The sequence below is a fragment of the Arachis hypogaea genome, chromosome 4, assembly GCF_003086295.3.
Source record: "Arachis hypogaea cultivar Tifrunner chromosome 4, arahy.Tifrunner.gnm2.J5K5, whole genome shotgun sequence".
NCBI classification, from domain to species: Eukaryota; Viridiplantae; Streptophyta; class Magnoliopsida; order Fabales; family Fabaceae; genus Arachis; species Arachis hypogaea.
Window position 1 is genome coordinate 83,243,903 of NC_092039.1, and position 72,089 is coordinate 83,315,991.

At 33.6% G+C, this 72,089-nt stretch overlaps 3 protein-coding genes across 4 annotated transcripts; all 3 read right to left on the reverse strand.

Annotated features, from left to right (window-relative positions):
* Positions 1-25,264: 25,264 nt before the first annotated feature.
* LOC112796910 (NADPH-dependent aldo-keto reductase, chloroplastic) lies at positions 25,265-37,094 on the reverse strand. 2 transcript variants are annotated; one of them, XM_025839588.3, is made up of 7 exons: positions 36,825-37,094; positions 36,550-36,600; positions 27,963-28,039; positions 27,746-27,833; positions 27,341-27,622; positions 26,325-26,567; positions 25,265-25,561 (listed from the first exon to the last, which is right to left on the reverse strand). In XM_025839588.3, the coding sequence occupies exons 1-7, from the start codon at positions 36,942-36,944 to the stop codon at positions 25,472-25,474; spliced, it is 951 nt and encodes a 316-aa protein (XP_025695373.1). In that variant the 5' UTR covers positions 36,945-37,094; the 3' UTR covers positions 25,265-25,471. The 2 variants fall into 2 exon arrangements, with proteins under 2 accessions (XP_025695373.1, XP_072091779.1); XM_072235678.1 differs by having other exon boundaries at positions 27,963-28,877; positions 36,825-36,989.
* Positions 37,095-44,019: 6,925 nt separating this feature from the next.
* Positions 44,020-49,820, reverse strand: LOC112794981 (wall-associated receptor kinase-like 20). Its single transcript, XM_072235677.1, has 3 exons — positions 49,285-49,820; positions 45,739-45,827; positions 44,020-45,350 (listed from the first exon to the last, which is right to left on the reverse strand). Exons 1-3 carry the CDS (start codon positions 49,335-49,337, stop codon positions 44,254-44,256), a joined length of 1,239 nt encoding a protein of 412 aa, XP_072091778.1. The 5' UTR covers positions 49,338-49,820; the 3' UTR covers positions 44,020-44,253.
* A 16,863-nt stretch (positions 49,821-66,683) lies between these two features.
* LOC112794317 (wall-associated receptor kinase-like 20) lies at positions 66,684-68,077 on the reverse strand. Its single transcript, XM_025836383.3, has 2 exons — positions 67,639-68,077; positions 66,684-67,507 (listed from the first exon to the last, which is right to left on the reverse strand). Exons 1-2 carry the CDS (start codon positions 68,037-68,039, stop codon positions 66,853-66,855), a joined length of 1,056 nt encoding a protein of 351 aa, XP_025692168.1. The 5' UTR covers positions 68,040-68,077; the 3' UTR covers positions 66,684-66,852.
* Between the last annotated feature and the right edge of the window lie 4,012 nt (positions 68,078-72,089).

A 72,089-nucleotide genomic window follows, 5' to 3' on the forward strand; every position in this document is an offset into this window, starting at 1 on the left:
CTAATAAAGATGTTAGGATGAAGGTGCACTCTTTTTCCTTAAAAAGGTTTTTTAACGAGGCACGAAGCCAAGATCCATGAAATACCTAACTTAGAAGGGTAAAACTCCCACATGTATATGTGTGCATATTTTTTATCTTGAATAAAGTTTTTTCCAGATTTTCTACAAATATCAAGACGCATTAACCTGAAACACAAAAATTCATCGCCCGATTACAAAGCTACAGATCGGCAAAAAGTGAAAAACAAATTCACTGCTCGATCACGATAAAGACCAACAACGATGAAAACTGAATTCATCAAAGGTTAATCAAACAAAACTCAATTTCTACAAAATCGGCAAAGATGAAATGTGACAAAACAGAATGATGCAAGAAGTTATCAAAAGTGATCCATAGGAACAGACCTGACGAGGTCTTAATAAAAATGGATTGCTAAAAATAACTTAAAGACAGACCGGCGTTAAGAAGTCGGACCAGTCGACCACGATAACAAAAAGTTATAAAAAGTAAATCCCTAGAAAGAGGCCTGGCCAGCCCTAAAAAAGAGGATTACTAAAAATAACTTAGAAGGGACCGACATGATGAAGTTGGCCCAACAAACCTACAAAGTTATAAAAAGTAATCCATAAGAGAGATCTGACAAAGATCCAAATAAAATGGATTACTAGAAATAACTTAGAAGGGACTGATAAACCACTATTTTATGGTATATATTGTATTTAATTGAGTGGTTTTATCAAGCTTTTCACCCACTTATTCAAAGGATTTGGATGATTTTACAATTCCTTCCTAGTTTAATTCTATGATTGAAAACATGCTTCTTTGGTCTTAATTTAGCTAATCTTACTCCTCTCTTATTACCATACAATGCCTTGACCTGTGTGTTAAGTGTTTCAGGCTTCATATGACAGGAATGGCTTAGAGAATGAAGAGGAAGCGTGTAAAAATGGAAGGAACACAAGGAATTAAGGAGATGACCAGCGAGAAGTCACGCGGTCACATGGCTCACGCGACCGCGCGAAATGGAAGAAATCAAAGTGACGCATTGGCGTGCCTGACGCGATCTCACGAATTGGAAGCTGCACGAACGACGCGAATGCGTGGACGACGCGCACGCGTGGTACGAAAAACGCTGAGTGACGCGATCGCATGGACGACGCGGAGGCGTGACGTGCGCGATCTGCAAAATTACAAAAATCACTGGCAGAGATTTTGGGCCGAATTTCAACCCAGTTTTCAGCCCAGAAACACAGATTAAAATCAGGAAACATGCAGAGACTCAACATGCTTTTCATAATTCAATTTTAGGTTTTAGATGTAGTTTTTAGTGAGGGAGGTTCTCTCCTCTCTCTTAGGATTAGGATTAGGATTTTTAGAAATTAGGGTTTATTTCTTCTTCAGCCACAGGTTCAATATTCTTTTCACTTTATATTTCTCTTCTATTTTTAGATACTCTAATGCTTTTATTTGTATTTGGTTTATGTTGCCCAATTGGCTTATGAACTTTTCCATGTTAGATTTTACTGCTTCCATTAATGCAATTGAGGTATTTCAGATTTATGCTTGCTTTATTCTACTTATGATATCTTTAATTTAATTTAGAATTTTCCCTTTTGGTCTTGGTTAAGAAATTAGTAACTCAGGAGTTATTAGACTCAACGTGATCGACAATTGTTATCTTTGCTAATTAGTTTGAATCTCAATAATCCCAATCTTTTTCTAGGAATTAACTAGGATTCGAAGATCAAACTAATTAGTCACTTGACCTTCCTTTGCATTAGCAATGGTTAACTGAGTAGAATTAAGATTCAATTTTCATCATCATTGATTATTGTAAATATTTTTCAATATATATATATATATATATATCTTATCTTATTTTTTCAAAAAAAATCAATTTTTTTCAAAATATTTTCTTTTTATTAATTTTTGTTTTTATTTTCTCTCACTGCTATGAACTATCACCCCTTTGGCTATGAGTTTAGTTACAATTATGTTGCAGGAAGAGAAAGCTATAACAGGAATATGCATCAAGGTCAAAGCAATCAAGGATGGACGGAGCCAAGAGGATCTGATCAACCCTTTAGACGACAACACCCTCCAAGATATCATGGACAAAGACTATTCTACAATGCATACCAATATGGTGGACCCCCTTGTAGTTACCAACAAGACCCACCATATGCCCATGAACCCCCTCCTCCTCAATATAATTTTGAACCACCATACTCACAAGCCCCTTTCCACTATTCACCTCCATATGATCCTAACCCATATCCACCATACCAACCACCTTATGAGCCAAATGAACCATACACAGAACCACCACCTCAATATACACCATCTCCTTATCATTATCAAGATGAACCACCTTCCTACCATGAACCCTTTCTCCCAACAAATGAACCCTCATATCCATCCCAAACCACCATGGAGAAAGCATTTGCCGATCTAAACTCTACTATACAAGCTCTCGCCGCCCAAATTGGACCACCAAGTACCTTCAATATTCAACCCTCAAGCTCCAATGCACTTCCATCTCAACCACATAATGATCCATCCATCCCATCACCACCATCCATGGAAGAACACCCACATCCACCAATCCAAGAGCAAGATGATCCCAATTATGCTATTGATATGGAACAAGAGAGAGAGAGGATCGTCTTCGCGAATGCATACTTCATAAGGAGCTAGAGGAGGCACTAAAGGTGAAGGTAGAAGAGACCCTTGAAGATGAAGGAGTAATTGAAGGGAGTCGTCATGGAAAGGTAATCATCAAGGAGGAACAAGAGTCAAGGGATTATTTCCAGGAAACAGTAGATCAATTTCATGCAACCCTTCATCAATTGGAGCAAGCAATAAAATAATTACCTTCCAGACGTTCAGACACTCAAGGAACCCCCATGGCTTCATGTGAAGGATCTAATGAAGAACGTAGCATGAAGGAGACACTAGAGACTCCAATGGACAATAAGGAGCATGACTTTGCACTGGAACAAGTGGAGGAAGCCATAATAGTTACAGAAGAAGAAGTGGTTGAAGACTTAGGAGATGCAGAACCTCCATGGGAAACTCAAGTTATAGAACCTCCTTCCAAGACGTTTGAAATTGATGTTGAGGAGGGTGTACAACCTCCAAGGCATATCATGGTTGAAGACTTGGAAGAGGTTTATCAAGAGATGGAGATTCAAGAAGAAAAAGCACAACCTCCCATGCTCTTGGTAAGCAATGAAGAAAAGATTAAAGTGGAAGAAAGCTACCAAGAGGAAGAGGTTGAAATTGAAGAAGCTTGCAAAGAGGTGTGATGCATGGAAACTTGTCTCTCAACAAATTTTCCTTCGGCAAGTATACCAAATTATCGTCAAGTAAATACTCACTATAGAGTGAGGTCGAATCCCACAAGGATCGATTGGTCAAGCAACTTTAATTAGAAGAATATGCTAGTTGAGCTAAACAGAATTTAGATTGAGATGCAGAAATTTAAATGACTAAAAAGTAAATAGCAGAAATTAAAGTGCAGAATCTTAAATGGGGAATTGGGGTAATGCTCATAAAAGTAAATGGCAGAAATTAAAGAGAATGGGTAAGATCAGAAATGGGGGAATCATTGGGTTTAGGAGATGTTGCAATTCTCCGGATCAAGTTCATTCTCATCTCTTCCTCAATCAATGCATTCATTGATCTCCTTGGCAATCTTAACTGATTGAATCCCAATTCCTTGGTAATTCAATCTCTCAAATCTTGATTAATAGCCAATTCCTTGGTCAATTGCTCATGAGAAGAGATGAAGTATGGTCACTGATTATACCACATGCATTTCCCAAATCAAGTATTGGGGGGATTATAGTCACATATCCATCCCAACCCAACTTGGTCCAGCATGAGAAAGCATTTCTAGCATGATCTCTTCATTCCTCTTCCAAGGTTCCGAAGAGATCCAATTATGGAGAGTTTATTTTCCAAGACAACTAACCAATTGAATTAAGATTGAAAGCTTTCTAGTAAAATCAAGAGAAAAGATAGAAGAAGAAGAATGAAAATTAATATTGATCCATCAAATTACAGCAGAGCTCCCTAACCCAATGAAAGGGGTTTAGTTGTTCATAGCTCTAGGAATCAAAAATGGCAGAAAAGAAGAATCCATGATAGAAGTACAGAAAAGTAAATATGCAGAGAGTAGTTCTCCCCAAATGCCAAAAGTCCCCAGCTAGTTCAAAACTACTCCTATATATACTACTCTTCATGATCTTCTAGTGAGTTCTTCAAGTCTTGGATGTGGGCTTTGGACCTTGAGTTGAAGCAATTCTCATCTTTAGTGGGCCCAGCTTGCAGAGAAATATGAATTAGGCTCAGGCACTTAGTGAGATTAATCGTGGAATACATTTCTGGGTGCGAGAACGTTAGTGGCATTCACCTTTTCCACTAACGTTCCACCCTTTATATGCCCACGTTATTCTCTACGTTAGAAGTCTTAACGTGACTTCTAACGTTCCTTCTCAACTCTTGGCCAACGTTAATGGGACTCACTTTTCCCATTAACGTTTGCTTGTGCCCCTTTTCGCAAACGTTAATGGAAATCACTTTTCCCATTAACGTTGCTTGCCCTTTGCCTCCCACGTTAGGTCTTACGTTAGCTTAGCTAACGTAGCTCTTGACGTGGGCACCTATCACCTTCGAGAGCGTTAGTGACACTCACCTTTGTCACTAATGCTCTATTTGCCTTAATCCCCTACGTTAGAGTCCACGTTAAGTAAGTTAACGTGGCTCTTAACGTAGTAATGAAGCCATCTTCCAACATTAGTGACAAAAGTGAGTGTCACTAACGTTGGTTCCTTGAACCCCACTCCACGTTAACTTTCACGTTAACAATCTTAACGTGAGAGTTAACGTAGGCAATGAAAATGATTAAACGTTAGTGACAAAAGTGAGTGTCACTAACGTTGGCATTGTTGATCCTTGTCCACGTTAGAGTTCACGTTAACTTAGTTAACGTGACTCTTAACGTGGGGAATTGCCTAGTTTCCCAACGTTAGTGGTGTTCACTTTTACCACTAACGTTGAGGAGAAACGCTATTGGAGTTCACGTTTCTCATTAACGTGGAGTCCTCTTTTCCTTCTACGTTAAGTACCATGTTAACTTAGTTAACGTGGCTCTTAACGTAGGCTATGAAATGGCTTCGCAAGCGTTATTGGTGATCACTTTTCTCATTAACGTTGCAAGTCAATTGCCATCCCACGTTAGTAGTCACGTTAACTAAATTAACGTGAATGCTAACCTGATTCTTCCATGCTTCATTTGTCCTGAAATCAAGCAATTAAAGTGCATCAAAGCTCTAGCCAAAATCATGAGATCATGCATCACTAAAATATCATGTAATTCTAGCAAAAATCTCATGAAATCATGCAAAATTCACAATAGTTGCTTGAATGAAGGTGTAAGTGTATTTTCACCCAAAACTTGCCTTGTTTACTAGGAAAAATGCATGAAACTACCCTAAAACAGTAAAGAAAAGGTCAGTGAAACTGGCCTAGATGCCCTGGCATCAAGGTGGTAGTTGTCAAAGAAGAACACAAAGGAGTGGAGCTTGCAAGTTCATTAGAAACCCCTCCCCCTAAGTTGCCATCATCCTTCACAACATTCAAGTGGGTAAAATTCATATCCCTTAGCTTTCTAATTCCACTTGAATATGGGCTACTGGAGACGGATGGTCAACTTAGAGTTCTTTGTGGCATTAAGAGTAAGAAGAAGATGGTCAGTGGTAAGAATTGTCCTGCAAGGTTCATTATGGTTGGAAGCTTTAAGTTTAAACGCAAAGGTTGGTATAGAGCTCAATTGAATGGGTCTAGGAAGTTGTTTGGACGCTTCAGTGAGAATTCTAAAGCTCAGCCACCCGGCTGGAACAATGATGATCAACTTGAAGACGGGTGTAGAAACAAGATTTGGAATCCGGGAATATATGAGGATCAACTTTGGGAGCTCAAAGCTTGTGAAGAACTCCATCAAAGCTTGAGGAATTTACTTAGTATGGATAGAGCTTATTGGAAGACCAAGCATTGGTGGAAGTTTCAGGATGAGTTCAAGCACAAGCCGCCATGACAAGGAGCTCACCAAATGTCCAACTTAAGGACTTTAACTAAAAGTGCTAGGTGGGAGACAACCCACCATGGTATGATCGTTTCCTTTTCAGTTTTAATTCTAGTCTGTTTTGTTTGTTTTTGAGTTTTGATTGAACCTGGAATCATGCATACTTGCATAGCATTCATATTAAGCATTGCATTCTGCATACTGCATTTAAAAAAAATTCGCACGCGACGCGTCAGCGTCGCTGACGCATCCGCATCGCAGGTGCTTTAGGGAGAAATAAAAAGTGAACAGAGAGTCCCGCGAGAGCGTGGCTGGTGGCGTGCCTTTGGCACAAATTTGACCCACGCGACTGCGTCGCTGACGCGTCCGCGTTATGTGGGAAAAATGCCTCCCACGCGTCCGCGTCACCCGCGCGAACGCGTGCCCTGTAAGTCGACGTAAAAAGGATGTATGGCCGAAAGTTGGGCTAGATCGTGGTTGGACTCGTGCTAAAAGCACAAGTCTTACCACGCGGACTCATGGCTGACGCATCCGCGTCAGATCCCTATAATGGTCACTCACGCGATCGCGTCGCCCACGCGACCGCGTCACCCTGGAATTTGGCAATAATGAATTTTGAACAGAGAGTTGTGCGAACGCGAGGCTGTCCTCGCGCCAGTAGCACAAAATGCGTCACACGTCCGCGTGACCGACGCGACTGCATCGATTAATTTAAGCGCAAGTCGCGCGACCGCGTCTCCTACGCATCCGCGTCGCTTGAACCGTACAACTTATCCGGTGCAGCCAAATATCTTATCTTTTCTTCCCTATATCTAATTCTTTTCTTCCCTTCTTATTTCTTTTCTTCTTTCTTCTTCCTTTTCTTACTTTCTTCTTCTCATCCCTCTTCACTTCCATTTAATTTATTTGCATAGTTTCATTCGTTGCATTATTTTCATTGGTGTTAGAAATTTATTTATTTTACTTGTGGATTATTCAAAGAATTGTTTGACAATTATATAATTTTTTAAAAGGTTGCTTGCATGTTCAACTGAATACTTTCAACAACTTATTTACCATGCATGCTATGTGTTTGTGAAAAAGCCCGTATGGCATCATGCACTACTTTTATGTTATCCTACTACTCTAATGCCTGTTTTTCACAAAACCCTTTCCATATTTTATTTTTAATTATAATTGTCAATACAAACGTGATTGTCGGTTTGTTACGAGTAATAATACATTTTTAATCTTTGATGCTTGATCTATGCTACTCATGCCCTTACCGGCATGCTAATAAACATCTTGCATCCAATACTCCCCATGCCTTGCTATATTTCCATTGATGAACTGATCACATGGAATCGCGACCATGTCTTTCATTCACTATTTTCCTTACTTGGCATGATTATCACTCGTACCACCCTCCTCTTTGCTCTATCCCTTTGACTTCATGTCCTTTTCTCTCCTCTCTTTTTCAGTCTGGCCACCAGAACGGGTAAAGAGAACGCTTCTACAATGAGCAACAGCTGAGGAACCACATCCCCCGTCACCTGCACATCTCAGCATGCACCGAGGATGATGCAATCTTTAAGTGTGGGGAGGTAGATACCGATCTCCACGGGTTAGTTAGTCCTTTCTCAACACCAATTTTTGTTTTTCATTGTTGCATTTGCATGTTTGATTGCATGTCTGTTTTATTTGTGCATATTTTACCACTTGGTTGAAGTAATATTTTCTTTTTCAAGAAACTTTTTATAGTATTTCACTAATTTAAATTAAAAACTTTTTTTTGAAAAACTTATTTGAAGAAATTTTATTTTGGAACATGGTTTAAAGCTTGAACACACAAAACCAGTGAGATTTTGAGCCTATTTGATTGGTTATACTCTATCAACCAATATTTTATTTTTGATGTGTGTTTTTCTCTCTAAAATTGTGATCTTTGTCTTGCTTAATTCTATATTTCCATCATTTGATGTATGCATGTACTTATATGATTGAGGCCTTGTTTCACTGAGCTTACATACCCATATGGCCTTACCTTTTATTATCCTTTGCAAACCTATGTTGAGCCTATTTTACCCCTTGTTCTTTACTTCAGCTCATCACTAACTCTAAGCGGAAAACAATAATGTCCTTAATTTGAATCCTTGATTAGCTTAGACTAGTGAGAATCCTCATAAATTAAGTGTGGGGTAAAGTGGGTTTGGAAATATTTGGTTTGGGAATTGAGTATGTTAGACTTTGGGTGAAAATATGGAAAATGTTAAGAACATGTTTATGCATTCAAAACCTTAATCATATGCATTGAGAAAAAAAAAGAAAAAAAAGTGAAAAAGAAAAAAAAAGCAAATAATAAAAAGGGGACAAAATGCCCCAAAGTAAATGTTGGTATCAATGCATATGTATTGAACTCAAATTTAGGATGCATGAATATATGGAAAACACAGTTAATGGGAAGTTAGATTTTGTATTTTAATTAAATGAATTGTCTTAAGTTAGGTGGAAAGTTTATGTTAATTAAGGATTCAGATTTTAGTTCACTTGGCCAAATACAATCCTACCTTGACCCTAACCCCATTACAACCCTTAAAAGACCTCTTGATTTGTGTATTGGTGCATTAAATTTTCGTTGATTGTTAGATGAAGAGCAAGCTATAGAAGCAAGATTAGTAGAGAATTGAGAGAATTGACCTTAGACATTTGAGAGCTAGAATGATATACACTACCAGTAAGGGTTCAGCACTTAATTCTATGTTCCCAGCTTTTATGAGCTATCTTCTTCTTGCAAGTTATTTGTATTGTATTTTGTGATTTGAATTAGTGAAATCCAGTTCATATTTATTCTTGAAGGATTTATTTACTTTTTCACCAAGTAGGTAGAATCATTTTAGCATGTAGTTGCATTCACACTCATAGGTTGCATTACATGAGTCTTGCTTTTCTCTACTCATTTATTTTGTTTCCTTGAGCTTAGCATGAGGACATGCTAATGATTAAGTGTGGGGAGGTTGATAAACCACTATTTTATGGTTTATATTATATTTAATTGAGTGGTCTTATCAAGCTTTTCACCTACTTATTGATAGGATTTGGATGATTTTATAATTCCTTCCTAGTTTAATTCTATGATTGAAAACATGCTTCTTTGGTCTTAATTTAGCTAATCTTAATCCTCTCTTATTACCATTCGATGCCTTGATCTGTGTGTTAAGTGTTTCAGGCTTCAGAGGGCAGGAATGGCTTAGAGAATGAAGAGGAAGCGTGCAAAAATGGAAGGAACACAAGGAATTGAGGAGATGACCATCGAGAAGTCACGCGGTCGCATGGCTCACGCGACCCCGCAAAATGGAAGAAATCAGAGTGACACGTTCGCGTGCTTGACGCGACCGCGCGGACTGGAAGCTGCACAAACGACGCGAATGCGTGGACGACGCGCACGCGTGGTACGAAAAACGCTGAGTGACGCAATCGCGTGGACGATGCGAACGCGTGACGTGCGCGATCTGCAGAAGTACAAAAATCGCTGGCAAAGATTCTGGGTCGCATTTCAACCCAGTTTTCAGCCCAGAAACATAGATTAAAGTCAGGGAACATGCAGAGACTCAACATGCTTTTCATAGTTCAATTTTAGGTTTTAGATGTAGTTTTTAGTGAAGGAGGTTCTCTCATCTCTCTTAGGATTAGGATTAGGATTTTTAGAAATTAGGGTTTATTTCTTCTTCAGCCACAGGTTCAATATTCTTTTCACTTTATATTTCTCTTCTATTTTTAGATACTCTAATGCTTTTATTTGTATTTGATTTATGTTGCCCAATTGGCTTATGAACTTTTCCATGTTAGATTTTACTGCTTCCATTAATGCAATTGAGGTATTTCAGATTTATGCTTGCTTTATTCTATTTATGATATCTTTAATTTAATTTAGAATTTTCCCTTTTGGTCTTGGTTAAGAAATCAGTAACTCAAGAGTTATTAGACTCAACGTGATCGACAATTGTTATCTTTGCTAATTAGTTTAAATTTCAATAATCCCAATCTTTTTCTAGGAATTAACAAGGATTCGAAGATCAAACTAATTAGTCACTTAACCTTCCTTTGCATTAGCAACGGTTAACTGAGTAGAATTAAGATTCAATTTTCATCATCATTGATAAGGATAACTAGGATAGGACTTCCAATTTCTCATATCTTGCCAAGAGTTTATTTTATAGTAATTTATTTATTTTACTTGTCATTTAACATACTTCTTTCTTACTTTCAAAACCCCCAATTTACAAGACTCATAACAAATAATAAGAACATCTCCCTGCAATTCCTTGAGAAGATGACCCGAGGTTTAAATACTTCGGTTATCAATTTATTTAGGGGTTTGTTACTTGTGACAACCAAAACGTTTGTAAGAAAGGTCGATTGCTTGGTTTAGTAACTATACTTACAACGAGAGTTTACTATAACTTCTAAACCGTCAATCTTCAGTTCTTCAGGGACCGACATGATAAAGTCAGCCCAACAAACCTACAAAGTTATCAAAAGTAATCCATAAGAGAGATATGACAAAGATCCAAATAAAATGAATTACTAGAAATAACTTGGAAGGGATCAGCATGAGGAAGTCGGCCTAACAAAATTACAAAGTTATCAAAATTAATCCATAAAAGAGACCTAACAAGGTCCAAATAAAATGGTTTACTAGAAATAACTTCAGACAAATCGAGATGAAGAAGTCAGACTAAAGTAGCAGAATTATAAAAAGTAAATTTGTAGAATTTACTAAAAATAATTCGCAAAGACATTGATCGACAGAAGGTATGCGCCATAAGGGGCTCCAAATCGGACCCAGAAAGCCATAACCACAAATCTACAAGAATGAAAGTACAAAGGAAATCGGAAGAGGTCAGAAGACAAGATTCCAACACCTTGAAGATTCTTGGAAAGCGCTAAAGCAAGCAACCGACAAACATATCCCAAAGAAACAAGGTTGTTATAATAAACAGACTCAAGAGGCCGCTTGAAGCCGACCCCAAGAGCTTGAAAAACTACTTTTGTTTCAAAATAAAGTTGCTAAAAAAGCAATTAAAGTATCTAGAGTCAAAACCACCAATTACAAAATAAAGAGTTCAAAAGCCCACAAGACCGGGCTATACATCAGAAAAAATTATAGAGGATCCAGAGACTTCCCAGTAGCAGCATCTCGGGGTGAAGGAGGACGAGTCTGAAGGGGTACCGCATCTACCGTCCCATCATCCCGATTCAGGATCTGGACGTCAGGATCAGGCTCAGGCTGACCAACTTCAGCTGCCGGAGTTGAAGAAGGCAAGGCAATGGAAGCTTTAGCAGATGGTGCATGAAGAGGGTCGACATCATCATCATCATCAAAGTCATCAAGAACAATCTTACCATCTTTCACAATATTGTCCAAACTAAAAAGGGTGAGGTCGAGCTCGGGCGCAAGAACTCAAACCTGATCCTTCAAATTCTCATAAGCAGCATTCACACTACCTACAAGATGACCCTAGAGCTCGGCATAGTCAGCTCGAACAGACTCCAACCGCTCCCTAAGATCCACCATCTCCCTATAAGTTGTGACATAGCTCTCCTTATGCTTCAGCGCCATATCCTCAGCCAATTTCACAGAAGCCGCCAAGGCAGTAGCCCGAGTCTTCTCACCCTCTAACTCTTTTTCCAATTTAGCCACTTTCACCTCGAGCTCCTCCTTTAAACCCTTGATCCGGTTGAACTCCGATTTGGACACCTCCATAAAAGCCTTTGTTGCATGAATGAGAAGATCTTGAGCAGTCCAGTATAAAGCTTCCCCCATATGTGCCATCTTAATACTGCTCCGAGTAATAAAGTCCAAATGACGAAGAAGAGAGACATTGTCGGTGGGAATAACACCATAAGGAGCAATTTGTTGATCAACAAACCCGACAACATCGAAGTTGGGGGCATCCAGGTTGAAGGGCTCAACAATCCTCTGTCATTTTAGGAGAGGAACGGTGGTAGGAGAAGAGGTAGCAGCAGAAGTCTGGGGAGGATCAATCAAATGAACCCGAGGAGTAGGAATCATCCTCCTCGGTCTAGGAGAGCTCGATACCGGCTATTTTGGAGGAACAAGAAAGGATCCTTCCCCAGCCATCTTGGCTGAGATGGTCTGAGCAACAGTAGCCTTCCTCGCCTTTTTAAAGGCTTTCATGGAATCATTGGTCTTAGCCATCTCTAAAAAAAAACAAAATCAACCAAAGAAGCAAGTTACAAACTGGAAAGAAAAGTCCATAAAGCAAAACGGAGCAAAGTAAGTCGGTCAATACCCAACGCAGTTCGGACAAGGGAAGGGTCCCCCAAAAATCTCTTGGTATCAAGATGGGGAGGCTCCCCCAAAATATCCTCTAAAACATATACAAAAGCCTGCTCGACCTCGTCAAGCATCTCCCCCAAATATCGAGACACCACAACGTTCTTTTGCTAACATAAGGGGAAGGCAGGTTCATTATTCGCTTCTAAGAAAAATGGTCGAGCTCCCTCAACAGCTCGGACCTTAAAAAAGTAATTCTTAAAGTCCCTAAAGGACTCGTCATACATAGCAAACACTTTATGTCCTTGGACAGATCGAAAGAAAATCCAAGAAGCTTTCTTTTTTGAAGAAATCCTGGGCTTAGTCAAAACAAAGAGATAAAGAAAGAGTGTCTGAGAAGGTTTGACATCCAACTCTTGGCAAAGTAATTGAAAGATCTTGATAAAGCCCCAGGAGTTCGGATGGAGCTGGGATGGAGCTACGTTACACGACCACAACAAATTGGTCTCAAATGAGGTAAAAGGAAAAGTAATGTTCAGCTGGCTGAAAAAATAGTCATAAGCATAGAAGAAGGGATGTTCCCCCTGGGTCAGAACAGGAAAGCAAACACTTTCATCAGAGTTAGGCGCTACCAATTCATAGTTCTTTTCCTAATCTCTATTACTACAGATTCGGTGATGTTTTCTAAGCTCTGCGCAGAACTCAGAATTAACTACAGAAACGCACATCAGGACGAGGGAGTACAGCCAGTCGGACATACCCTCAGGGATCTTGGAAGATGTCTCGACAATATTTTTGTGAGAAGACATGGTCAACTAGTCCTACAGTAAGAAAAGAGAATGGATTACTAACCAAAAACAACTCGGGAAAAATCAAAGAAATCAGCTCGGACGAAACATGACTTAGGCATACAAACAGTAAAAGAAAAACCCCAAGACGCACACCAAGGTCCAGGGGCATCCTTTAGAGGCAGTAACAGAGTAAGGACTCAGAAAAATCTACAAGGCTACATCCCAACAAATCTTCCAATAAAGAAAATAACCATCTTCCAACAAAGCTCCGAGAAGAAAATCCCAAAGTCATCAGAAAGTCGTTATCAGCAAAGAAAATTATCGACATCAAAACAAAACAAAGAGAAACCAGCAAAGGCACAATCTTCTTCAGAATTAAGCAGTTCATGAGCCTCAGTTATGATATGCAGATTCAAAATTAGAAAAGGCATGCAAAAACAATAAAAATTCTGAACACGAAAAGGATCATTCAAAATTAAAGAGACTCCCAAAGCACACATTACAGTGAAAACCAAACACGGTAATACGAAAAGGTTCAAGCTTTTCAATGTAAACTCAAGCAAAACTGAAACTTTACCAAGAATAAACAATACAAGCATAAGGAAAGAATAACGAAAGAAGTAAAAGAAAGAAACAAAAAAGAAGAACCAACCTGAAAAGGGAGGAAAGTGCAAAAGAAGTTGAAAACGAAAAGGCGAAATCCGGAACCACCAACGGCGTCACAAAAAGAAGCGTGAAAAATGCAAGTCCTAGGCAGGCCAAACGAAACAGAAGAACAGAGAGAAAAGTGGAAGCTACAGCAAGAGAAAGTGTTGGGGTAATTCAAAAAAGAAAGCGGGAGGCGAAAGAAACGGGAACATTATTAAGAAGTTAATGGGGCATTAAAAACCCTCGCACGTTCCTAAGGCAAGGAACGTTTGTTTCAAAATTAAAAGAAAAATGCTCCATATTCAAGGGGAAACTCTACAAAGAAGAAATCGACAATGCTCGAGCTTGGCTTCACCAGAGAAGGATTGAAGTCCTAGAACTAAGGACTCGACCTCAAAAGGAAGACCGCACTCGAGCAGGGGCACTGTTCATACCCTGGGTCGAGATGTCCGACCCGGGATGATCGACGACAAGCCAACCGACCTCTTCAGGTTAGGACGATCCGACCTCTTCTCCAAGAGCTCGGCCAAATCACAGGAAAGCCCAATAAGGGCCCAAACAGAGGAACACGACCCAAATCCAAAGGCAGCCCAAGCCTATAGAGATAAGGGCGGTTCCCTTAAAGATAAGATGATTTCACTCAAAGATAAGATAACTATCTTAATCTCCAGAAAGGTCACTCCACACTATTATAAATACACTAGAGCACCCAGGTATAACTCATACTCTGATTCTACTAAAAACATGCTTAATACCCTTGCTAACTTAAGCATCGGAGTCCCTTGCAGGTACCACCACCCTCCAGTGACGAAGGATCAACATCACCACCAAGTCCAACAAGTCAGACACGGCGGCTGGTGGACGAAATTGTGATCACTACAACTTCGCACAACTAACCAGCAAGTGTACTGGGTCGTCCAAGTAATAAACCTTACGCGAGTAAGGGTCGATCCCACAGAGATTGTTGGTATGAAGCAAGCTATGGTCACCTTGTAAATCTTAGTCAGGCAAACTCAAATGGGTAAGGGTGATACACGAATAAAACATAAATATAAAGATAGAGATACTTATGCAATTCATTGGTGGGAATTTCAGATAAGCGTATGGAGATGCTTGGTCCCTTCCGTCTCTCTGCTTTCCTACTGTCTTCATCCAATCCTTCTTACTCCTTTCCATGGCAAGCTGTATGCAAGGGTTTCACCGTTGTCAGTGGCTACCTCCCATCCTCTCAGTGGAAATGTTCAACGCACCCTGTCACGGCACGGCTATCCATCTGTCGGTTCTCAATCAGGCCGGAATAGAATCCAGTGATTCTTTTGCGTATGTCACTAACGCCCCGCCTTCAGGAGTTTGAAGCTCGTCACAGTCATTCAATCATTGAATCCTACTCAGAATACCACAGACAAGGTTTAGACCTTCCGGATTCTCTTGAATGCCACCATCAATTCTAGCTTATACCACGAAGATTCCAGTTAAAGAATCCAAGAGATATCCACCCAATCTAAGGTAGAACGGAGGTGGTTGTCAGGCACACGTTCATAGGTGAGAATGATGATGAGTGTCACGGATCATCACATTCATCAAGTTGAAGAACAAGTGATATCTTAGAACAAGAACAAGCGGAATTGAATAGAAGAACAATAGTAATTGCATTAATACTCGAGGTACAGCAGAGCTCCACACCTTAATCTATGGTGTGTAGAAACTCCACCGTTGAAAATACATAAGAACAAGGTCTAGGCATGGCCGTGAGGCCAGCCTCCCAATGATCAAAAGATCTAAAGAAAAAGATTCCAAAGATCCGAAGATTAAAATACAATAGTAAAAGGTCCTATATATAGAGAACTAGTAGCCTAGGGTTTACAGAGATGAGTAAACGACATAAAAATCCACTTCCGGGCCCACTTGGTGTGTGCTTGGGCTGAGCATTGAAGCATTTTCGTGTAGAGACTCTTCTTGGAGTTAAACGCCAGCTTTTGTACCAGTTTGGGCGTTTAACTCCCATTCTTGTGTCAGTTCCGGCGTTTAACGCTGGAAATCCTGAGGGTGACTTTGAACGCCAGTTTGGGCCATCAAATCTTGGGCAAAGTATGGACTATCATATATTGCTGGAAAGCCCAGGATGTCTACTTTCCAACGCCGTTGAGAGCGCGTCATTTGGGCTTCTGTAGCTCCAGAAAATCCACTTCGAGTGCAGGGAGGTCAGAATCCAACAGCATCTGCAGTCCTTTTTAGTCTCTGAATCAGATTTTTGCTCAGGTCCCTCAATTTCAGCCAGAAAATACCTGAAATCACAGAAAAACACACAAACTCATAGTAAAGTCCAGAAAAGTTAATTTTAACTAAAAACTAATAAAAATATACTAAAAACTAACTCAAACATACTAAAAACATACTAAAAACAATGCCAAAAAGCGTACAAATTATCCGCTCATCACAACACCAAACTTAAATTGTTGCTTGTCCTCAAGCAACTGAGAATCAAATAAGATAAAAAGAAGAGAATATACAATGAATTCCAAAAACATCTATGAAGATCAGTATTAATTAGATGAGCGGGGCTTTTAGCTTTTTGCCTCTGAACAGTTTTGGCATCTCACTCTATCCTTTGAAATTCAGAATGATTGGCTTCTTTAGGAACTTAGAATCCAGATAGTGTCATTGATTCTCCTAGTTAAGTATGATGATTCTTGAACACAGCTACTTATTGAGTCTTGGCCGTGGCCCAAAGCACTCTGTCTTCCAGTATTACCACCGGATACATACATGCCATAGACACATAATTGGGTGAACCTTTTCAGATTGTGACTCAGCTTTGCTAGAGTCCCCAATTAGAGGTGTCCAGGGTTCTTAAGCACACTCTTTTTGCCTTGGATCACAACTTTATTTCTTTATTTTTCTTTCTTTTTTTCGTTTTCTTTTCTCCCTTTTTTTTTCGTTTTTCTCTTTTTTTTCTCTTTTTTTTTGTATTCACTGCTTTTTCTTGCTTCAAGAATCATTTTTATGATTTTTCAGATCCTCGGTAACATGTCTCCTTTTTCATCATTCTTTCAAGAGCCAACATTCATGAACCACAAATTCAAGATACATATGCACTGTTTAAGCATACATTCAGAAAACAAAAGTATTGCCACCACATCAAAATATTTAAACTGTTATAAAATTCAAAATTCATGCAATTCTTTTCTTTTTCAATTAAGAACATTTTTTATTCAAGAAAGGTGATGGATTCATAGGACATTCATAACTTTAAGGCATAGACACTAAGACACTAATGATCACAAGACACAAACATAGCTAAACATAAGCATAATTTTCGAAAAACAGAAAAATAAAGAACAAGGAAATTAAGGAACGGGTCCACCTTAGTGATGGCGGCTTGTTCTTCCTCTTGCAGATCCTATGGAGTGCTTGAGCTCCTCAATGTCTCTTCCTTGTCTTTGTTGCTCCTCTCTCATGATTCTTTGATCTTCTCTAATTTCATGGAGGAGGATGGAGTGTTCTTGGTGCTCCACCCTTAGTTGTCCCATGTTGGAACTCAATTCTCCTAGGGAGGTGTTCAGTTGCTCCCAATAGTTTTGTGGAGGAAAGTGCATCCCTTGAGGCATCTCAGGGATTTCATGATGAGTGGGATCTCTTGTGTGCTCCATCCTCTTCTTAGTGATGGGCTTGTCCTCATCAATGGGGATGTCTCCCTCTATGTCAACTCTAACCGAATAACAGAGGTGACAAATGAGATGAGGAAAGGCTAACCTTGCCAAGGTAGAGGACTTGTCCGCCACCTTATAAAGTTCTTGGGATATCACCTCATGAACTTCTATTTCTTCTCCAATCATGATGCTATGAATCATGATAGCCTGGTCTATAGTAACTTCGGACCGGTTGCTAGTGGGAATGATTGAGCGTTGGATAAACTCTAACCATCCTCTAGCCACGGGTTTGAGGTCATGCCTTCTCAGTTGAACCGGCTTCCCTCTTGAATCTCTCTTCCATTGGGCGCCCTCTTCACAAATGACTGTGAGGACTTGGTCCAACCTTTGATCAAAGTTGACCCTTCTAGTGTAAGGATGTTCATCTCCTTGCATCATGGGCAAGTTGAATGCCAACCTTACATTTTCCGGATTAAAATCCAAGTATTTCCCCCGAACCATAGTGAGCCAATTCTTTGGATCCGGGTTCACACTTTGATCATGGTTCTTGGTGATCCATACATTGGCATAGAACTCTTGAACCATTAAGATTCCGACTTGTTGAATGGGGTTGGTAAGAACTTCCCAACCTCTTCTTAGGATCTCATGTCGGATCTCCGGATATTCACTCTTTTTGAGTTTGAAAGGGACCTCGGGGATCACCTTCTTCAAGGCCACAACTTCATAGAAGTGGTCTTGATGCACCCTTGAGATGAATCTCTCCATCTCCCATGACTCGGAGGTGGAAGCTTTTGCCTTCCCTTTCCTCTTTCTAGAGGTTTCTCCGGCCTTGGATGCCACAAATGGTTATGGAAAAACAAAAAGCAATGCTTTTACCACACCAAACTTAAAAGGTTTGCTCGTCCTCGAGCAAAAGAAGAAAGAAGAGAGTAGAAAAAGAAGAAATGAAGGGAAAGGGAATGGCTTTGTGGTTCGGCCAAAAAGGGGGAGAAGTAGTGTTTAGGTTGTGTGAAAATGAAGTAGTGAAGATGGGTTTATATAGGGGTGGGGGGAGGGCTATGGTTCAGTTATGGGAGGGTGATTTTGGGTGGGAAAGTGTTTTGAATTTGAATGGGGAGGTAGGTGGGGTTTTATGAAGGATGGATGTGAGTGGTGAAGAGAAAGATGGGATTTGATAGGTGAAGGGTTTTTTGGGGAAGAGGTGTTGAGGTGATTGGTGAATGGGTGAAGAAGAGAGAGAGTGGTGGGGTAGGTGGGGATCCTGTGGGGTCCACAGATCCTGAGGTGTCAAGGAAAAGTCATCCCTGCACCAAGTGACGAGCAAAATCACCCTTCATGCCAATTCTGGCGTTAAACGCCGGGCTGGTGCCCCTTTCTGGCGTTTAACGCCAAGTTCTTGCCCTTTTCTGGCGTTTAACGCCAGGCTGGTGCCCCTTTCTGGCGTTAAACGCCCAGAATGGTGCCAGACTGGGCGTTAAACGCCCATCTGCTAGCCTTACTGACGTTTAAACGCCAGCAGGTTCTTCCTCCAGGGTCTGCTGTTTTTCTTTCTATTTTTCATTCTGTTTTTGCTTTTTCAATTGATTTTGTGACTTCTCATGATCATCAACCTACAGAAAACATAAAATAACAAAGGAAAATAGATAAAATATAACATTGGGTTGCCTCCCAACAAGCGCTTCTTTAATGTCAGTAGCTTGACAGAGGGCTCTCATGGAGCCTCACAGATGCTCAGAGCAATGTTGGAACCTCCCAACACTAAACTTAGAGCTTGAATGTGGGGGTTCAACACCAAACTTAGAAGTTGGTTGTGGCCTCCCAACACCAAACTTAGAGTTTGACTGTGGGGGCTCTGTTTGACTCTGTTTTGAGAGGAGCTCTTCATGCTTCCTCTCCATGGTGACAGAGGGATATCCTTGAGCCTTGAACACAAAGGATTCTTCATTCGCTTGAATGATCAATTCTCCTCTATCAACATCAATCACAGCCTTTGCTGTGGCTAGGAAGGGTCTGCCAAGGATGATGGATTCATCCATACACTTCCCAGTCTCTAGGACTATGAAATCAGCAGGGATGTAATGGTCTTCAACTTTTACCAGAACATCCTCTACAAGTCCATAAGCTTGTTTTCTTGAATTGTCTGCCATCTCTAGTGAGATTTTTGCAGCTTGCACCTCAAAGATCCCTAGCTTCTCCATTACAAAGAGAGGCATGAGGTTTACACTTGATCCTAGGTCACACAAGGCCTTCTTGAAGGTCATGGTGCCTATGGTACAAGATATTGAAAACTTCCCAGGATCCTGTCTCTTTTGAGGTAAGTTTTGCCTAGACAAGTCATCCAGTTCTTTGGTGAGCAAAGGGGGTTCATCCTCCCAAGTCTCATTTCCAAATAACTTGTCATTTAGCTTCATGATTGCTCCAAGGTATTTAGCAACTTGCTCTTCAGTGACATACTCATCCTCTTCAGAGGAAGAATACTCATCAGAGCTCATGAATGGCAGAAGTAAGTCCAATGGAATCTCTATGGTCTCATTTTGAGCCTCAGATTCCCATGGTTCCTCATTGGGGAACTCATTGGAGGCCTGTGGACATCCATTGAGGTCTTCCTCAGTGGCGTTCACTGCCTCCCCTTCCTCTCCAAATTCGGCCATGTTGATGGCCTTGCACTCTCCTTTTGGATTTTCTTCTGTATTGCTTGGAAGAGTACTAGGAGGGAGTTCAGTAATTTTCTTACTCAGCTGACCCACTTGTGCCTCCAAATTTCTAATGGAGGACCCTTGTTTCAGTCATGAAACTTTGAGTGGTTTTGATTAGATCAGAGACCATGGTTGCTAAGTCAGAGTGGTTCTGCTTAGAACTCTCTGTCTGTTGCTGAGAAGATGATGGAAAAGGCTTACCATTGCTAAACCTGTTTCTTCCACCATTATTATTGTTGAAACCTTGTTGAGGTCTCTGTTGATCCTTCCATGAGAGATTTGGATGATTTCTCCATGAAGGATTATAGGTGTTTCCATAGGGTTCTCCCATGTAATTCACCTCTTCCATTGAAGGGTTCTCAGGATCATAAGCTTCTTCTTCAGATGAAGTTTCTTTAGTACTGCTTGGTGCATTTTGCATTCCAGACAGACTTTGAGAAATCATATTGACTTGTTGAGTCAATATTTTGTTCTGAGCCAATATGGCATTCAGAGTATCAATCTCAAGAACTCCTTTCTTCTGATTAGTCCCATTGTTCACAGGATTCCTTTCAGAAGTGTACATGAATTGGTTATTTGCAACCATTTCAATTAGTTCTTGAGCTTCTGTAGGCATCTTCTTCAGATGAAGAGATCCTCCAGCAGAGCTATCCAAAGACATCTTGAATAGTTCAGAGAGACCGTCATAGAAAATACCTATGATGCTCCATTCAGAAAGCATGTCAGAGGGACACTTTCTGATTAATTGTTTGTATCTTTCCCAAGCTTCATAGAGGGATTCTCCTTCCTTTTGTCTGAAGGTTTGGACTTCCACTCTAAGCTTACTCAATTTTTGAGGTGGAAAGAACTTTGCCAAAAAGGCATTGACTAGCTTTTTCCAAGAGTTCAGGCTTTCTTTAGGCTGTGAGTCCAACCATATCCTAGCTCTGTCTCTTACAGCAAAAGGGAATAGCATAAGTCTGTAGACCTCAGGGTCAACCCCATTAGTCTTGACAGTGTCACAGATTTGCAAGAATTCAGCTAAAAACTGATGAGGATCTTCCAATGGAAGTCCATGGAACTTGCAATTCTGTTGCATTAGAGAAACTAATTGAGGCTTAAGCTCAAAGTTGTTTGCTCCAATGGCAGGGATAGAGATGCTTCTCCCATAGAAGTCGGGAGTAGGTGCAGTAAAGTCACCCAGCACCTTCCTTGCATTGTTGGCATTGTTGTTGTTTTCGGCTGCCATGGGTTCTTCTTCTTTGAAGATTTCTGTTAGGTCCTCTACAGAGAGTTGTGCCTTAGCTTCTCTTAGCTTTCGCTTCAAGGTCCTTTCAGGTTCAGGATCAGCCTCAACAAGAATGCTTTTGTCTTTGCTTCTGCTCATATGAAAGAGAAGAAAACAAGGAAATATGTGGAATCCTCTATGTCACAGTATAGAGATTCCTTGAGGTGTCAGAGGAAAAGAAAAATGGAAGGCAGAAGTAGAAGAATTCGAACTTATCAAGAGAGATAGGGTTCGAATTATTCATTGAGGAATAGTGTTAGTCCATAAATAGAAGGATGTGAGAAGAGGGGAAGTAATTTTCGAGAATTAAGTAAAAGATTTTGAAAACATTTTGAAAAACACTAATTGATTTTCGAAAATAAAAGTGGGAAAGAAATCAAGTGATTTTTGAAAAAGATTTTGAAATTAGAAATTAAAAAGATTTGATTTTGAAAATTAATGACTTGGCTATCAAGAAAAGATATGATTCAAACATTAAACCTTTCTCAACAGAAAAGGCAACATACTTGAAATGTTGAATCAAATCATTAATTGATAGCAAGTATCCTTGAAAATAGAAAGAAATTGATTTTGAAAACATATGATTGAAAAGATATGATTTGAAAAAGATTTGATTTTGAAAAACTTTGAAAACCTGAAAAAAAATTGCATTAAAAACAAAATCTTCCCTCTTGTGCCATCCTGGCGTTAAACGCCCAGAATGGTGCACATTCTGGCGTTTAACGCCCAAAACTCTACCCTTTTGGGCGTTAAACGCCCAGCCAGGCACCCTGGCTGGCGTTTAAACGCCAGTCTGTCTTCTTTACTGGGCATTTTGAACGCCCAGCTTCTTCTGTGTAGTTCCTCTGCTGTATGTTCTGAATCTTCAATCCTCTGTATTATTGACTTGAAAAGACAAAAATTAAAAATATTTTTGGATTTTTAATAATAAGGAATAATCAAAATGCAACTAAAATCAAATAACAATGCATGCAAGACACCAAACTTAGCAGTTAGTATACTGCTGACACTAACAAAATGAGAATGCATATGAGACACAACAAAACACTCAAGTCAAGAGAATTCAAAGATCAGAGCAAGAAAATCATCAAGAATTACTTGAAGATCCTTAAGACACATGAATGAATGCAAGAAGAACAGAAACATGCAATTGACACCAAACTTAACATGAAACTCTAGACTCAAACAGAAACATAAAATATTTTTGGATTTTTCGAAAATTAAGTGGAAAAAGAAAATAAAGGTATCAAAATTTTTAATGAGAATTCCAGGAATCATGCAATGTTAGTCTAAAGCTTCAGTCTAAAGAAATTAGACATGGCTGAACAAGCTTCAGCAGGACATTGCATTCAAGAGCTAAATTGATGAAAATCAATCAGCTTTGGTGATGATAAGAACATCACCTTGAAACACTAGAATTCATTCTTAAGAACTCTGAAGAAAAATACCTAATCTAAGCAACAAGATGAACCGTCAGTTGTCCATACTCGAACAATCCCCGGCAACGGCGCCAAAAACTTGGTGGACGAAATTGTGATCACTACAACTTTGCACAACTAACCAGCAAGTGTACTGGGTCGTCCAAGTAATAAACCTTACGCGAGTAAGGGTCGATCCCACAGAAATTGTTGGTATGAAGCAAGCTATGGTCACCTTGTAAATCTTAGTCAGGAAAACTCAAATGGGTAAGGGTGATACACGAATAAAACATAAAGATAAAGATAGAGATACTTATGCAATTCATTGGTGGGAATTTCAGATAAGCGTATGGAGATGCTTGGTCCCTTCCGTCTCTCTGCTTTCCTACTGTCTTCATCCAATCCTTCTTACTCCTTTCCATGGCAAGCTGTATGCAAGGGTTTCACCGTTGTCAGTGGCTACCTCCCATCCTCTCAGTGGAAATGTTCAACGCACCCTGTCACGGCACGGCTATCCATCTGTCGGTTCTCAATCAGGCCGGAATAGAATCCAGTGATTTTTTTGCGTCTGTCACTAACGCCCCGCCTTCAGGAGTTTGAAGCTCGTCACAGTCATTCAATCATTGAATCCTACTCAGAATACCACAGACAAGGTTTAGACCTTCCGGATTCTCTTGAATGCCGCCATCAGTTCTAGCTTATACCACGAAGATTCCGGTTAAAGAATCCAAGAGATATCCACCCAATCTAAGGTAGAACGGAGGTGGTTGTCAGGCACACGTTCATAGGTGAGAATGATGATGAGTGTCACGGATCATCACATTCATCAAGTTGAAGAACAAGTGATATCTTAGAACAAGAACAAGCGGAATTGAATAGAAGAACAATAGTAATTGCATTAATACTCGAGGTACAGCAGAGCTCCACACCTTAATCTATGGTGTGTAGAAACTCCACCGTTGAAAATACACAAGAACAAGGTCTAGGCATGGCCGTGAGGCCAGCCTCCCAATGATCAAAAGATCTAAAGAAAAAGATTCCAAAGATCCGAAGATTAAAATACAATAGTAAAAGGTCCTATATATAGAGAACTAGTAGCCTAGGGTTTACAGAGATGAGTAAACGACATAAAAATCCACTTCCGGGCCCACTTGGTGTGTGCTTGGGCTGAGCATTGAAGTATTTTCGTGTAGAGACTCTTCTTGGAGTTAAACGCCAGCTTTTGTGCCAGTTTGGGCGTTTAACTCCCATTCTTGTGCCAGTTCCGGCGTTTAACGCTGGAAATCCTGAGGGTGACTTTGAACACCGGTTTGGGCCATCAAATCTTGAGCAAAGTATAAACTATCATATATTGCTGGAAAGCCCAGGATGTCTACTTTCCAACGCCGTTGAAAGCGCGCCATTTGGGCTTTTGTAGCTCCAGAAAATCTACTTCGAGTGCAGGGAGGTCAGAATCCAACAGCATCTGCAGTCCTTTTTAGTCTCTGAATCAGATTTTTGCTCAGGTCCCTCAATTTCAGCCAGAAAATACCTGAAATCCCAGAAAAACACACAAACTCATAGTAAAGTCCAGAAAAGTAAATTTTAACTAAAAACTAATAAAAATATACTAAAAACTAACTCAAACATACTAAAAACATATTAAAAATAATGCCAAAAAGCGTACAAATTATCCGCTCATCACAACACCAAACTTAAATTGTTGCTTGTCCTCAAGCAACTGAGAATCAAATAAGATAAAAAGAAGAGAATATACAATGAATTCCAAAAACATCTATGAAGATCAGTATTAATTAGATGAGCGAGGCTTTTAGCTTTTTGCCTCTGAACAGTTTTGGCATCTCACTCTATCCTTTGAAATTCAGAATGATTGGCTTCTTTAGGAACTCAGAATCCAGATAGTGTCATTGATTCTCCTAGTTAAGTATGATGATTCTTGAACACGGCTACTTATTGAGTCTTGGCCGTGAACCAAAGCACTCTGTCTTCCAGTATTACCACCGGATACATACATGCCACAGACACATAATTGGATGAACCTTTTCAGATTGTGACTCAGCTTTGCTAGAGTCCCCAATTAGAGGTGTCCAGGGTTCTTAAGCACACTCTTTTTGCCTTGGATCACAACTTTATTTCTTTATTTTTCTTTCTTTTTTTCGTTTTCTTTTCTCCCTTTTTTTTCGTTTTTCTCTTTTTTTTCTCTTTTTTTTTTGTATTCACTGCTTTTTCTTGCTTCAAGAATCATTTTTATGATTTTTCAGATCCTCAGTAACATGTCTCCTTTTTCATCATTCTTTCAAGAGCCAACATTCATGAACCACAAATTCAAGATACATATGCACTGTTTAAGCATACATTCAGAAAACAAAAGTATTGCCACCACATCAAAATAATTAAACTGTTATAAAATTCAAAATTCATGCAAATCTTTTTTTTTTCAATTAAGAACATTTTTTATTCAAGAAAGATGATGGATTCATAGGACATTCATAACTTTAAGGCATAGACACTAAGACACTAATGATCACAAGACACAAACATAGCTAAACATAAGCATAATTTTCGAAAAACAGAAAAATAAAGAACAAGAAAATTAAGGAACGGCCAAGACAAAAGTTTATTCTTATTTAACTTCTCAAACGTCTTCATCCCACATCGCTTCTCTTTCATATTCGGAGACTCCATCAGTTTCTTGGAATAAGATGCTGGCACGAAGTAATCTTACCTGTGGAAAGGGAAAAAATGTCACAAAATTACATCTCCATGAAAATCCATAAGATCAAGCACCAAGATTTCCTAGGCTTCTAGCCTTTTTATTCAAAATGAATTATTGCAAGATCTCATCAAACCGATAATTATTAGAGGATAGAAAACAAGATGTAATTTGCATGATGGGTGATGATCTAAAACCAAACTCTTAAATATTAATAATTTAATATAGAGTACTTATCATTAAGGTAGAAAACCTCCACATTATAAGTATTGCCGCTTTAATTTGTAGATACTTTTTTGTACTACTCGTAATGGTTCAGTATATATATGTCATTTTCACATTTTGATATAACATTTATTAAGTACTTTTCATTATTATTAATGTTGAATGCAATTAACAGAGAAACATGTATCCCATACATATAACAGTTATTAAATATGGTATATCTTTAGCCAAAAGAAAAATTTTATAATCAGTTCTTAGTTTTTATTAAATTTTTAATTAGTGTGTACATGAACAAAGTAACAAATATTGTAAGTCTATCCAATGGATCTAACGAAAATGTCATTTGCACACTAAAAATCAGTTACCAAATCAGTTATAGTATATATTTATATAAATATATATGTTGTTTAATTCAATTTAAATGTGTATTTCGTATTTTAATATGTATTTTATATTAGTAGCAAATTTGATAGTTGATTTTTTTGTATACACATAACATGATTGATGTACTAATAAAGTTTTATATTTATTTTAGTATTGAATAACATACCTGTTGAATCTTAGAAAATTTAGCAAGTAATTCATTTGGGATAGACCAGTCAAAAACATGAAAATTTTCCTTAATCCTGGCTTCATTTGAACTCTTTGGAAGTACACTATGACCCATTTGTAGTCCCCATCGTAGAGCCACCTGTGCAGGAGTCTTTTCTAATTTTTCAGCAACTTCTTTTAGAATTGGATGCTTCAGAACGTCAGTATCAAGCCAACCAGGGGATCCCAAAGGTGAATATCCCTAAACATATACATATATAAGTTGATGAGTTTAAATAACAAGAGATCTTGGACACCAAAGAAGCATAACTCAGCAACAAAGGAAGAGAAGAATCGAAAACAGAGAAGATTGAAGTGTAAAAACGTGTATTGCAAGTAATGAAAGCTTAGCTACAATTGTGAACTGATGAACTCATTACAAGTAAAATTTGGGTTGTATTTGTTTCTGACAAAAGACAAGACAAAATATTGAGAACAAGACACAAAGGATAGTGATACAAAATTTTGTGTTCTTGTATTCTGTTTGGTGATAAAATAGAACAAATTATGAAAATTCAATTTATTCACATTTTTTTCATTAAAAAAATTTGAGAAGAAAAATATAATAATAAAAAATATAATTATAAAAAATTAATAAGAATAATGAAAGAAAAAATAAAAAATAAGTTGTGTCCATTGTTAGTGTATTTGTGTCATTCCTATCAGGATGGACACAAAATATACTAATTCAGTGTTTCTAGAGACAATGTCGCTTTCCATGTCTCATATGTCAAATACAATTTTATATCTCCGTGTCTCTGTCTCAGTGTCCCGTTCCTAAAAACAAACACAGCCCTAATGAGACACACAGTGTGCCACATACACTAGCATCTAAACTAGCATAGCTGCACAATCGTTATTAACTGACTTAACAGATATCACATTCTAATAATAGCAATAACTGATTTTTGCTCATCAAACTACCATCACCCTTGGACAAAATTATTAAGATAATCTCTGGGGTATGAAACTTACAGAAAAGTGAACCCCTTTGGATTTGCAGAAGGCCTTCAGCTTGTGTTGCTGCCATAAAGGATGACACTCTACTTGGTTCACAGCTGGAGGAACACGAGCAACTTGCAACAATTCACCAAGTTTCTTACATGAGAAATTGCTTACACCAATCGCTTTAGCCTTGCCAGACTCATACAGTGCTTCCATTGCTTTCCAGGTGGCAGGTATGTCTAATGCCACTTCTTCTTCAGCCTTCATTGGAAATCCTAAGTTTCCCTTTTTCACTCTAATAGGCCAATGAATCTTAAGAAACTCAGAATTATAAACTGTTAGTGTAAATGTTTCAACTTTTTCTTTCACCTCAAAAATATTAGCAAACATTGAGTTTTAAACCGATGGAGGCATAGACTCTGTAGTATTACGTACAAGGTATAAATCTATGTAATCAAGCTGCAAATCTCGCAGGGTGCTGTGAAATGCTTCTGGAACATCTTCTGGTGCATGATCTGAACACCTACACATCCATATATAGAGAGTAAAAGAACTAATTATATATATGATCATCAATGATGATATGTTTTGGCATCACCTTAATTTTAAGGTGGGAATTAAATAATTAATTTATTATATATACTAATAGAACCAGAGTTTCGAAGTAATCCACAAATCTTCGCGCTTCACTATTCCCTCCTCAAATAGCTTCTTCAATGTTGAACCAATCTGCCACATAGTTAAAGATATATAGGAGAGGGACAAGACAATATCTCAAAAATTCAGGCATTATAACTAAGATAATATATAGGTATGGTATGGTATGGTGAAACAAAAAAGTGTAAACATTTGTCATTAAATGACCTAATTTAGTTAGTTAAAATTATAATGATGAAAAGAATGCATGAAGTAGCACAAGGGAACTTGGAAATATACAGGGAATATACTGGGGTGGATAATGCAAGTTTTGCCACTATTTTTAAGACAAGTTTGAATAATTTAACTAAGGTCTTAATAAGTTATTTTGTATTCGGTTTGTTAGTGTTTATTTGATCATCATTAAATCGATAAAAAAAAATGATATTTTTTTGTGTATTTGTCAAATTTTTAATAATAAAAATAAAAGTACTAGAAAAATAAAAAATATCTATTTTAAAAAATTATAATTTACATATTTTTTTTAAAGATATTTTTTCTTAAAAAATATATTTATCACATAATAAATAAACAAAAAAATATTTTTATCTTATTTTATTTAAATATAATTAATAGATAAAAAGATATTTTTATATAAAATATCTAAATATGAAATCACTTTTATTTTTGTAAAAGATCTTTTAAAAAATATTAAAAAAATATATTTTTTAAAAATAACATCTAAACAAGTTCTTAATCACAAAAGTACTTATTTTTAAAAAAATGATAAAAAAATTTATTATAAAAAAGTCTTTTTTTTTTTACAACAGGCTGTCGTTGTTGGAGCTTAGAGATTTCGGTTCGAACCTTCTGAGCTGGAGATCATATCTACAAGCCTGGCCAAAAGCTCATGGGCTCTGACCGTAGAAAACTGCTGACAACAATGGAACAAAACTTCTAAATTTTTGTCACTCCCCTATGACAAACGAATCGTATTTCACATCATCCCGCAAAACTAAAATCGAAATTCTATAGAATAACTTCTCAACCCGTTTCACGCCTTGTAACCCCAATTTTTGGATTATAAAATTCAGGAACTCAGTGAAGTTCATTGAAGGTTTCAAAAAAACACTAAGGGGATCCTTATCAATAAACTTAATTCAGGAATGTTTTTTTCTTAATCGACCATCTATAGTGCACCAATACTAAAAAACAATCCTCATTATACATTGTGTTTCACTCTCATAAGGAATTCACATTCATCTCATATTTATATAGATTGGCCTCACAATAAATCGAATAAGCCTAGTTCGATTTATAAATTCATGCATAATTTGCATCAGTCCCATTCAAATTATGGAAGGAGAAAACTAGGGATAAATCGAAATAGCTTGTTTCGAATTACTACAGACGTGAATTGCATACATAAATCGACTTAGGTATTTTTTATTTTCATTTTTTCATAATAATTTAAATTACACCGATTCAAATTAGTATGAAAAATGACAAATCGAATGAGACTCATTTGATTTATATAAAAATGTGCTAACAAAAAAGTTTATGTAACATTTTTTTATTTGAATAAATTGTGTAATTTTAAGTTAGATTTAATTTATTTGTATGTTTTATCCATATAATAATGTCTCATATTTTATATGTATATACATACATAAGATAATTAATTATTGTCTGACATTCATATAAGATGGGATACTTATGGAACCGCATTATTCACCGAATAAAAACACAATTTTTTTAGTAAATCGAATGGATATAATTTGATTTATTTTTGTTAAGCTTATTCGATTTAGAATGATTTCATTTTTATCCCGTTTAACTTTTAGTAAATTGAATTAGGTAAATTCAATTTTTATATTGCATATTAATTCAATTTTAGTTAATTCAATTTTAGTTGATTCAATTTATATATCTACTTAATATATTAAAACTGGGTTTTCCACTCAACTAATAAAGGTGAGGTGTCGATCCCTCGTGACTCCGTTTTCCCTCCAAAATGAATTCACTATTCTCTATTCTAAATTATTTTATAGAAATATCTTTATTATAATTATATTATAATTAATATTTAATGAATAATAGATAATTATACTAATTTAGGAACATATCTTCATTGTAATTATATCAAATTAATATTTAATACATTATTAAACTACTTATCCATTATCAATTGAAAATACTTTTAATCATTTTAATAATAATAATAATAATAATAATAATAATAATAATAATAATATATGATAATGATATAATAATTACATCGGTCTGTGATAATCATGATAAAAATATTTGATTCCAATCATAAAATGATCAAATCTTATGATATTAATAACGCACATTGCTTTTAAATATTTTTAGTTATTTAAATTATATTGATTTTAAAAATATTGATATAATTCTAATTCTTATTCATTATCCAATAATAATAATAATAATAATAATAACTTGAAAAACCCGTATATAAACTATTTTAATTAATTACTCGTGTATTATTATTAATTCTATCTATTTATTTCTATCTACTTATAATATACTAAAACTGAGTTTTCTCTCCAGCTAATAAATGTGAGGTGTCATCTCCTCGTGAGTTTTTTTCCTCCAAAATAAATGTATTATTTTCTATTCTAAATTTATTTTATAAAAATATCTTTATTATAATTATATTACAATTAGCATTTAATAAAAAATGCATAATTATACTAATTTAAGAAAATATTTTTATTATAATTATATAAAATCAATATTTAGTGCATTATTAAATTACTTATCAATCAAGAATGTTAATATTAATTATTATATTAATTGTATAATACTAATTGTCAATTATTAATATTTTTTAATTATTATTTTTAATCAAGCAAAATAATAATAATAATAATAATAATAATAATAATAATAACAATAATAATAATAATAATAATAATAATAATAATAATAATAATAATCTATCTATTCTATTTATCTATCTATTCTATCTATTCTATTATATAAAAATTGGATTTTTATACTTAACGATGAAATTGACGTGACATACTTTTCAGAGTGTTTCTTGATTTATTTCTTTTAACTCATTGAATTCAATTCATTACAATAAATTAATTATATCAACTAATTTATTTGATTAGATATTTAAATATTCCACAATTTATTATAATTTATATCAATCAATTATTATCAATTACTTTAATTCGTTACTTTAATTATAAGACACATAACAAAATAGATCATTTATTATTTATTCTAATTGAATGTAATAAAATAATAAATATATATTAATTTAGTTAAAAAATTACTTTCTTCTGTATAATTTATTATAGATGTTTTTATATAAAATTAATAATTAAAAATTATTAAATATTATTAAATTATCAACTGTATGTCAGTTTTGGATCATCTTACTACATATACATAATTAATAACCATGATATTTAGTAGCAAAAAAGAACATATTATAATTATATTAATAAAAAATAAAAAAATATTTAAAGACAAAATATTTATGATATTATATGGATATAAGAGATTAATTTGTATAATATATATATATATATATATAATGATTAATTTAGTGTTGTAAATATAATATTTTGAAATATCATAATTATTTAAAAATTCATACTTATATTTGACTTTCGTAAATAATAATAGAAAGAAAAGAATAATAAATGTAATTTAATAGAATAAATTATTATACAAGAATCATGGTAAGAGATTATAATTATAATGTGAATAATAAATTACTTTGATGGGCTTTTTATTTTTAAACATATAAATACCTAAAGCCTCTTGACGGTGGTTCTTCATATTTTTTCAAAGGCGATTTTTCGTTTTACTTTTTTTATTTCTTTGTTTTAAATAATTTCACAAACTATAATAATAGCTACATACGAAGTTGTTTATTTTACTCTTCAATTCTTATCACCATCTTCTCTTCTTCTTTCTTTTTTTTCTTTGATTTCAGGCTTATTATTATTAACGTTGTTGTTTCGGCAGCACTCTAATAGAAAAGAGGTCCTTTCTTACGATTTTCAATTGCTTATCTAACACGCGATATTTACAAATTAATGTTGTGCGATAAATCAATTTTTGGTCAAGTCAATCATCCTATTGTATTTGTGACCAATAATATATATGTATGTGCTGATGAATATCTTTCTCTCTTTCATTTTTTCCCTCAACAAAAATGATGAGCATTTTATTTATCAGCAAATAATATAACGAAGATGAAAAAAATGCAACATTATAATTTTTGATTGATTCAACTGAACGATTGTCTTTTAGTCTTTTTATGGTGTTATCTTTTTTCTGCCTCATTCTGTTCCTTTTTTTTCCTTCTTTACTTTTGACAACACATCACAACGCATATATATTCCTGTATGTTTTACTTTGCTACACATTATTTCATCGGATTTATTAAATGCTACATATATATATATATATATATATATATATATATATATATATATATATATATATATATATATATATATATATATATATATATATATATTAACAATGATTCAAGCACAACTATTCACTTTCACTTAATATACTAAAACTGAGTTTTTTTTCGACTAATGGAAGTGAGGTGTCAATTCCTTATGAATTCATTTTTTCGCTAAAATGAATGCACTGTTTTCTCTTCTAAATTTATTTTAGAAAAGCTATCTTTATTATAATTATATTATAATTAGCATTTAAATAATAATGCATAATTACACTAATTTAGGAAAATATCTTTATTATAGTTATATAAAATCAATATTTAATACATTATTAAACTACTTATCAATTATCAATTGAAAATATTTATAATAATAATAATAATAGTAATAATAATATGATATGATAATTATATGATAATAGCACCAGTTATTAATAACTAATTTATACTTCTCTAAATAAATTTATTTTAAAAAATATTTTTATTATAATTATATTATAATATATAATTAATATTTAATGAATAATGCAAAATTATATTAACTTAAAAAAATATTTTTATTATAATTATATTAAATTAATATTTAATACATTCTTTAATATATTTATGTTTGTTATTTACTAATTTCTTTTATTTTTATTTCTCACATTTGTTAAATATTTCTTTTCAATTATTGTTATTTAATTTACTTATTTTAGATATTAATTATTAATGAGTCTCCACAATTGTTTTTTAACTATTAGTATTATTGGTATATTAGTGTATTTTTAGAAATATTGGAGATGAGATATTAACTTTTTATGAATTTTTTTAAATAAAAGCACTACTTTCAATATATTTAATTATATTTACTCTCTTCTCAATCTATTTTAAAAAAATATCCTTTTTATAATTATATAAAAATTAATATTTAATATATTATTATGCTAATTGTCAATCATTACATATCTTTAATCATTCTAATTATTATATTAATTTATATAATTCTAATTCTCAATCATTATGCAAGTTAATACATATATTAATACAAATTGATACTAATTATCAATCATTAATATTTTTTAATTATTATTTTTTAATTATTATTTTAATCAAGCATAATTAGTGGAAAATTAATACATACATTAATGGTGATAAATTGATATTGATGTCAAAATAATAATAATAATAATAATAATAATAATAATAATAATAATAATAATAATAATAATAATAATAATAATAGAAAAGGTCTAAACAGCACACACGTTATATTTTAAAAAAGCAAAACTGATTTTTAAAAGGATTAAGATATCAAAAATTAAAAATAAAAAATAAATATAAATTTATAATTTTAATTACCATAAATATGATACTAACGTTAATAGTATTAAATTGATATTGTTATCAATAATTAATTTCTATAATTATTTTTGTACTACTAAAGGCTATATATAGATTTCTTTTGCGATTCGTGAGTCTAAATCTAAGAGTCAAAGCATTCTTTTTTTCTAATTTGTTATTCTTCTTTGATTGAGCAATTGTTTCCAAGTTTAGTTTATAAATAGAGTTTATTTTTGATGCACTGACAGTGTAAAGCGTTTTACACAATCGTGCAATTACAGCCGTTCTTTTGGATGACCATTCACGCGGTCAATGTGAAAAATAGTTATTTTTAGTATATGTCATTACGTAATTGGATGCACGTGTAAAACTACTTTACACTGTTAGTGCATCAAAATTAAATTCTTATAAATCTTTGTAATTCGTATTTTAAGTTAATTTTATAATAAGTACTCCATTCCACATGTCAAACACAATTCTTTTTAATAACTCTGTAGATGCTAATAGCTTTTATATTTAATTTGTTTTGCATTACAAAAAATTCATTGTTCAATCAAGAATTATTTGATAAAAATATTTGAAAATGAATTGGTAGAAAGGAAGGTCTATTTCTTCTCAAATTTTAAGATTGAGGAATCAAGTGGAATATATTTTCCGACTGCACACACGTGCAAAATATCTTTTAAGAATGAGTCATGTATAGTATATACGATCGACGATCGTAAAATTCCGGATAATCATTTTAATTCGCTTGCCCATGCTGATGTACTGAAACAAACAAATGAACGATTCTACTTATTTGGTACGTAGTTAATTTATATTAACCCACACAAAACTATTTTTCTTTTAATTTTAAGTTTCGTCAAGAAATTGTATAATAGCATCATTTTATTGATAACAAAAATTTTAACTGTATATTTATAAAAATATTTGAAATTGTATCGTGACTTTTTTTAAAAGTATATCCTTTTATTAATATACTACTATTAGTTTTATCGTTTAACATAAAACAAATGAGTAATTTCTCTTTATTTTATACACATACAAAGTTATAATTTCTTATATTATTTACCCATTTGTCCTTAATTTGGTACTTTTAATTCAATTTTTTTTGTTCAATTAGATATTATTAGACTCTTGGCTAGAAAAGAAAAATTTATACCATGGTTAAAAATAGAGAGAAATGACTAAAACATTGTGATTGATCTTCATGATTTGTAGTATGTAAAATTTTAATATTTTAATATAAAAAATATCTTTTGGTAATAATTATGTGTTGTGATGTAAAATCTTTTTTTTATGTATTACTATTTATTTCTTTTAATTCTCGCTTTCATTCAAAAATGAGAGAAAAAAAAGATGCACGCTGTCAATTTATAATCTAATTACTTGATTATCTATGTGATCACCAAACAACCGAATACATAATTATTCTCTAATTTACAAAATTTAACAAAAGCATTGGTAAACATATTGATTTAGTATTTATTTATATATTTTATTTATTTATGTTATATTTAATTTATAATCATATTATATCTATTTTTATCAATATATTTTTAAAAAAAATGCCATTAATGTTAGTACATGGGGTAATAAATAAATTGAATGATAGAAAAACGTAATTATATTTTTTTTCAGTCAAGATTTAGTAAGATACTATAATTTAAACTTGCAATATTAGTATATTAGTAGTGAAGTAGAGAAAAAATATAATATCATATAAAAAATTTTAAAATCATAATTATAATTTATAATGGAAATCATAATTTAAATATTTTAAATGTGATAATTTTATTTAGAGAATAAAATAATTCAAACATAATTTTTATACATTTAATAGATATATTCAAGTTAATACACTTAATACCATATTAAAAAAATGAACAATGCACATCATATTATTTATTTATTAATTAAATTATTATAATTTAGATTAATTTTAATAGATTAATTTAAAACTATAATTTCAATCTTATCACGTGCATGGCACGGGTTATTATACTTGTAAATAATATAAATTGAATCATCTTGATTCGATTTATATAAAGATATTTAAGACAAAATATATAATTAATTTTAATTTCAAATATTTATTTCATTTTTAATTCTATTTATTTTATTAAGGTAAATTATCCTTGCACATCTTAGTAAAATTTTTGAAATTGATTCATACGGATAAATAATATATTTTTTTATTTCATTTAAATAAAATCCCTATCTCAAAGGAAGAAAAGTATTTATTCTCGCCAACCAGAAAAAAAATAGGGGTTAGTAGATCTGATCGGATTTTAGATATGACAAAAATTTCGATTTAATCCGCACTAAAATCGTCGGATCGGATTGGATCGGATATCAGATATCGGATATGCACAAATTACAAAAATATTTTAAAAGATTATTTTTATTAAAAAATATTAATAAAATTCATTTTTTCTATTCTCTTAAATATGTTTACTCTTAAAATAATATTAAGCATACATTTTTTAAATAATAAATTAAATTAATACAACATATATGATAATTATTAGTTGAAATAAAATATAAAAAAAATATTTACTTATTTATTTCTTTATTTTTGTGGATACGTGAATATACGGATACCTATACAAAATTTGCAATATGATTTTATTACTGTGCAATTCGATCTGATTCAATAGTCTTGCGGATCGATCCATATAACCTAATTTTTATATCAGATTTAGATAAACACAGTTATGTAGATTAAATCTGATCTATGAACACCCCCAAAAGTAAAAAAGCATTTACTCTCGATTTATTTAAAAGAAAAGAAAAAGGGTTCGGGTATGGCTCGTACCTCTTTCTCGTTGCCATAGACTTTAGCACAATCAATATGGCGGTATCCAACCTGTACAACATGATTAAATTAACGTTTAAATTAAATAACTAATTTTGTTTTCACTTGATTAGGAAATCATTCACAACTTCGTATATAAACTTATATTGGTAGTTAAAATGCCAAACTGAAATCCTATTAAAATGCTGTAACTCATTCATTTCATTTGCATAACTAATTGTTTAAAAAAAATGTGAAATATATATAGAATATGGAATGAAAGATGAGATGAGAACCTTGATAGCGTGCTCTATAACATGAGCAACAACACCAGGATAAGCCTGCCAAGTTCCCAATCCAATTGAAGGGATCTTAGCTCCAGTATTCAGCTCGAAGAAACGGATTTCATTTGCCATTTTACTCGCTAGCTCTGCAATAACTGCAGCTTATATTACTTTGAAAGATTGCAAAATCCAAAAGCATCGCACCTTATCTTTTTGTTGGAAAGAAACAAATCCACGAGGACCCACCGTACCTGCGCCTGTCCAATTAATGTTAATGGAGCGCTGGTACGTTTACTGGTTATTAAGGGTGTTGCCGTACAATTTGGATTAATTTTAAGTTAAAAATTTATTTGATTTGAATATTAATTTTATTTGCAGTGTAATTTAAATCAGATGATTTTTTAAAAAAAAATCTGATCCCATATGATCCAATCAAATTTTAAGCAGTTTGAATTTGATTGAATTTGTGATTTTATAAATTATAAAAAGTATATATATATATATATATATGGTAAATTCTATGATACCTATGGTGTCTAACTTTTGTCTAATTTATTTGATACGGTAAGTTTTGAATATTTAATAATTTTTTATTTTTATATTTTTAAAATTAAATATTAGTTTTTAATCCCTTTTAAGAAGTTAGACAAACATTTGTAGGCACCATAGCAATCACCTATATATATATATATATATATATATATATATATATATATATATATATATATATATATATATAACAAATTTCATATCAAATTTTAAGTAATTAACAATGACATAACAAGTTTTAAGAATATCTTAAAAAATTAAGGATAATATAATAATAAAAATAAAATTATAGATTAGTTAAAATAAATAAATAAATAAATCACATTTTAAATATAAAATATTTATTAAATAATAATAATACATAAATAATATAAAAATATATAATAAATTGAATATGTTATAAGTAAAATTATAAATATAATAATAATATTATAGCACATTATGCGGTTTGGATTGAATTTGATCGATGATAAGAAATAGATCTAAAATTTGATTCGATCCAACAATTTGTAAAAAATAGAATCCACTCAAATCTAAATTAGTGCGATTTTAATTATTTTTGGTTTAGATTATTGAATTGAATGAGTAGTTTAATTTAGATCGATTTAAATTTAAACACCTATATTAATTATCATGAAATTGTGTGGGAGCCATAAAAATTTCACATTTTAAAAAAGACACGTTATAGCATTAGAAAACTTTCAAGTATATCAATATATTCGTATTTCAATAAATTTTAACTGTTAATCTTAATTATATATTATATATTTTTTTATAATTAAAATTAACGGTTAAAAATTATTCAAACACTAGTATATGAATACACTTAAAAGTTATTTTTATACTATTATCTCCAAACGTGGCCCATAGGATTTATTGATTTAATAAATTATTAGACTCGGCCCCAAACATATTGCTACCCGAGATATTGTATTAAGCTGAATAAGTAATTTATGATTAGGACCAGCCCAATTCATGGTTATTAGGAATGTTTGTTAAACCTTTTTTTTATTATTGATAAAAAAAATGAAGTCCATAATTGAGAAAAAAATGAGGAAAATGTAAAATAAAATTCCTTTATAAAGATACGGTTCTTTCAAGTTGTCCTGATCCCACAAAAAAACCATCTAAAACAAAGCTTATTTTATTTCTATACCGCATAACAAATATATTGGCACCAACAAAAATTAAATTAACAGATATATAAATCATATCTATATAACTTTCATATGAAAAATGAGAGGATTTAAAAACCAATTCATTGTACTTTTCTCATTTATTTCTTTCCCAAACCAAAAATGTTATTAAACTTGAAACCGATAAATGGTCAGCATTAAATCAAGGCCTATGAATCATCATCATCTTCTAATTTATAAATTGAATTAATAACTACATTATAACTTACTAATATATCAATATTGATAATAAATAAAAAATTATTTAATATTTAATATTTTTATGTTATTTATTTTTATATATGCTTTGATATGTTTATAAAAATTTTTTAATTATTTTTATGTGCTACATGTGTTTTTACAACTCAAAATTTTTATATCACATGCTTGAGGAGAATCCAGAGTTAGAATTGTCGCCGTCTTCATCGCCAGGAGAAGCAGAGGTAGAATCCTAAAGAGAATCACACTGCCTGGTTGTCGTATGGAGGAACACATGGCATAGGAAGTGGATGAAGAAAAAGAGGAAGAAGTAGAAACAGAAGAAAACGGTGATGATGGCGAACGTCTTGCCTGAATTCTTAAGGAACATGTTCCCCTCTTTCTCTTATCTTTGATTCATTTTCTTTAATCCTTTGTGTTTGGTGGTGCCATTTGGTTGGGGTTTGGTGGGTGAGAAATCTAGGTATAAAAAACGCAATGAAGTAAGTTTGTAAGGTTTAACACTAATGTTTGTTACTTTGACTTTGATTCATATTCAAGTAGGTAAGATGAATTTTAGATAATTAAAGTTGTTTTCTAAATTAGAATGCCTCAAACAATTTAAACCCGAAACAGATTTTTAGGAGTTCTTGAAATGGAGAGGGTTGCTAATGTTTCTCCCATGGATTTTAACATAAAGCCTTAACAATGAAAAAGACACCATAAATGATGAAGTTTTTTATTAGATGGTCAGAGACTATTTTATCCTTTTCACATAAGTAGACATTTAATGCCACATTTGCGAGTCAAAGTGAATCACGTCGAAAAATGGAGGCAAGACTATTATGTCTGACAAAAAACAAAAATGCTAAAATAACTAGTAGTAAAAATTAAATGTTATATTTTAAAAATAAAAATAACTTCCCTTACTTACTAGTTCCAAAGAGTATTAAAGACATACAACTTGCTAATTTTTTAACAATCTAACTATTCACTTCCTTTAGCATCACACATAGCAAGTTAGATAGTTGGGTTTTTGGTCTTTTAAAATTATCAAAATTGAGCAGAACAATAGAAAAGATACCTCAACTTGAGATCCTGACCCAAAAGACAAAAGCAAAGATTTTAGAGAAGGGTAGCACTATAAATAGAAACTGGTGCTTATCCCTTCTGATGGTTCACCTCAGTACCTTCAACCTTCTCAAACATAATTATACTACATAAACTAAGCATTACATCCACACAGTATAAGTTTCAAACTAACAATATTCATACTTAAAAATAAGGAATAAAAAACAATGACTAAACCAACACTTGGCAACACTGAAAAAGTAATAATACATCAAAAAATGACAAAGTTGAATGAACACACATTAAAACCAAGAAAAATTCGTCAGATTCCTAACCTAAAACACTCAAACCAAGCTCGTAAGCTAAAAACACACATCCAAAGGCACGTTAATCAGGAATCAACCAAATTGCAGATTCCTTAAATTAAAAATAAAAATAAACCAAATGACAGTTCAATTGACGACACAAAACTTCAGTTGCACAAACAAGAATTAGCATTAATAGCAGAAAACTAAATTCGAAGCTTAAGAACTGGAACCGCAAGATCTAAAACAGTAAAAATATTGTAAGAGAATGAAATGAAGGAGTTGTAAGAGAGAGCACAGTAGATCAAAGCTGTGAACGAGTCGACTCGGCGATACCTAAAGGAGCGAATCGGAGCTGCAAGAAGGATCTGAGTCAAAGAGCGAGTTCGTGAGCCCTAAATCGAAAACCAGAAAGAAAGATAGAAAGTGATGGGTATGAGCCTTTGCTTGATCTGAACTGTGGTGGCGAGGACGGCAGCGACAGCAACGGTTACGGCGAGCTTCGGCAGTGAGCTTAGGCTCTCTTCTCTAAGACCTCTTTCTTTGGTTCTCTTCATGCACAATAAATCCCCTTTCTATGGATTCTAATTTCTCTGAATCTCTTATTTCTTTAGTTTAGATAAAAAAAATATCTTAATAAAAATAATACTAGCCATAATTCTATGGCCACTAAAACTTTTTTATTAAAAATGTAGTGATAATAATAAAAATAATTGTCATTAGAATATAATTCTAATAAGAATAATACTGGTCACTAAAAATTGTTTAGCAAAAATTATTTTTTTTGTATTTATTAATGGAAATAATAACAATTGTCATTATAATATATAGTAATAATCGTAAATATATAATTACCGCAAAAAGATAACTTGAATTAAGAAATGAGTGGCTATTATGTTATTGTCACTAAAAATTTGTCGCTAAAATATATTTTTCTTGTAGTGAGGATGAAAGTGATTATGATGAATGGAGGGTGAAGGTGGCATGGAGATTGGGCAGCTTGGAAGTTGAAGTTAGAGTTTTGAAACTGCTAATGATTTTCACGTTTGGAATAGCTGTAATTAGTGTCATACTTTATTGTTTGATATGTATTTCTAAGTAAATCCAGTTATGTTATGTGAAAATGTAATGTTGTATTGAATTGCATGGCTTGAATGGGAGTAGATATTTAAAGTTGGAAACAAGTCTTTGTCCATTATTATAAATTGTCAAATATTGCAAATAAGTCTCTATCACTATTGACATAAGTTATGTCAAGATGATGTTTTGGAATGAGGTAGGACTGTCTTGCCCTAAAGGGTGATTTTGGTGGGTTAAGAGTGGGATTTTGTGGACTGTAAGGGAGTCTTCGTGGGCTAAGAGGTAATTTTTATGGACTTATATGCTATTTTGGTGGGCTGAGAATTAGGATTATTGAGCTTATTGGGCTGTGAGGCTGGTTTAGTAGGCTAAGAATTGGGCTTACTAGGCTGTGAGGCTACATTAGTGGGATGAAAGGTTGGTTTGTTGGGATGAGGGTGCATTGTAGCGGGCATCTTGGCAGGTTGAGAATGGTGCTTCTTAGCCTGGAAAAAATTCTTCTTCTTCTTGCTACTTCCTGCTTCCAAAAAAATTATATCTTACCCCATGTTGTCCACTACACATGGCTGTGAGATGCAATTCTCAAAGTATAGGTTGATCAAATATTGGTTCCTTCTACAATCCTTGCACATACAAGTAAATTTGCATTTGTCACCAACTTTTTCAATTCGGATGAAATGGAAACTTCAGAAATTTTTCACCAACAGTTTCCAGTTTCAATGTATCCTAACTCTTTATAGTATCTCCTTACAAAAAATACATCAAGTGTGTCTCCTTCAACACTCATCAATACCTCTGTATTATCAGGTTCATATACTATCTCTCCATCCTCACACTTTTTAAACAACTCACCATGATGAATCACAAATATCGTGAGGGGACCCTCTATCTACAATAATAAATACGAAAACTAGGGGTGCACATGGGCCGGGTGAAGCCAGATTTGATGTGACCCAGATCCGGCCCGAAATATACACCGGGTCTATTTATTAGACCCGAACCTGGTCCTAGACCCGATGAAACCAATACACTTTCGGACCACAATTATACCGGGTGAAAACCGGGCCGTTAACATTATATTACGTTGATACCTTCTTGTAAACTAGCATGTAAAAATATCCAAATTTCCAAGACTCCAACCATTAGTTAACATGGTAAAATTCACTTAGAAAAATATAACAAGAACCAACCATTCTTCAAAATTAAAGCATAACCACAATCAATATTAAAGCATAACCACAATCAATACTAATATTGTCTAATAATACCAAATATTTAAATCAATACAAATAACACAATCTTATGTATTAGTCTAAAATCTTATGCATTCTAAACATAAAATATTAACTTATAGTCTTATAATGACTAATAACACAAAATATTAAGGTTTACAATACTTAAATTCCACGTAAGAATAGTCATGATCCATCACTAATAACACAAAATATTAATTGTGTATGATGACCGGGCCACCGGGCCGACTTCGGGTGACCCGAGCTATGGCCCGGACCCGACCCGAAATAATGACCGGGTCTATTTTTGAGACCCATACCCGACCCTAAACCCGATGAAATCACTCCAAATTAGTTCCTAAAGTGTTCGGGACCGGGCCGGGCCTTCGGGCCGGACCGGGTCTGTGCACCCCTAACGAAAACACTAATAATAAACAGACTAGTAATAGCTATTCTCTATGTGTCACCAACGACTAAACCCAGTTTGTACCAATCAACCATTAACACAAAATAAACATGCAACAGAACCATCACTAAATTCAGACATCTCTAACTAAAAATCATCATAGAGCCAATTAAAGCAACATATTCTCACACACTAAAATGATAAAGGAACATTCATACAAATTCTTGGTCACTCCAAACCCTACCCTAAATCAGATGAACACTAAGACCACGACATTAGGAATACATCACAACATAGAATAACTTAAAATTCATGAAAAAAATTTCATCCTTATCTCGCACTGTCGCAATGGCTTCTTTCACTATCAATGCTGCTCTATGATACGATCAATTCTGCATTCAGTAGCAGCAACTCCTCTATTATAATCATCAACCAACACTAACGAATGTTGATGGGGTGGTTCAGAACTTGGGTGAGAGACCTAGAGCATACCTTGAAGGAGACGATATGTTTTGGAGCGAAACAAAGAGAGATGGTTGATATGAGAGGGAGTAAGGCTTTGCAACGTTTGAATATCTCTTCTGAAGAATAAACGACTACGTTTCAAGGCTAGGAGAGCATTGTATCAAAACCGTGTCGTTTTGATTGTATGCCACGCTGGTAGTTAACTACACATACACGTCAGCAAACATTTGCGAACTCAGCGAAAGCGATGATGGAAGGACAAACGTGATTAAGTAGAGTATCTTTTGGGGATGAATTCGATTAATTTTATCTTTTGGAGACAAAAATAAAAATCGAGGTATGTTTAGGAACGATTTTGACTATTAACTCTTTTATTATAGGAGAATAATAAAACTCTTTTACAATAATATAATTAATTTTTTCATAAACAACAAATATATATTATTGTATAATAACTGATTTTTTGTGTCAATTATACCGTGCTTGCTTGTATCAATTATATATGTTTATAAATAGTGAATTATATTATATAGGCTTCTGTCGTACAATTTCATAATAATCAATCAAATTACATTCATTGGCTATTCTCATAAGCAACCATTATAAGATTACCCTGCAATTAAAATAAGAAACTTGAAAAATTTCAAAGCTAAAATAATAATTCTTACTAGGAACACATACATTATTTACTTTTGGTTTTGTAGGATTGTATTATATGTAAATACATGGCTCGCCTCATTACCAACTCATAATATTTTTAGTATCACGCGCAATGTTGACTTGAATCAAAATAAGTTCTACATCCCATTCAATAGTAAATGAGATGTATCAACGAGTTATAATTTAAATGACATAGTTTCTTAATTCTCATTTAGAGGTCTAGAGTCATTATTAAAACTGATGTATTAAAAAATAAAAGGAAAAGTTATTTTGATACGGGGGAATAGGAACATAGTAAGTCTATAGTTTGGATTTGAAACCTTGACCCTTAACAACATTAATAAGGTATTCAATCTCATCAGAAACCTCTTTCATAGAAGGCCTTTTTTGCCTCTGATCATCCAAGCATGAAGCTGCAAGATAACTCAAAGATTTCATAGTTTCGAGTTCCACATTGCTAGATCCATCTTTAAGCAACGGATCAAGAACCTCCATAAGCCTGTCCTCAACTATTTTCTTCTTAGCATACATTGCCAAGTTCACATTCTCTTCCTCCCTGTTAAAGTCAATAGCCCTCTGAGCAGTGAGTAGCTCCATTAACACAACTCCAAAGCTATAAACATCACTCTTATCGGTCAGTTGAAAGTTTCGGTAGTATTCCGGATCAAGGTATCCAAGAGTCCCCTGCGCACTCGTAAAGATATGACTCTTGTTTTCTTCAGCTAATTCAACAAGCCTAGACAAGCCGAAATCAGAAACCTTGGCATCAAACTTGTCATCAAGAAGAATATTGCTAGATTTTACATCTCGGTGGTAGATTGGGGGCACGGCGGCAGAGTGAAGATATGAAAGTCCTTCCGCTGTTTGGTGTGCGATTTTTAGTCTTGTGTGCCATTTAAGTGGTTGCCTTTCGCCTACTCCGACCAAAGGGAGACGATGGAGGTAATCAAAGAGTGTCCCATTAGAAACATACTCATAAATTAGTAAAGGGTGCTTTAGCTCCAAGCAACAACCAAGGAGTCTCACTAGGCTTCTGTGGTTAACTTGGCAGAGTACCCTAACTTCATTTTGGATTTGATCAATGCCTTTTGTGCTTCCAAGCTTGGCACGCTTGATGGCAGTTATGGATCCGTCATCAAAGGTGCCTTTGAACACTTCGCCGAAGCCACCAGAGCCGATGAGGTTTTCTTCGGCGAAGTTGTTGGTTGCTTTCCTGATCTCTCTGCCCGTGAAGATCCTTGATGACAATGGAGTTGCTTTGGCACTTGTGAGTATTTCTTTCTTCTTTTTGTTCAAGGTTTTCTTTGCTTTTTTCTTCATTTCAATTTGCTTCTTGTATAAAAGGGCTCCAATTACTACTGCAATGGTGATTATTCCACCTAAGGAAGCAGCCACAGCTGAAAACAATAAATTTTAGGAATGTCAATTACGAAAAAGAAGTGGTGTTATTTGAATATCAACGAGTTAGAGGCAATCTAACATCACGAAAATAACTCAAACATGAAAAAGATATCAAAACTTAAATTTTTAAATAATATCATATGATACAAATAAATGTCTGTATGCAATCTATAATTATATATAATTATAAAAATGTTCAAAAGACGTATTGCTTATTTGCTTTTAAAGAAAAAAGATGTATTTATAAAAAAAAGGAAAGAAGATAATATATTTATCACAAAAAAGAATTTAAAAGGAAAAACAAGGTTAGCTCAATGCATGGGAGCCATTAACCATAGTACAAAAGTGAGCTTTTATTTGATAATAGATAGAAGGCATCAATACCAGCCATGGCCATTTTCTTTATCTGTCGAGCTTTGCAGCGGGTGCCCTTTTCATGTCCTTTGCACTTTTTATCTAAAATTTCAACAATTCTTTTTCAAAGTAAAAATTAGCAAGAAATTAGAATTAATTAATCAAAAATATTTGATAAATAAAAAATTTAATCAAAATCAACCAAAATTTATTTTATTTAATATTTATTAATTATTATAATAATTAATAAATATTAAATAAAATAAGTTTTGACATTTTTTTCTAATATTACTATTAATTAATAACATTCTTATAGCTATAATTATTTTCTTGCTATATATATCGTAGGAATGAATCCAAATTTAAACTTAGGATTTCATATACATATTAGCTAAATTACTTATAATTAACTTGTACGGTTTATCGAAAAAATATTTTGCACTAATATTTAAAGAGTAATGATTGAAATTTTTAATTTATTCTCTTAATTATTCTGTTAATGTGTCAGAGTAACAAAAATATTTGATCCACCATTATATTTTATCGCAAATAACTTGTAAATTGAAATATATATAACCAATTATCAATTGACAATATTATATGTTCTGGTCCAGTCCATCAAATCTAAGTCCAAGGTTAAGCAGACATCTGATCCGATGGGTTGACGAGAGCCAACCACAAGGCGATTCGAGCGACACCTTCCCCTTTTGCGTGAACTTGGATAGTTGGAGTTAGGTAGATGGAGAGGAAGCTTTGAGGAAAGAGGGTCTATTCAGGTGAAAATCACACTAGGGGAGGGTCTTATCCCTTCTCCAGGTACGTCACCTACCTTAACATAAACCTTCCATCTCGTACAGACACTAACTTGGGCGTCAGAGTCCTTTTACAGATGGACCACCCCCTCCATTTTACATACACTACTTGACAATCCGGAGGAGTTACATGCCAAGACCTATCTGTACCTATCTCCCAATTGCCCCACCTTTCTCACCTTCAAACCCAATCCGTTCAACAAGCGAACTACCAAACATAATATAAACCTCTTTTATACTAAAATTATATCAACACCATTATTCTTTTATAAGTAGCCAATGAAGCATCTAGCTTATATATAGGTTGTATTTGAAAATGAGACTTAAATTTAGAAATAGAAATTAAAAAATAGAGACTAAAAAATAGAAATTATATTAAATTTTTTGTATTATATTTAGTATAAAATATATAAAATAAAATTATATTTTAATATTATATTTGATTTAAGATAAATATAAACAATAAGAGGTAAATTTAAAATTTAAAAATTTAAATATAAGCTTTTTTTATTAAAAAAATGTTATTAAAAACTTTTTCAATTTCTGTCTCTAAAAAATTTAGCTCCCATATATTCTCATTTTTTAAAAATATCAAAAAAACTAAAATTGTATATTCCAAAACTGAATTTTTAATTTTCGTCTCTCATAGTCAAATACAATACTTAGTTCAAATGTTCTATTCTCTATAGTCTATCGTAGTTCTAGAAAACAAACATAACCATAGGGTTATACTCAATTTACTCATAAGTTTAGCTAACAAATTGTCCTCACTAAGATCCATACTTGCTAGAAATACAAAAAGGGAATTTTATTGAAAATAAGAGAATTTAATCTTTTAATGTCATAAAGCATGTCAACATTTCATATTTTTTTTTCCACTAAAAGTTTTTTTTTTTCATTTTATATTTTCTTAGCAAATTTTATTTTCTTGGTTAAAATCTATGATATAACTAACTATATATAATTAACATTAAAAATTCTATTTGTATATTAAAATCAATCACTAAAATTAACTACTACATATTAAATAAAAATATATTTAATTTTTTTTAATATATATTTTATATTTTAATATATATTTTATATTAGTAACTAATTTTAATATACACCTAACATAGTTAAATCAATATTACCAATAATTTTGCATAAACTTTAGTATTATAATTGTTATAAACTTTCTAAAACATGGATCAATTGAACACAAGAAAAAGTGTATTAATAATTTGGATCTAACTTAACACTGTTCTAAGAACAATAGAACATTGGTTAAAAAAGTTAAAGTAAAAAATTTTACTTATTATTTTAATATAATTTTAAGAGAAAAAGATAAATAGGTTATTAATTTTTTCATAATGCGTAGACATTTAAATTTTCGAGGATTTAAAAATACATTTAAGTCCCTAACTTTTTTAAAATTTGGACATATCAATCTTTTATGTTCATTTGGGTTTGTCAGGCCCAACGAAAAATCAAACATGATATTCGTTGTACTGACTTGGTTGATACGAATGTATACGTGAAAGGGTTTTTAAAATAAGACAAATTAGACCGAAAGATTAATGTGTCTAGATTTTAAAAAAGTTAGAAACTTAAATGTATTTTTAAATTCTAAAAAATTTAAATGTCTACAAATCAAAAAGTTAAGAATCAATTTATTATTTTTTTTAATTTTAATGTTTTTAATGTATTAAAAAATTTAAAAAATAAACTCTAAATTGATCCTCAAAAAATTTTAAATCAGACACTTTGATCTCCAATAAATTTTTATTAAATAGAAGTCTTCCATAATTATTCTCATGGTTCAAATTGGTCCCTCCATTGTTTTAAAAAATAGGCTATTTTGTCTTTATATATAATAATATTTTTTGGACTTAATTGTCTTATAAACAAATTTGTAAGGACCTATTTATTGAATACTGATAGAAAAAAATATTAATATTGACCGAAAGACCAATTTATCTAACAAGAATATTTTTTAGGACTTTTAGATAATAATAGCTTGTTGGGAGACTAAAATATCTTATATATCAAACATTTTAGAAACTAATTTGAATGTTTATTTTTAAAAAATTTACATTTTTACTAATAATTATGCTATATGATTATTAAAATTAATTATTAATATAAAATATATATTAAAATATAAAATATATATTAAAAATAAATTAAATAATTCTATATTTATATATAAATATATAATGACTAATTTTGATAACTAATTCTAATATACACATAATATTTTTTTTACTAAAACCTTTTATTTATAGTATCCTAACAAGTTTTCTAACCGAGACACTTACCGTGACATTATAATCAAGTATAAAGTATAGGAAGAGTTTTAGGTATATCGAAAATATTGATGTTTCAATTGTTTTAACTGTTAATTTGAATTATAAAAAATATATATAATATATATTAATTAAAATTAATTATTAAAATAACTAAAATACCTATATTTTCAGATATACCTAGTAACTTTTCTAAAATATAAACCCCAAAAGGTGATTAGGTTTTTTTTTTTTTTTTTTTTACTATAGCAATTTTTTTATTTAGAAGAGTAGTTACAAATTGTTCGTGTTCTAACACATACATATAGCTATTTATAATATTTAACGACAAAAAATACTAAAAGAATATTAATATTTATTATTATTTTTTATTATTTTTAGTCATTAATTTATTTATTTTTTATTTAAAAATTCAACCATATATTTTAGTTCTCTCTTTTAACAGGCTTTGAGCTTCAATTTAGCTTTCAACTTACTTGAAATTTGACTCTGAACTTGAGTTTGAGCTTGACCTCCTAGACCTTGACATAACCCATTAGCAGGATCCCACTTGAAGCCAGCAATGCACAAGCACCTTTGCACCCCACCACTTGTGGGACCCACTCCACACTTGGAATTCAACAATGCATTGCAATCCATTGGCCCCTTGCAAACCGGTTCCTGTGGTGCCACCCACTGAATTGCAACCCCTAAATCTGGCCACCCATTCCCTGGTGTCCCCGACACACCGTTAAAGTCCACAAAACTCTGATACGCCGCACAACCACCACTACCGCGAACCCGAACCTCGTACTCCTTGTGGGGCCCACCGGTTTTGTAGGCACAACAAGTTGCCACACGCCCGCACGCGTAGGCATCTTTATGGTCCTTAATGTAACTGTGGCACGGGCTACTTGCGGAGCAGTCGAGTGGCGGCGCGTGAGGCGCGTTGATGGTACAATTCAACAAAATGATAGTGTTGCCGGTGGCAACGGCAAAAGGAAGGGTTTCATTGAGGCGAATGCCTTCAAAATGCAAGTCCGTCGATACACACGCGCTTCTATCAAGTGTGGCAGGTTGGATTATGATATGGCGGGTTGTCGGGTTGATGGATTTGATCATGTAGGATGACCCGGCAAGTGCGTCGAACCACAATATACCTCCGATGCACCGGATTTTATAACTCGGGTCACCGCAGTCCGGTCCGGTGCTTAACGGATATGGAACTGGGTGTGGGCCACAATTCACACACTGACGCGTGGCAGTGCATGATAGCAATAGTGCTGCAATTGTGGCTATTAGCGTAGTAATTTTATGTTGTTTCATTAAAAAGCAGTAAGTGTTGAAACCGGCCACAGAATTGTAAGAAGAAAGCAATAGTTGTTTTATATGCCTATGTTGCTAGTTGCTACATATACATTATTTTTTAAAATATCAATTTAAAGAAAAAATTAGTAGAAATGGTTTTGGAAGATAAAGAATACTAGTTTGCTATGGTACGTGGGGGAACGTGAAGTTTATTTTGTTGCGTTTTTCCAAAAATATTGTGTATTTTCATGGACAAATACAGATGTAATTTCTACTATTCAGAGTATATGATTCACAATGAAGTGAATGGCAGAACTATATTAGTGGACTGTGGGAAACATTACATGCATCTACGCATCTTGATTTAGGTTTGCCCAAAGTTAGATATATATTTCGGTTATTAAGGAAGATATGCAGGTTTACTTCTCAGCATGGATGCGACATTATTGCTAATCTTATTATCATCAAACCCTTTTATCTAGTCTCCTTTACAATGCATTTAGACTTGGTTTGATAAAAAGATTTTAAAGAGATGTTGCAATTTGCAAATATTTCGTTTTGTATTTGCTAAATTAAAAAATCATATATTTAAATTTATAACTTTTAAAAATTAAAAATGTTTTTCAAAATAGCTAAAAAAAATAATGATCTTCCTCAATTCATAGAAGTTTGAAATAATCCTGTGCCGTTTTTAGTAATCTATTTTACCAACCAGTTTCTCTAGAAATCAAATTTTTTTAGCTAACAATTAGTTAATAAAGTAGTACATAGACAAAAGTTCGGAGTAAAAAGAAAAATAAAAGAAAATAGAATTTTTAAAAAAATAAAGATTAATTAATTATTAATTGAAAACAATTGATTCCATTTTTTTCTTTATCGAATATTTTTCATCCACATGATATTCATGTGTTTATTGTATTCAGGTCTTGAAAGAAAAGAGAAGGAAGAAAGGGAATCAAAATGAGAGATCCAAACTTTGATGCCATCTACACACTATATAATGGATTACCAAGATATTGCCTTGGAGATATTACGTTTTACGGATTTGAGACTTGTAATCTAACAGGGACGGTTGGTATATATATATATATATATATATATATACACACACACTAGCAGAAGATTCATATAACCTACGGATTAAAATTTTTTGTTTCCTGTTTTGACTTTTTTTTTCAATTTTTTTGGATTGTCATTATTTATATTAGTAAAAATATTTTTGTTATTTAATTTTTTAATTAAAGTAAAAAAATTTATTTACTCTATCACTACTCAAATTAAAATACATAAATATTTTTTTTAATTATTTATCATTTGCAGAAACCCTTTTAATTAGAGTCAAGTTTATACTCATTCTTTCTATTATTACTTTTCAAAGCATTCACTTCAAATGTCAACACACCATTTGATGAGAACTTTTTGAAATTAGCTAAAAAGATATTGTCTCACAATGCATTATATCTTGTTCAACTTCATAAATAATGTGACAACAAATATAATTTAAAAATATAAATAATACATTTCAGAAGATAAATATGAATAAGAATCATAACCAATATAATTTATGTATATAAAAAAGTTCTTAAATTTATCATGTTAAAATAATTTATTTCTTAGATAAAAAAAATTATTTTACAAAAATATAAGTTGTTATTTTTTAATGTTAATAGGCCCTATGAGAAAGAGAGAGCTGAATGCATAAAGAGATGAAAAACTTAAGGATTTGAAAAAATTACTGTTTTAGCTTTTGATTTTGTTTATTTACTTATTGAAGAGAAAGAAAAAGAGAAAGAGAAAGAATGGATGTCTGAGATCTCCCACAAAACTTGTTATTTTTTAAGATAAAAAAAAAGATATACAGATATAAGTAGTGTAAGATTTATTTTACCAACTTTAACTCGTTCCTACAAATCTCTTAACAACTACCTTTTAGTCTGAATCTTAACTCAGAAGAAAGAGAGAGCACTAAAGAAGACGTTGCTTTACCTTTTATTTTTTCTTTTTTGCTTTCTCTTCTATTCTTTATTCCTAAATTTTGTAAAAATGACACTTGGATGAATACTCCACAGCTATTGAAATGTATAAAATATAATCTATTTTAAATATACCATTTGAAACTGTTCTTGTGTGAATGAACTTTCGAGATATATCTCGTCTTAGAGAAAATTGAACTTGTCTCTTCATCTCCAAAAGAAACGCTCAAGTCAGTATGTATTTAAGAGGTATATAATAATTCTATGAATATAGAAAGTCAGACATGAAATAGAATTTATCATGTGGTCTATCTTTTGAGATATAGAAAATGGTGTCTCTATAGGCACAGGGTTGATGAATAGAATTGATGTTATGACCATTGGTCATTAAGTCAGAATAATGGTTATTAAGATCGTCTGTTACAAACTTAGAATGAAGGCAAATAAAGTTGAGTCATGACTCATAATGCATAATAAAGACTGAGCTATAAGGTGACAGATCATAGCGCCAAACTTTGTCTGCCGATTATATGATCCAGACTAAGTTTAGAAAATAAAATGAGTTATAACTCGGTTAAAAGATAAGTGAATAATGATATGGTGAGCTCCCAAACTTAGTCGGGTTATTATGTCGGCACTTATTCAAAAAATAATGGAGTGGTAAGAATCATTCAATCAAGATAGTTGTGTGGGGATATTTTTCCACTTGAGAACAATTTTTCATAACGCGTATAGCATTTGATTGTATGTGAATCGATTGTATGATCCGAGGATATATTGATTAATTGTCTTGGAAATTTTTCTGGCCCACAACAACTTATTGATGAATTTATCGCTCAAAGCAATTAGTTAGTGAATATTTGCAATTTATATTGAAGGTCATATGACATAAATAAGATAAATTGAGAAAATAAATATGTATAAAATCATAACATATATTAAATAATATATATTGTAAAAGTACTGGAGTTCAAAGTAGAGTAATATACCTTGAAAATTGATAATTGTAGAGAAGAAGACGACATATGAATGTCATATATACCAAATGTGAATTACTTAATTTTATTTGTTAATATTATAACTTTTTTTCGTAGAATCTGCATTAACTTATTAATAAAGCGATAAAATAATCAGTCATTTAATAATATAATAAATCTTGTTTAGCTATGAGGTATATTCTTTATGCAAAAATAACAAATTTACATGTTTGTAACTATATTTTGCTTAACTTTCAACATTAAACAAATAATAACAGAAAATTTAATAACATAAAGTAAATTGTATAATAGTTATATATAGTTGATATACAATTAATTTTTTATAGAATCCAATTTTAAGATTTGAACTCATCATTACTATCATTTAGTTGTATAAATGAAATCATCAAGCAATAAGAATATAATACATGATGAAATAAAAATTCAATTGATATGGTTATTATATGTCATTAGTGTAAATAGATAGCTTTGTATTATAATATAGGATGTCTTTTTTTCACTTTTTTTAAATAAAATCACAAGAATCAATGATGTTTAGTAATAGAAATAGGAAACGATGAGTATTATCTTGCAAAAATATAGATAAAAATAGAGAGAGAAAAATAGAGAACTTTGAAAATGTTAGCAAAATTGATAGGCGAGTTTGTGTTCGGATTGATCAAAAACCGAGTTTTTTTTATTAATTGAAAGTCAAATTTGTTTTCAAATTTGTTAAAAGCCGAATTTGTTCTTGGGTTGATTGAAAGCTGAGTTTGTTCTCAGATTGGTTGAAAACTGAGTCTTTTCTCAGATTGATTGAAAGTCAAATTTGTTTCGGATTGGTTAAAAGTCGAGTTTGTTCTCGGATTAGTTGAAAGTCGAGCTTTTCGGATTGGTTCATTGATCGATTATGAGATATGAAATATTATGATATGTAAAAGTGAAGCAATTTGAATGTATGAAGTACATACTTTATAAAAATTATGATAGATTAAAATTTGATAAAAGATATTAAATAAAATCTTAAACAAGACTGTTGAAATTGGTTCAAAAATTTGAATGTAATTCAAGTTTTATGAACCTGAGGGGAGTAAGAATTATTTTAGTCACCCCCATAATGGCGCCAATTGTTCTTGTGTGGATGAACTTTCGAGGTATAACTCGTCTCTTGCTCTGTTGTAATACGCCTTTTCTTTAATGGAGTGAGAATAACTCGGTTGTTGAAGAACACAGTGGGTGGGTGTAACACCCTACCACACAAAGTTTTACACCTAGGATATAAAATAGAGGTGGCGAGGTGCTATGACCTCTAAAAGTAATATATATATATACATAATATAGTTGAGAAGGGTTTATATCTAGGAGCTTTCTAAAGGAAAGCTAAACGAAAGCGTTAAATAAAAAGGCACATCACTCACGTAAGATATAAACATAAGCCAGATAGGATATGAGCAAAGAAATATAAATATACATACATAGATACATGTGAAACCCAAAATATCCAAAATACTGTTTACAAAACCTATTTCTCCAAGACAACCTCTAAAAGGGACATAATATATATATATATATATATATATATATATATATATATATATATATATATATATATATATATATATATGTATATGTACATATACATCTAAACCAAAATGAAACCCTAAATAGGTAGATTTCTTCGCTTGCAGAAAGCTTCTGATATGCCTCAGCGAGGTGCCTCATGTCCTGCATCTGAAAACCACAGAATATGTTTGGGATGAAAACCAGAGGTTCTCGGCATAGTAATGGTGCTCACATAACTAACATATAATGTTTCGAGAAAGCCAGAGGCAGTCCTAAAACTTCCGACATTAGATTCAAACTCAAAACTGAAATTTAAAACCATAAAGAAGGTAGGCTATCTAAGGTTCTTATCTGTAATTTCTTTCTAACTTAAATCCTAATTTTTGCCTTTCCTCCAATCTTCTAAAACACCGATGCACAGACAAATAATGCATTAAAAAAAAAAGACAAGTAGTTTACAGTTACAGCAAACAGAACATATAGCAGTTAAGCATGAATATCAATTACGCAAACAAAAGAATGCAAAGCTAAACAAGTCACTCAAATGCGTATGATGCATGTCTTTCCTACTAGCTGTGAGCTTATGTGTCGGTTATTTTGCCAGAACCTGACACATCCGGTAGCTAACCCGAACATCGTTCTCTTGAACACTGGTGAGCGGTACACCACCACAAACACCACCTGGCGAGACACCACCACAAACCCCACCATTACGAGCGGTACACCACCACGAACCTTGCAAGATTTTCAATTGAAAAACAACACACACATGTGGGCAATAAACCACCACGAACCCCACATAACATTCTCTTTTAAAAACATGTGGGCGATACACCACTATGAACCCCATATAACATTCTCTTTTAAAAGTATGTGGGCGGTACACCACCACGAACCCCCCATATGTCCCGACACTAAGCAAGCGGTAAGCCACCACGAACCTTGCCAGTCAAGCTCAAAACAATTTTATTTTCAAATTCATTATAAATCATTCATTCATATCCATTCATAGTCATTCAAAATCATTTACTAAGGCCATATTCATCATATACATATCACATTTACACACTTCTCATTCATAATTCACCACTTCTCAAACTTTTTTTATCTCCAAGTTACTACTCCTCCCTACCTTCTTCTTACCACTCAACATACAACTAAGATTTAAGGGCTAAAAGAGTGAAAATAGAGGTTTAGAGGTTCAAAATTACATTTTAAAATAAAAAACTCACTTTGCTGAATTCAGGGGTCACGTGTACGCGAGATACCATACCCAAAAGGTTTGGTCGCGTCACGTGCAGATGGTCGCGTACGCAAATTCTGCAGAGTGGGTAAAAAGGCTAAGTGCTGTATAATTTCAGTTTTGCACACCAAATTTTTGACACACATAAATTTTGTTTTAAAATATTTTTCATCCGTTCTTCAAATAGTATAAACTTCACATACCCAATTTTGATACGAGACAAGTTTAAAAAAGATTAGGGGTCCGAAAGCCGAGTTATAATTCACCGAATTTCGGTCAAAAATTAACTTTTCACAAAAATTTCACAAGATTTCTAAGCCTTAATTTTCACAATATTTTAATTTCAATCCTTTTTAAAACGTACCAATCTATATCAGGCCAAACCCAAACATTCCTCAACACACCAATTTTACTCCATATCACGCCAATTTCACATATATAATCACTCTCACACAATAATTCATTTCGAACAACAACATATAACATGCCGAATATCATCCTATATCACATCCCTCACCTCCATACAAACCAATTGTGTTCAATTCTCTTCCACACCACCCAATAATTACATAATATAACTTATTACTTTTTATCAAACATCACAATTATCATTGTTCAACACATACTCAGAGTCAATTCTCAACATTCACATTTTTAATCCCCACAATCTAAAATCATGCAACACAATCACCAAAACCATCAATCATTACCCAAGTTCATGATAACTCAACATTTATTTTAGGGCCACTAACCCCTAATCATACATACATGCTTCAACCTATCTTATGGATATCTAGCCTATGTTTTCACAAAACATTACATTTTAGTTACGAAAAATCGAAACTATAACTTAGCCGATTCTCCAATAAATCCGGAACACCTCAAGTGTTCCCTGCACTACAAGCTATCAACCTCAGCTTTCAAAAATTGATCTCAAGCTTCAATTTTCTCAAATAAGTTCCAATTTCACAAGTTTGACCGCCAATTTGATTTTTCACCAACAACATTCAATCTAAACCACATATATCATTATAATTAATCCCTAAACTCAAAATCTCAACAAATCCACAAGAGACTTATGATTCTTACCTTGTCCATAGCTCAAATGAGCTAAACCCAACAAAATTTGCAAGTTAATTCGAACCTAAACACTGAAATTAAATGATTTTCAACACAATTGTTCAAAAAATTCAAAATTGGGAAGGGGAAAATTGAGAAATAAAATATGACTTTCTTACCCAATAAAGTATTGGGATTTGTATAACTCAAAGCGCTGGTCACGTGGTCGCAAACGTTGCAGCGATCGGAGCTCCGGATCAAAAGTTATCTTGGTTTGAAGATCAAGCTAGGTTTTGGAAACATCCTTCCTCCTCCCCTTCTTGGTGCAGAATGAATATCATAAGAAGGGAGGAAGAGGATGTTGAATGTTTTATTTTAATGAGTCTTGGGTTGGGCTTTGGGTCCAATATGGGTCCAGTTCGCCCAGTTCGGCCTGTTCGAACAAATTTTGAGCCAAATTCTTTAAAATTAGTGTCAAAATTTTTATTTTAATTATTCCTACCTCATTAAACTATACAATTCTATTTTCTAATTTCTTGGATTAATAATTGATTTATTGGCTAATTTTTACTAATTTTGCAGATTTTACATCCTACCCACCTAATTTGAAATTTTGTCGCCAAAATTCAACTCACTTACGAATAAGCGCGGTTAGTCCTTCCTCATCCCAATTCAAATCCTCCGTATGCTCCTCCATACCGACTTGACTTCCATGTCACCTTTACTAATGAGACCTCTTTTCTTCGAAGTTCCTTAATGTTGACACCGTCAATCTTAATTAGAGTCACTCGAAACTTTAGATCTTTTTGAATTTAACTGGTTCAGATTCTAGGACATGAGTTGCATGGGAAAATACACTTTCGAACGTACCTCAAGTTAAACTTCTTTAGATTGATTGCTCATCTATTATCAGTAGTTTTCTTCATATGCAAATATCCTACAACTGAGTTATCCCGTGAAACTTATGAGGCGGGAGTGATCCCATCATAAAATATATGAAGCTGGACCCAGTCAGAGAACATATTTTGAGGGCACTTTCTGAGCATCTCCTTGTACCTCTTCCAAGCTTTGTAGAGGGATTCTCCTTCATGCTGTCTAAAGGTCTCAACGTCGGTTCTGAGCTTAGTCAACCTCTAAGGTGGGAAGAACTTGTTTAGAAACTTGGTGACCAAGTCCTCCCATGTGGCTATGCTCTCCTTGCGCTGATTATCTAGCCACTGCTTAGCCCGGTCTCTCACAGCAAAAGGAAAGATCAATAATCGGTATACTTCAGCCGAGACGCCATTTGTCTTGACTGTAAGAATCAGAGTTTTCACGAATAAAATAATTTAAATGCCCAAATTAAGTTCCAAAAAGTTAGAATAAGAATTTAAAAATTTAAATATGATTTTTGGACTCAGTAGGTCTTTTTGAGTCAGAAAATGTGTTATCTACGAAAAACTGTGAAAAACTGTGAACCGACAGTTAAACCAGTCGAATTGGTTTAAGTCTGTCCGGTACTGCGTGAGAAAAAGTGTAAATAGTAGAAAACCTTAGAAAAATATTAGAAATAGAAAATCGGGTACTAGTGTTAAAGGTTTGGCCCAAAGTTGGGCCAAACGGGCTAAAAACGATAACGGGTTGGACCGGTCTCGGGTTGGACCAGGCTTAAGTTGGGCCCAAGCCCAACATATATAAGGGTTCATTAATGAACCCATTCAACACAACACACCCATAAACACACACACACACCAGCCACAAGAAGGAGAGGAGAGAAGAGAGAAGAAGAATTATTCACTCCTCACTTCAATCCGCGATATCTCGAGTTACGGTGCTCCAATTTGTGTGTCGTCAGCGGCTACGCGAAGCTCTCGCCGAGCCCGTTGTTTCTATTAAAGCTTTGTGGTAAGTCTCTCGAGTTTCTCTGCCCAATTTTTGTGCCCTTGTGAATTTCGAGTTTTGGAATTTGGTTTTGAGTGAAATCTTGTGTCTTGGGTGTTTTAGGTACACTCTAGCACTTGATTATTTGTGGTTTTGGCTTCCAAAACTGTTGGATAAGGTAAGGGCTCTTGAAACCCTTGTGAAGTTATGTTTACCTTGAGCCCTAGGTTGATTTGTGATGGTTTATGCATATATAGCTTGTTTGTTGTGAGTTTGAGAGCTTTTGAAGCTTGTTGGTGCTTGTTGGAGTCCTTTTGGAGGCTTGCTTGTGGTTGGAAGCTCAACTTGTGCTCTTTTGGGGTTTTGGTTCATATTGGAAATTGGACAAGGTATGGTTTCGGTTTCCTATATATAGTATATAATATTCATGGACACTTAGGCTAGTGACCCATAGGATAGGTTTAAATTAAAATGGTTGATGAGTGTTGAATGCTGTTGTATGTTGATTTATATGGATTGATGAAGTTTGAGTTTAATTATGATGATTGATAATAATATGATGATGATAAATAAATATTTGGATTTGAAAAGTGGTTTGGTATGATAGATGTAATGTTGAGGATGATGATATGGAGTTTTGGTATGAGGAGTATATGAGTTCGATAATGATTGTTGGTATTTAATGATGATAAAGGTTGATGATGAATGTGTGATTTTAATTGTAATTGATGAAGGACTGATGATTATTGAAATTGATGAGGATTTACAGTGATTGTTAATATTGTTGATGGTTGATTTTGATTATGAGTGTTATGATGGTTGTTGATGTTGAGAAAATTGAGGATGAATGTTGATATTTGTTATGGTTGTTGAGAGTTTTTGGTATTATTGATGATTATTGATGAGTTGTGTTGATTATAGTAAATGATGGTGTTGGGGTATGATATGGGGATTAGAAAATGATGATTTTTGAGGATTGTTAATGATTGATGGGGTTTGTTGATGTTAATAAGGCTAATGGAAAGTGAAAAATGTGAAATGGTTAGATTTGGAATTGTTGAATGGTTTAGAAGGTTGTGTGATTGAGAAAATAGTTGAAGTAGTGTTTGGTATGAATTTTGGGCTGTTTTGGTATGGTTGAAACATGATTAAATGGATATTGGATTGATGTTTGGTTAAAAATTGAGTTTTTTGAGATTTTGGGTAAAAAAATGGGTTTTCAGTAAACTTTATCTGATCATAACTTTTGCCTCAGTTTTTCAAATTCGTTGAAACTTGTTTAGAATTAAAGCTTGTTGAAAACCCTTCAAATTGATATAAAGTTTGTAATATTTGGGTTTTTGTAGAGGAAGTTATGATCATTTAAAGAATGGTGTAAAAATCTGAAATTCTGCAAAGTTGCAGAATTTTTTGATTTCTGGTATGTGCGCACGCACAGCCTTGTGCGCATGCACATGCTTGTGAAAATTTTAACCTGTGAGTACACACAGACCTGTGCGTACGCACATGCAGGGGAAGGCTCCCTAGTTGCAGTGCGAGCATAGCTTGTGCACGCACACGCCAATGAGAAATTGCAATCTGTGCGTATGCACAGCCCTTTGCGCACGCACACATTGGAAAGGCCAGTCTGTTGGAGGCGCTGGCACAGGTTGTGCGAGCAAACAGACTTTGTAAATTTTGGCACTTGTGCATACACACACCCCTATGTGTACGCACCCGTTTTAAAACTCTCTTGGGCGTGCGCATGCACACCCCTGTGCGTACGCACCTGCCCTGTTTCTCAAATTTTAACTTTATTTTCAACTATTCCACCTTCCCAACAAAGTTGTAAGCTTCTAAACCACCATTTTAAAACTCTTGGGCCTAGGTTTGGATATTTGAACATGGGATAAAACCTAAGGAATTTGATTTGGTATTATTTCGAAAAGTTAGAGAATGGAGGCTTAGGTTTCTGGTGTACTGAGGATGGGTTTGATGGAGTGCGAAGAAAGAATGGTATATGAATTGAGAAGTTGACAAACTAGTGAGTTTGGAAAGGAAAGTTATGAATCAACGATGGTTGTGATGACTTGAGAACTTGGAAATGGATGATTATGGTTGATGGAGTGAGTATGAATGGGGGGTGCTATGAGCACTGGCCTCTGAGATTGAATCTATGATTATAATATGTTTTGTTATCTGTCGTAGGGGCTATAGAAGTCTCCCGCCTACGTTCGAATGTGAGGCTTGAAGATGCGCTTCTCACCCATGTTTATCGCTTAAGAGGAAGGTGGTAGGGCACGCTCCCTCGGAATGTTTCCCTCTGAAAGGAGGTGGTAGGGCACCCATCCCTCAGAATTTTTTTTCCTGAGCATGTATTTCTCTCTGATTGCAAGGTGGTAGGGCATTAACCCACAGAATCATGCGGCAACCAGAGGAAGGTGGTAAGGCACACTCCCTCGGAATGTTTCCTCTGAAAAGAGAAGGTGGTAGGGCACTCGTCCGTCGAAATTATTCCTCCTTATGCGCAATAGAGAGACTAATCTAGGAGTTGTCAACTGGATTTTCTGTTGGGTTTGGCACAATAACCGACATGTGATATCACAGCCAATAGGGCAGATATTCATCATGTGCATCTTCTATATGTTTGCTTGCTTTGATTACTTTAGTGTGCCTAATTGTATAATATGCCTACTTGCTACTTGAATTACTTGTTATATATTTTAATATTACCTGTGGTTTTCTTGCTTGTATTATCTGTGTTTGTCTGGATTTTTGAGGAGGTTAAGTAGGCGGTGGTGATGCGATCGCACGGAGGGTAGGTTGACGAAGACTGTGGGACAGCGGTGACTAGTTTAGTTAGTAATCCCCTAAGTTAGATTACCCTGTTATTATTATTATGGTTTTAAGTTATGTTTTAATGTTTTGGTATGCTTTAAGATAAAATCTTGTGGTGAATATGAAGCCTAGGATTGCGTTTGGCGTCCCGAGGTCTTATATCCTGCATCACTAGGCATTGTTACCATATTGAGAACCTCCGGTTCTCATACGATATTTCTGTGTATTTTTCAGAACCCACCTCGGTGAGTTGTTTGGTTGGTGACAGAAGCGAAGGATCCTAATACCTTTTGGAGTCTTTTTGTTTATTTTGTACATGTCTCTCACTTTTGGTTGTTTTGGCCTAGAGGCTTTTATTCGAGAGCAAAAAACTTGTATAAGCTATTTTTACTGTCTGGTTTCTTGTATGGTCCGTATATGGCTAGCCGGCTCAAGCTCCGCGAGCCGTGGCTAGTTTCTTATGATATTATATACTTATCCTTTGTTATCTTATATATGTTTCTTGTGCCTTAAGCTAGTAACTTCATTAGTACGTTTTGTACTTTTGAAATCCTGTTTTTGAGCTATATCCTTCATCAGACTTCTAGATTATAATATTCTTTCTATATATATTATATGTATGAGCTTAGAACTATCATAATCTTTGATTAACCTTTACTTTACGATGCGGGGTAAAGCTTAGGCTAATTAGGGTGTTACATTGACCATGTCACAAATTTGTGGGAATTAGAGATAAACAGATTCGAATATTCTTGCGGGCTCCCACTAAACTGACAATTTTGCTGAACCAATATAACAAGTTGCAGTTTCAGTTCAAAATTGTTAGTATTGACAGTAGGTGTCACAATGCTACTTCCACAACTCCCTAGATTCAGATTAGTGTAAGATTCGAGATTTCTCCTGAGTGAAGGGACATTGACAGTGTTGTTATCTGCCATGTCTTGTCCAGAAATCCTTCTTCAACCACCTCTTCAATCTCGTCTTCAACTCTGATTTCTAGTTTGTTTGCTCTGCTATCAAAGAGTTCTTCCAATCTCGGGATCGTACTGAAGTGGTTCTTTATCCTTGTTATTCTACATAGACAAAACAACAAGAAAATCAAATTGTAACTCCCTTCACTATGTGAAGAAATTTCCCCGGGGGAATTAAAATGTAACCATAAAAAAATAAAAACGTCTAATCTAGGGAATCAATTGATTGGTTGTTTGTTAACCATGATTAATCCCCGACAACGGTGCTAAAAACTTTATGCAAATTTTACTATCCACAAAATACCGGCAAGTGCACCGGGTCGATCCCACGAGGATTAACGGATTAAGCAAGCAAAATCAACCAATTAATCTAGTCAAACTAGCAAATTAATGTTTTGAAAGCCTTTGAACATAAACAGTAATTAAACGAAACAAACAGTGAGTGTGAAAAAAGATGTATAATTGAGAAAGTTAAGGTTTCAAAAATATTAAACGTCCGGATTAACACTTTTCCCTTTCTACTCTAATCATGCAATGATTCTTTTATGGCAAATCATTAGTAATTAAACCCCAATCCCTTGGTGATTCAATTTCTCTTTAACCGAATCAAACGTTAATCCCTTAGTTACTTAATTAAGAAAAGAGGTAAGCACGTCTCTGCTTTATAAAACCACACAATTCATAAAAACTTAACCTAGTTGATTTTATGTCACTTATCAATCTAGTTTCAAAACTTAAGAATTATGAGAATCAATTTTCAAGCTTAATTCAATTAATCAACTTTTCCAAGCTTAATTCAATTAATCAACTTTTTCAAGAGGTTAAACGAATTCAAATCAGAGAAGAATTGTTTCTCAGTATATTCAAACCCTTTTAGATGAAGAACGAAAACTGTTTCTTAAAAAGAAATCAATTGCATCAATTAAAAGTAGAAAATTTATTGCATTAATCTATAGAACTAACAGAGCTCCTAACCTTAATCGACGAAAATTAGAAACTCATGTTCATTCTTCAAATCCTTAAGAAAATAAAACCCCAAAGTGCCAAAGAAGAGAGAAGCCCCAAACAAAGTGTCTGACTTCTCCTTAAATACTAACCCTAATTTAATTCAAATTCAAATCTTAAACATAATTAAAATAAAAATAGAATCAAATCTATCTATTTAATGATTTTCTCTAGCATAACTTCTAATCTGTATCTCCTTGCAATCTTCAATTAATGTCATCATTAATGGGCTTGTGATTGATCTTCCAGAAGGTTGAAAAATTGGAGAAAAGTTGATTTTGAATTAAAATCTGAGAGGAGCATCAAATCCCAAATAGTACGTGGCTTGTACTGCGTTATACGTGAAGTACATTTTGTCTTGGAAATACACTTTCTTGGGCTCATGTACAACGTGAAATAGGCTACGTTGTACGTGAGCCACTTTTTTCAAATGTTGCCTCCCCTTTTCTTCCTTCACGTTATACGTGAGAAATTCCAAGTTATACAACTTGTGCGTACCACATATATGTGCGTACGTACACTCGCCAAAATTTTTCTTGTTGTGCATGCGTACACAAGCACATCAACTGCGTAGTACGTGAGATTGCCCACGTACTATGTGAAATGGTGAATGATAGTTATTTGTGTGTATGTACAGGTGTGTGCGTAATTTATCTTCCTTCACCTAGTACGCCATATTATTCACGTTCTACGCCAATCACCATCTCCTTTCAGTGAGCTTTCTGTCCTTCACAGAGCGCTTTCTGTTTGTCGCTCTCCATCCTTTTTTATGTTCTGTTTCTTTTTATTTTCCTTCTAAAACTTCCTGCAATAAATGAAATTTAACTAATCAAAGTAATATTCATTCTAACCTTAAATTCATTGATTATTTAACAGAAATTCTTAAAAAATCACTTGAAATTAAGAAGAAAAAATACTAAAGATGCGCATGCATCAAAATCAAGGGCACCAACTTTAAAAATAATTTTAAACATAAAAGTTTCAAGCAACCTCCCTCGCTACCTCTATAGTACTTATAGAAAATGACTCATCAACAGTAGAGCAGCACTACTGTAATAGCTTAATGAGAACTATTATGCAGACCAATAGCATATCAGTACCACAGCAGCATCGCAGCAGAGGCAAAATACAAAAGGTGGTAGTAGCAGCAACCGCGGATAAAGAACTATCAAAAGGTTGAAATAAACTTAGTCTTAGTCAATAATAGGCTGAAATAAAATTAACTCTATAACAAAAAACTAATCATATGAATAAATATTTTTATTACTAACCACTAATATGATAGTCACATAAAATTATCTTCATATAAAGACGATAATCTTCAACAAAAAAATTAAACTATGATAATTTTCAATAACAAAAAAATTTAACTAAGTGATTATTTCATATTAACAACAACAAATACAAGGTTTAGTGATGATAATTAGTGAGAAATTTTAACAACACATTCAACTTTCAAAAATAAATTTAACTTTCAACAATAAATTCAACTTTCAAAAATAAAATCAAAGTACAGTGATAAATTTCAGCAACAAGATTGAAACAGAAGGAATAGGAGAATTTGTTAGAACTCACTAAATCGTGTACTAGATTCTAGTTGCACGAATTAAGCTGACAACGAGTCTCGAAGCAAGAAGATGACAACGGCGACTAGCACTAGGACCTGCTGCTTCTGCTGTCGGCGATGACGAACACAGGGAAGGTGCGCATTGAATGCGAGATGGTGACGTGATAGAAAGCGACAACAATGACTAGAGCTGTGACCAGCTACTTTTGCTGCTAACGATGACGATCGCGGGGAAGGAGCGCGACTAGATGCGAGATGGTGACAACACAAAAAGCGACAATGACGACCAAGTGCGAGATCGAGATAGTAAGAGAGACCGTAGACCAGAGAGCTTGAGTGCAAGAGACCCAACGAGAGATATGAGATGAGAGAGCTCCAAGCTTTAGACCTTCAGTAGTTCAATGAGAGAGTGATGAGAGGAAGGAAGAGAATGTTGAGGACCATGCCAGGCTTTTGATTTTTTAGTTTTGTACAACCCTGATGAAATGGCGTTGTTTTTAATAAAACAAAAAAAAGTTTAAGCAAGTAACAAAAAACATTGTTTTTGCCACGCTTTTTTGTACCCAAATAGTTAGAGGAAATGGGCACACTTCAAAAGCATGCCTTTAACAAAAAAAACTGGACATGCTTTAGAAGCGTACCTATTTCTCTTTATGGCTATGCTTTGGTAAGCGTGACATCTAAAATATGGCCAAATCTCTATTCAATTGCCACCTTCATAAAAGTGTGACTGTTGATTCCTTTGGGCCACGCTTTTGAAATGTGGCAAGAAAAAAAATATGGTGATATACCTTTTTTCTTGTAGCGTATAACTGTCAGTCGACATAGAAAAGTCTATAAATAGAATCGTAGGTTACATTATAGAGAGCTCAGTTCTTTTGAAAGATACTTAAAAACCTAAAAAGTTCTCAACATCTTTGGCATCACAAAGTAAAAATTGAAGATTTTAAGTAAGTCCTCTAAATTCAAGCACTTATAATTTACTTTTCCAATGTTTCTTAATAAAATTCCTTTGCTTTTATATATTCTTTTTCTTTATATTTATCTTTCCTTCTTCATCTTTTCTTTAATTTCCTATTACTTTAATTTCTGCAAGTTAATTTTGCTTTTAGTACCTTTTTTCGTTTATCTTTTTAATTTCGTCTTTTTAATTTCTGTTGACGCTATAATTGAGATGCTCACATTTTTTGTTAAAAATAAAAAAATAAATAAAATAGAAGAATAATATGAAAAAAAAATTTCTTTAAAAGAAAAGGTGAGCATTCAAAAGAAAGATTGCAAAATACTTCAATTTTTCTTTGTTGTAAATAGTAATTACCAAATGTTTCTTCATGTAATAGAGAACAAGTATGATAGGTGAACTCTAAAATTAGTTAAAAAATCAACTATTAGTATAAAATATATGTATGTTAAAATATAAATATATATTAAAAATAAATTAAATAATATATAAATATACAAATATATTGATAGTTATTTTTAGTAGTTGATTTTAGTATATATATATATATATATTATTTTTAAATAGAGAAATAGTTAACTAGTAGGAACAATGATAAGAAGCCTCAACCAAATGAGGCACAATGAGTTTTTCAATATTTTTTTTAGTGAAATTCATACTGGATTTGTTTAGCAATTTGTTTTTAGCATTAGCTAAAATTGACTGGCTGTTATTTAGCATTACTCTTTTACTTTTTCTTTCACAACTAAACCTTTAATTAATTAATACCCCATAGCCTTAGCATCAGCAAAAATACCAATAATGCACTCAATCTCGTTAGCAACATCTTTCATTGAGGGCCTATTGTCCCTTCTATCATCCAAGCACCCAACAGCAAGAGACCCAAAAGCCCTCATACTCTCCAACTCCAACTTACTAGCTCCAATTTTCAGCATTGGATCAACCACTTTATCCATTAACATCCCTTCCTTCAAGGCCTTCTTCACCATAACAACCAAATTCACATCCCCCTCTTCTCTATTGAAATCAATAGCCTTCTTAGAACACAGTAGCTCTAACAGAACAACACCGAAGCTATACACATCACTTTTCTCTGTGAGCTGAAAGTTCACGTAGTAGTCTGGGTCAAGGTAGCCCAGTGTCCCTTGAGCGCAGGTTGTCACGTGGGTCGCTTCGCTGGCCGCTAACCTCGAAAGCCCGAAATCTGAGACCTTTGCGTCGAGTTTTTCGTCCAAGAGAATGTTGCTTGACTTGATATCTCTATGGTAGATTTTGGGTATGGCTGCATCGTGAAGATACGCAAGTCCTTCAGCTGTTTGGTGTGCGATTCTTAGCCTTGAATGCCACCCAAGACGGATCCATTTGCTGGAGTTCCTGTTGTGAAGGTGGTCAAAGAGGGTGCCATTGGAGACATACCTATAATATAAGTATTGAATATGATTCTTAAATCTAATAATTAAAGAAAATGTTAATCGAAAATTTATGGAGTTTAAAGAAAATAAAATGAAAAAGAAGTATTTTAGCATGACAGATTGAGAGGGACGTACTCATATATAAGAAGAGGCTCATTTGGAAGCTCAACACAACAACCCAAAAGCCTCACTAAGCTTCTATGGTTGACCTGGCAAAGGATCTTAACCTCATTGAGGATTTGATCAATGCCTCTTATGTTGCCATGCTTTGCTCTCTTGATGGCTGTGACGGTTCCGTCGTTCAGAACACCTTTGAATACCTCGCCGAAGCCGCCGGCGCCGAGGAGGTTGGATTTCGAGAAGTTGTTGGTTGCTTTTGTGATTTCCTTTATGGTGAAAACTTTTGCAGATCTACCATTGTTGTCTGAGTTGAGTACGAAGTGTGCCTTGCTTGTTATTCTTTTTTGGATCTCTCTTTTGATCCTTTTCCTCTGAAAGTAATAGCCCATTACAGTGAACAAAGCTCCTGCTACCATGATAGTCCCAGCCAATATCAACCCTGAGAATATATTTTAGAAAGTTAATTTCTTTTCCTATATGAATCGATCTTATGATATTAAGATATTTTCAAAATTACAAAATAATAATAATTAATAATAATAATAAATAATAAATAATAACTTAACTAAAACATAGGAGAGATAATCTGATGTAATTAATAAGCAGAAATGTTAGGACTTAGGAGTAATATTCTCCCTTTAGGAAACGTTTATGGTGTAGATCCATAAATTATTTACATGTGCGGACAGAAGTAACCTGTTATAATTTTCTTAGTAATATCACTACAAACAATATAGATTATTTTTTAGGGTTATAATAAAGAAAATTAAAATTTGTAAAAAAAATAAAATTTGACACTATTTTAACTATGAAAATATGTTAATAAAAATTTTGTCAAAAATAGTATTTTTAACATATAAGCGATTGTGAAAAAAATTTAAATCTTATTTTAATAAATATTGGCTGTCAAAAATAATTTGTTAAAAAATTTTGAGAACATATTTTCTGTGATACTTATTAATTGTCAAAAATACTATTTATTTTGACACTTATTGACTATAAAATATTCTCAACAAAAAATTTTAACAAAGAATGAGATGTGATCTTGAAACTAAAGAATAAATTGAGATTTTGAAGATAAAGAATGAGTAGTATAATCTTAAACTGAGAGCAGTGTGTGTCAAAATTAACAGAGCTCAAAGAAGAAAAAAAATAGTAGAGTAAATTGAAAACAAATTAGTGTCAAAATTGAGGAGTAATTTTCTACGGTCAAATTTTTTGTCAAGAAAATATAGAAAATTTGACATTTGTGATATTTGTCAAAAATATATATTAATTTTGACATTTAATTATGGTGTTAAAAAATAAAATGTCAAAATAACTCTATTTTCTTGTAGTGTATATAGTTCTATTTTTTTGTTTTCTCCATGACATCAGTCATGTCAAATTGTCAATGACACACTGTAAATTTAAGATTTTTGTCTCCTTAAAGATGTATAATTAGTAGTATTATTAATTTAGTAATCAAGGAGTATTTGACCTAACATATTGGACCAACTTTTCTTAGTAATCAAGGAGTATTTGACCTAACATATTGGACCAACTTTTCTGTTAGATCTTGTAAATTCAGTAAAATTAGTCAATAAATTAAATTTTTAATTAAAAAAATAAAAAATGTAAAACTGATATTAAATTAGGATAGAACTCATTAAAACGAGAATTTCGACACCAATTTCATAAAATTTGGCCCAAAACTAGACCGAATAGACCGAACTGAACCTAAAATGGGCCAAAGGCCCAACCAAACCCATTAAAAAGACACAGCTTCCTATTTCCCTTCTCAATCATGTACGCTAGAAACATTCTATGGAGGGAGAAGAACCAAAAGCAAAAATCTAACCCTCACTTCAACTTTAAATCTACGTAACTTTTAATTCAAATTCACGTAACTTTTGATCCGGAGCTCCGATCGCCGCACCGTTTGTGGCCAAGCAACCGCAGTGATGAGCTCTACAAAGTCCAGTACCTTTCAAGGTGAGAAAATCAAAATTCCAACTTCTATTCTCTCTTTTTCAATTCGGAGAATATTAAGATTTTTGGGTGTTAAGATTTTGAATAAATTGATGTTATATGATCAAATTGAGTTAAGGAATGAGTGGGCTTTGGTTCGATTGATGCACATACAAGGTAAGGTTCATAAACCCTAGCCAATCTTGGTTCTAGTATGCTAAATGTGAATTTTGAGTATGTATGGTGATATATGTGAAATTAGGTATATAAGTGTATATGTTGGAGGCTTGGTGGTAATTGGAGCTAAAATTTTGGTTGGTTTCTCAAAGCTTGAGGGGCTGTGGTGACTTGTGAGGCTGTCTTGGACAAAATAAAGTGATCGGTTAAGGTATGATTTAGGTTTCACACATTTAACATATTAGGTTTTGTGAAATCTTAGGTTAGAGAACTATATGATAAGTTGAAATGGTTTTATGCCTTAAATGACTAGTCTTGTGATATTGATGGTAAATTGATGGTTAGGTTTGTGTTGGATTTAATGAGTATGTGTTATGAGAACTAACAATGGTAAGTTGAATGTGGATTGAATGAAAATGTCTGTATGTATGTATGTATGTATGTATGTATAATGAAAATGGATGAAGGATTTATAATTATGGCAATGTAATGATATGGTTGAGATTGTGTAGTGTTTATGTGGATTTGTTGGTATGCTTATCTTGATTAATGTTGTGGTGATGGTTGAAGTATTTTATGATGATGACAATATGTGGATATGAAATAAAATGTTAGTTTGTGAGTTTATGAGTAAAATTTGTAAAGTTGGATTGAAACGAGGTGTTGTTGAGTTAAGGATATGCAAGGGTTGCAAGAATTATTGTGTTACAGTGAAGGGTAGGTTGTATTGATGGTTATAATATGATTGAGTTAAATGGGAATGTATTTTGAAAAGGGAAGGTGACTTTTGGTAAAAATGGGGTTTGGTGTTATTTGGTAAAAAGTGATTTTGATGAATTTTGGGAGTCCATAACTTACTCCTCAAATTTTGGATGGAAATGAGATTTGTTTCAAATTAAAAAAGGTTTCAAAGGCTTGAAAATGATATAAGGTTTGCGAAAAACTGAATTTTGTAGAAGAAGTTATGGACGTCGAAAAACTAGTGCAGAAAACTGAAATTTTGAATATTGTAGCAGAATCAAATTTTTCTGATGTGTGCCCACGCACACAGCTGTGCGCATGCACCCAACCGAAGCAAAAAGTTTACTTGTGCTTACGCACGCCTTGTGCGCACGCACACCTGGTGCTTTTCATAAAGTGTGCGTACGCACACCCTTGTGCGCACGCACACCCTTGTGCGCACGCACACCCTTGTGCGCACGCACACCCTTGTGCGCACGCACACCCTTGTGCGCACGCACACCCTTGTGCGCACGCACACACCAGAATAGGCCTTCTATTGGTGGCGCTAGCACAGGTGAAGCATATGCACACCAAGTGATGTGTGCATGCACACGCATTTGTGCGCACGCACACGTCCTGATATTTTTTTGAGCTGTGCGCATGCACAGGTGTGTGTACGTACACACCCTATTTTCCAGCACCTGAATTTTTAGATTTAAACTTAATTTTGAACCCTTAAACCCCCTATTTTTACCCTGTTAATCTTAGATCTTATTGGTAATCTTAGTACTTAGTGAAAGATGGGAGTTTAAGGTAACTTGGGGTGAAGAGATAAGAATGATGAATTATATAAGAAGGCGTATATGTGAATGATCTATGATGTTGATGCTTAAATGATTGATTTTCTGCATTATAAGATGGATGAAGCAAGTAAGAGAATAATGTAAGAAGCTGAGAATTGATAATGTTAATCCATCAAGAATATTAAAATGTATGATCAATGAGTTAAGTGAAAGTGAGAATGATGAGATGAGACATGAATTAGTATTGATAACAAAAATGATAAATTGTAAGATATGATTGAATAACTTGAGCTTGGGGCGTTGTCCCCGTGTCAGCCGAAATTTTCCTGTGGTTATTATTTTGCTTGGGGTATTGCCTTTCCCATGTCAGCTTGGGTTGTTGTCTCTTCTCCCTATGTTAACTTGGGATTCGTCCCATGGATATTATTGAACTTGGGGGCGTTCTCTTCCCATGTTAGCTTGGGGATTCTCCCCATGGTGTACTTTTGAACTTGAGAACATGTCGGGATGGCTACGTAACCGACAATTGATATCAACAGCCATAGGACAGGTATGCATCATGTGCACATTATTTGAATTGCTTGTTTGTGAACTATTTGGGAATGCCTACGTGATTATAACTTGCTATTTGTTGTATTTGTTATCTGTATTACTTGTAAGTTACTTGTGCTTGCTTTGTTTGCTTATTTGTCTGTGTAAATTAATTGGTGATGGAGGAGCGAAGAAAGGGTGGATTGGTTTGGAGTTAATGTTAGGTTTAAAGTACGTAAGGTTAGAATTCTTTAGGTAACCTACCCCTTTTATGGCTTCTGC

Bases quoted from the DNA above. Each gene is read 5' to 3' on its own strand.
- LOC112796910 (XM_025839588.3), bottom strand. From the start codon at position 36,944: ATGGCAAATGAAATCCGTTTCTTCGAGCTGAATACTGGAGCTAAGATC. The intron at 36,601-36,824 runs GTTCTCATCTCA...CATGTTGTACAG, and splicing joins TTATAGAGCACGCTATCAAG to GTTGGATACCGCCATATTGA. The intron at 28,040-36,549 runs GTACGAGCCATA...ACTATGTGGCAG, and splicing joins TCTATGGCAACGAGAAAGAG to ATTGGTTCAACATTGAAGAA.
- LOC112794981 (XM_072235677.1), bottom strand. From the start codon at position 49,337: ATGTCAAGGTCTAGGAGGTCAAGCTCAAACTCAAGTTCAGAGTCAAAT. The intron at 45,828-49,284 runs GTAAGTTGAAAG...ACTTTGAAAAAG, and splicing joins AGTTCAGAGTCAAATTTCAA to AATTGTTGAAATTTTAGATA. The intron at 45,351-45,738 runs GTATTGATGCCT...TATTGTTTTCAG, and splicing joins AAAGAAAATGGCCATGGCTG to CTGTGGCTGCTTCCTTAGGT.
- LOC112794317 (XM_025836383.3), bottom strand. From the start codon at position 68,039: ATGGTAGCAGGAGCTTTGTTCACTGTAATGGGCTATTACTTTCAGAGG. The intron at 67,508-67,638 runs GTACGTCCCTCT...CTTATATTATAG, and splicing joins GAGCCTCTTCTTATATATGA to GTATGTCTCCAATGGCACCC.